Raw genomic sequence first — 72,089 nt, 5'->3', positions numbered from 1 at the left:
CCTTCACATAGACACGTCCTATCAGGACCCTACAATATGCAGACCTTTGCTCAGGCCTTTCCAAGCCTCCTCATAGGAATGATTTCTCTACCTTTGCCACCTGTCTTTGCACCTATCTTTGCAGATGGCCTGGGTGATTCATACTGATTCTTTGACAGGACGTTTTCAATGTCTTACTAACACACTAATTGTCTACTGAAGGTCTACCTCTTTGAAATTGCATTACTTTGTAATATTCTTTTCAAAATTCAATAAACAGAATCTGAGCAACAACAAAAGAAATCTGTAGTGCGGGCCCAAAAAATTGCGAAGGGTGCTCTTTTGAGGAAATCAGTATGCAAGGCCATGGAAAGATTCACGCTTGTGTCTAAGTTTACAATTGCAAGCTCCGAACATTAAGAGAATTATCAACAAACTTTGTGAAATATTGCAGTTTGAAAAATATAAAGGAAATTCTATCCAGCACAAAGAAACAATCAACTTCTGTTGAATATTGTGGAACTGTCAGATGTAATAACTTTATACATTATCATATAAGGGATAAAGGACCCCATCTATACATTATAAGAGTATTGCAAGTCACCGAGGAGTTTCATAACCATATAGAGGAACGAGGCAGAAAGTTATGGAGAGTTATGGAACTCTAAGGGGAGGCATGTTGATTGTTTTTTGTTGTTATTGCTATTTTTCCATCATTGCTATTTTCTGAAACAATTAGAAAGCATGTGCAGGTGTTATCTTAATGTGTACATTCAAGAATACTTTTAAGGTTGGGTGGTATGGAACTTCCCCTATGGTTGGCGTTCTGAGAATTTTTTTGAGATTTATATTACAGTTAGAGCATGTATTGCGTTTCAGATGCTCATATTTTTGAGTTACTTTGGAGCACAGGAGTTGTCTAAAGGAATCTCTGTACAATTGTTTTTATGCAGACATATGGGTTCACTGGAGGTTTGGATTTATTTCAATATGTCTCCCACAGTTAGTTCAGTATTACATGTGACCTCACTGCATTTGTGAAAACCCCACCAGATATACATTAGTGTCTGGGACACGTAAAATGCTTGGAAATACCTAATCGCAATTGTGCATACTGTATAGCACCTTAAAATCATTTTCAATGTGGCTATATAGGTTTGCTGGTGGCCCGGTTCCACTCTGTATCTTAGTTATTTGTGGGGCTTCTATTAATAGGACAAAACAATTAATGGATCAGAGGAGCATTTGTGATTCCTAGATACCTTCACTTGGCCGACATGTTTCTTGCTAAATGTGTCCTACGATGTCTGAAAGTTGCAACAAAAATGACTACCCACTTTCTCGAACAGCAACATAGCCCAGATGATATAAAATGGGTGCTATTAGAAGCATTAGAGGATACGGCAGAGATACAAGGACTATTATTTGAAAGAGAACAGCTATGGGTGTTCATATTAGATACACACATCTCAGGGTTGAATGATGATATTCCATGGTCCACACTAATAAGACACTCGCGGATCAAATGTGTCAGTTGGGGCCCGATCTCAGAATATAGAAGAAAGAGGGCACAAAAAGTATAACATCATCATAGTTGTTTCAATGATTATTATATAACCAACCAATCATTTGAGAACTCTTCATGAGACTAGGGACTATTCTCTGTCTCTATAATTGAAAACTTGAAATTGATGTGACCTAAATGAAAACTAATAGAATGAGGCCCACAATTACATCTAAACTCAACAGAAATATAGATATGTGGAAACAATTTCCATTAGATTGAATATATTGCCACTATTGACACATATAAAAAGCCAGAACAGTCTCAGTTATATTTTTAAAGAGTTAGTTTTAAAAGCAACACGTCACCAAAATAGCAGGGACTGCCACCCAAGATGGCGACCGCTTTCTCATGATCTAAACTTAGTCATGGCGTATGAGCCGTTGTTATAATCCCGGCCTCCTGATATACCTCAGTGAAAAAATTGTTTCCCAGAGATTGTCATTTTTGATTTGTGTTTTTGGATCATTAGAGAAGTGATTTAGCTTGGGTAGACATTGCTGATCTCTGTCAAATTTGTCTGGGCGTCATTTCTAAAAAAGGGCAGATGTGTTGCAGTGATGATGTAATATTCCAGGAACCATGAGAATTGTTTACTTCATTTTGGTGTCAAAACATAGGCTTTGAGGGTCAAGCAGTCTTATATCGACAGAAAATACCTCCTTAGAGGAACCCTTCCGTCATTTTCCAAAATGGCAGCTATAATAGAGGAAGAAGAAACATTTTTAGAAGCGAAAAAATAATGGTTTTGAATCCTTTTATTGATACACCAAATAATGTTTATGATCTGATTATGAAAACAAATTATGTTGAGCACTCTTGTTTTAGACACGTTTTCATAATTCACTTTATTTATTTGTTTCAGCAGACGATTGCAGTACATTTGGAGAATGCTGAACATTTGAGAAGTACTCCAGCAACAAATGATGGACAGAATGAGGAATCAATCAAACATTCAACCCAGTCAAGATATGTGGTTTAAATCCATCTTTCTTTTATTCGCTAAACTACCCCAGTTTGGACCCAGCCATATGCAAATCAGTATTGACCCCACCCAAACTGCCAAGCCAGGTCGTCCCTGGACCAGAAACAAGCATCCTGGGACGCTGTGTCTTTAAAGTCACATTCTTCTTCTGTATCAGCAAATCATTTTAGAAACTTCACAGGTTCAGCAGTTAAAGCTCCTGATGCAGGCAAGGTCAATTGATCCACTTGTAGACATTTGTCTTATTGTCTAACATTCTTTGACGAATAGTTTAAGATAACTATCAAAGACAATGTGCAGTTCTTGCAAGGTTCATACTGACTTTGATGTCTGTAGAACAGTATGAACGACCTCTCCGACGGTTTGCATGGATGAAATCTTGACCATTCAAAATTGTGACATATAGTCCACAACAACAGCTGTTTTCAATGAGGACATCTTTGCTAATTAAAATTCTTCAGGTGAAGGTTTTTTTTTTTACCTCTTGTACGAGTTTGTGCTTCACTGGTTTGGTTGGAGCATCTCCATCAAATACGTTTGATGGCAGAAGATCATGCAACAGAATGTTCTTGATAAATTTTGCCCCTTTTTTGCTACATACATCTCTCTATGTGCTTGCAAAAGTAGTTTTTTTGTAACCTGTTTTTAGTGGCTGATTGGACGAAACTGTCACTATTGCAATTAAAGAGTGGAAGATTAGCTTTAGTGATTATGTCAAACAGCTTTTTCTCTTTCAACACAAATCGCTCCTGTGGCAAGATGGCCGCTGACCGGCCGTAGGGAGTAGTTGCACTCTTCTCCTCTTCCCTAAGTCACAACGATGCTGTAGCATGCTGAGCGCTTCTGTCTGGCTAGGGCGCTTACTGGACTGGTCATCGGGGTTTGAGAGTCAGGACAAGTTCCTGCAGCGACTCATATTTTCCGTGGTAAAACTGCTGAAGGCCCGCTTTCACCGGAACCTAGGGAGCCTAGAGACCAGAATGGTGCCTAGAGGGCCCAAGGCCCCGAAAGAGCAGAAGGAATCCTCGATCCTCAAGGAGCCGCAAAAAGAAGCAGCGGCACCGACTCCTGCTCCGGCCCCTAACCAGCGCCGGCACGAAGGCTGGTCACCAAGAACGTAGAGGCCTCTGAGGACACAGGCAGCGATCGCATTATTGGGGAAAAAGAGATTACAGCCGCCGCCTGGAAAGGCGCTAAGAATCGGCAAAACGGAGGTGCGAGAACCAAAGAGAATATGATCCGACAGCCTACCTTGTACGAGTCTTTCCCCATGGTAACGGTGGATGTTCCAGGGAACCTCGAGGCGGGCGATGATGCATGCACTGTATCCCTAGACGAGACGCAGATCCAACGCTCTCCTGGGCCAGCAGAAAGACAAAGTAAGCCGAGCGGTGTGCATACGGATGACAGGCTGGATGAGTTGGAGGAGCAAGCACGAGTGATGGCTGATAGTTGCGCGGACACTCAGCACGAGATGGCTGCTCTCCCTGAGACTGAGATTGAGGTGGGATCACAGGCATCTGGAGCGGCATCCAAAGCGGTGCCGGAGGCGCAGGTATGAGCAGCAGCTGATGGTGGCTTGGGCACACAGCGCTAGGGGCTGTTCCTCTCGATGCTGATGTTGGATCTGGATTAGTTACTCCGGGCGCAAGTATAGATAAAAATGCTAGCTCAAACACTGTTGATGGGCGCGAGTCTCTTCCTGCGGGGTTACAATTAATCCCACCTTAAGGTACAATTGCTGGACTGACTACTTCTAAACGGCTTCAGAAAATGGGTTTCCCTGGCTCAGTCCCCGGCTCCCCTAACAATGATTGTTTCTTCTCCCTTAATGACGATTCAGGGTCATCATTATCAAGTGGGGGAAGTTACACGGGGGACTCAGACTCGGAGTACTCCGCAGTAGAAGGTATCTCAGTGCAGAGGGCATCAGCCATTCAGAGGGCAAAGCTACAGAGAGATAGATCCCGGTCTAAACCAAAGTCAGCAGGGAGCCCATCACAGGCAGAGGTTGTTAAAAAGCTCGACTGGGACTATTCCGCCACATCTCAGTTGTATCAAGAAGATGGGGGTGCGAATTCACAACAGCACTCTCTTAGCCCACCGCAGATCCCCACCATGGATTTGTTGTACACTACCCTGAAGCAAATGCAGGGGAGGCCAGGTCAGAGAGTCGAAGGGCCAAACAGGCAACTCAAAAAATACAGGGGTCATTAAGGAAAATGAATAAACTGTATGCTGACATTGCAGGCAGAGTTACTCAGGTGGAGGAAAGGACGGGGAAACTCGAGGACGATGTCAGCAAATGGGAGGCATTTAAGGAAGCACAAGAGAAAGTGGCGGAGGACGTACAGTGGAAAATCAAAGATTTGGAGAATCGTCAAAGGCGGAATAATATCACACTGCTGGGAGTGGCGGAAGGGGCAGAGGGGCAGGATGTCCGGGCATTTGCCATTGCCTTGCTGAGGGGGGCTTTCCCGGAAATGTCAACATGGAATTGGGAGAGCGAGGTGCAGCGGGCACATCGGTTCCCCCTGACTCAGAGGAAAGGGTATGTGGCATCCCAGTCTGACAGACCCAGAGCTATCCTTGTCTATGTGGGGAACTACCTTCTCAGACAGAAGATTATGGCCAAGGCAAAACCCGAGGCCAGGCGCTCATTTGAGGGTATGCCATTCTTTGCCCGTCCAGACTTTTGTCACGCTACTGTGGAGAGGAGATGGCAGTTAAGACAGCTGATACCTGCCTTCCAGAACTTGGGCTGTAAGGCTTTCTTATTATTTCCATCTCGTCTTAAAGTGTTGGTGAATGGCCAAGTCAGGATGTTCTTCTCTGAAATCAAGGCCCAAGCATATTTGATAGAGCTAAAAGAAAAGAAGGTCCAAAGGGGCAGCAGGGCCGTATTGTGACAGCATACATATTCATGGTGGCTGCCAAATTGACGTAGTATTAGATTCAGTATGCAAACTTTAGGGAGAGCATAGCAACAGCACAAGTAGATTAGGTTGGGTTATAAAGGGAGGGGGGGCTCGCGACTCCTTATGGGCTCATAGCTGTCACACATAGGTCATGACTCACCTATTTGCCTGTAAGGGGGGTGGGAGGGCTCTGCGGGAGGGGTGCGGGGGGGAGCGGGGATGGGTACGGTCACAGGGCACAGCACAGTTAGGCACTTGAGGGACCACAGGGATTGCACATGTTGGATCACACAAAATAAAATGGTTGAGGAGATGGATACTGGAGAAATAGAAGACAATAATATAAGTCTGACCATTGTTTTGCTGGATAATTGGCTAGGACAGGCACCAGATGTATTTTAATGTGTACACGAATAGTTACATTTAATGTATGTGGTCTGAACGATCACCTTAAAAGGCAACAAGTATCAGCATTGTTGAGAGCAATGCGTGCCGATTTCATATGTCTGCAGGCGACACATATTGAGGGGACCAAGGGTTTCTTACTAGAACAGCTGGGGTTTCATCTACTTGCTCACTCAAAACAGGGGGCTAAAACTAGAGGGGTGGCTATATTGTCTAGATTAAAAGATGTGGTAGTCAGGAAAAGGATTGAGGACCAGGGGGGCAGATGGGCTTTAATAGAATGTATGATAAATGGGGACTGGGTTACTCTGGGGTCAATATATGGATCACCTGAGGATGACCCGGAGGTATTTGCTTTTTTGGATTTAGAATTAGCTACATGGGCTCCACATGTAATTCTCTGTGGGGACTTTAATATCAACGGGGTAGGAGGTTTGGGTTTGGATCCTACCGAGAGATATCAGGGCCGGAAGAAGACAGTGTGTCGTGCAATTCTAAGTCTAACAAGGAATAATGCATTAGTAGACGTTTGGACAAAGTTGAAGCCCAGCGACTCTGGGATTACTCACTACTCTGCCCCTCATAAGGTCTGTGTCAGATTGGATTATTTTTTAGTCTCTAACTGTTTGTTGTCAAACTCCCAGATTGAAAAATTGCCTCGGAATATCTCCGACCACAATCCTCTAGTTTTTTCCCTAGACCCCACAAGGCAAGTTTACTCGAGCGGATGTGGACCTTTGAGCGGGGATTATTAAAGGATGATAATTATGTCCGACATATGAAAGGTTGGATTAAAGGATATTGGGAAATTAATAGAGGTAGTACTTCCCCAGGAATCTCTTGGGACGCCTTCAAGGCAAGTATTCGGGGAGAGACATTAAGCTTCAGTTTGTTTAGACAAAGGCAGGAGCGATTAAGAGTAACAGAACTGACCAAGGCTCTTGTAGATGCCGAGGAGGATCTGGATTTGCTCTCGGCAGTAGGTGCACCCTTAGATCAGGCACTTATTAAAGTTGCCAGGGCAAAAGCTGAGGCAGAGGAGAACATATCCAGTAAGGTGGCTGCCACATACTTAGCAAGAAGAGAACAGTGCTACGAATTTAGCGAACGGGTGGGCCACACTTTAGCAGTTCGTGAGAGGCAAAAAGCAGCTCTAGGTGAAGTTAAATGGATTACTTGTGGCTCTGGGCGATTGCTCACGGACTCGGATGGAATCCGCGAGGTTTTCAGACAGTTTTATGCGACACTATATGACGAAGAACAATCAAAAGACCCCTCTGAAATCCGATCATATCTTAGTGATATTTCTGCCCCATACCTTTCTCAGGAGAATAGAGAAGCCCTAGACGCACCCCTGGAGGCGGAAGTGATTCTTGCCGCTTTGGCGAGCCTACAGTCAGGTAAGGCAGCAGGGCCCGACCAGATCCCGATAGAATTTCATAAAACTTTTCAGGATGTAATCTCCCCCGACTTGATTACTACAGTACAACAGGCTCAGCTAGGGATATCTATTGCAAACACCTGGGCAGGAGCAGATATTGTAGTTATTCTAAAAAAGGGGAAGCCATCCACATAACCAGGGTCTTGTAGGCCAATAACGCTGATGAATTCTGATGCAAAAATCTTATCCAAGGCTTTGGCAGTTAGGCTATCGAAGGTTATAGATACATTGGTTAGCACAACTCAACACGGATTTGTTCCAGGAAGAGGCACGACGCAGCATATCCGTAGAGTCATTACCTTATTTGATGCTACAGAGGTTCCAGGAGATCCGATAGCAGTTATGTTACTGGATGCTGAAAAAGCATTTGATCGGGTCTCCTGGGACTATCTCTGGTCAACTCTAAGATGGTCTGGCTGTGGAGAGGGCTTCATGAAAACTATTCAGGAATTATATTTAGCTCCTACAGCCCGAGTCCGCGTGAATGCTGGATATACGATGCCCCTACAGATTAAATGGGGCACGATGCAGGGCTGCCCATGTTCGCCACTGCTTTTCACGTTGTATATAGACCCTTTACTACGCAAGTTGGAGGCTAATTATATAATTCCCCCTATAAAGACCCATGGTGGTGAATGTAAAATCCTGGCATATGCCGACGGCGTGGCAATTCTCACCCCAGCACCCACAGAGGCCATAAGTGAGGTTGAGCTGGAAGCCTTAGGCTTTAGCCGAGTTTCTGGATACGCCCTGAATGGACCCAAGACGCAGATAATTAAGAACGAGAAGGCAGAATGCTCGGACATTCGAGTAGTGGAATCTGGAGTTTATCTGGGGGTTAATATCTCGGCGGATCTGGATAAAGTGGTGGATAGGAATATAGAACCTATAATAAATAAAGCAAAAAAAGAACTGGATAGACTGCATAATCTTCACCTTTCTGTAGTAGGGCTTAATAATATTATCAAAATGATCCTCTTGCCAAAGTTTCTTTACCTCTTTAGGGCAATCCCACTCACATTCAAGGCAAAATGGTTTGTTACACTAGAACAGGTGATAAACAGATTTATATGGACACACGGCAAGACTAGAAGGGCTCTACGATATATTGCACTCCCTAGGGATAGAGGAGGTTGGGCTGTTCCTGATCTTAAAATGTACTACTGGGCAGCAGCCTTGCAGTACGTGTCTGGACTTTTAGGGCCGGAGGACCCGAATCAGAGGATACTCTAGGCTCTATAGATATATACTCGCTATTGCTTGGCGGGGACGCAGAGAACGCCTTTTTGAAATACAGATCCCAGCTATTTTAAAAGAACCAAGTTTAAGACACTGATCGCTGCACACAAGATATGGACATCATTTAGGGAAATATGTGGATTAGGGAGGTTTAATGCATATACCCGATTGTACAGAAATCGTACCCTTCCAGGGGAAATATTTGCAGATCCTGTCTTTACAGACTGGGGGCGGGTTGGGGTAACGAAGGTGGGGGACCTGATGGGCTTGAATGGAATGTGCCAGTTTGCTGATATCCAGTTGGCCTATGGGGTCGAGACAAGAAACTTTTTAAAGTATTTACAAGGCAGGAGTTTTCTAATAACCAAAAAGGACGGGTCTGCTGGGTTTGGGAAAAATACAATTATGGAAATTATTGAGGGTAGGGCCAGCTGCACGATCAAAAGACTTTACGCCGAACTGATTGCGAGTAAAGAGGATGACATTGGGAAATATGAAAGCAAGTGGGACACGAGTGATTCCATCTCTCATTAGAATTAGGGCGCAATATTCTTTGCTCAGCCGCACTTCAGGCCCAGCACTATAAAACAATTTACTCGTTATATTACACACCTGCAAGGATTGCGCAGTGGGGAGGAACAGCGGGCACCACTTGTCCTCGTTGTGACAGTTTAGACGCTGAGTTAGTGCACGTCTTTGCCACTTGTCCACACTTGCAGTCACTCCATAGAGCCATATAATCTTTCTTAGGGAGATCACTGGGAATTGAGGTCACCCTCACACCATCATGAATCCTGCTTGGCGTGGATGGCGATGGCACAGACGATCCAGCATGTCACTTCATGTTCCTGGCTATGGCAGTTTTGCGAATTTGTATCGTATCTTTGGATTAGTTTTCTGTACACGTATGGTTTTTTCAACTCTAGCTTCTTCACACTTTCCAAATACCAGGACCCATATCTCAGGTAGTTTATACAATCAAATTAACAAAACACGGTAACCATTGACTCCACAGTCTTCACCTGCAGCTCCAAATCTCCTTCCCGTTCAGCATGTACCAAGTTTATCACTGGAGCTATCACATGTAAAATATTTCCCCAGTACTTGCAAAGTTCAGATTTTTCTTCACATTCTTTGACAAACTCTAGGAACTTGGTTTTCTGATATTAAACTTTGTGTATTGAACATTGCCTGGGTTTGCATTATGTCTTTTGAATGAAGTGCACCTTTTCCCTTATTCACTTCTGAGATAAGCTATGCAAAACTTAATTTGTCATTCTTGTTCCAGAAAGCATTCTAACGCAATTTTTCTATAGCCTCCGATATGATTAGCATACCTTGTCACGAACAAACATAATGAGTTCCGCTCAATACTTACTGGACAGTTTTGCTTTCAAAGATTTCAGCCTCAATAAGTGCATTGTCTATGCCACATCCACTGAGATAACATTCTGCACACCGCAACACAACTTTTGTCATGTGGAAAACAGCCATTATTGGATAAAAATCATCAAATTCTACTGGGTTGCTCATAAACATGTCAGCTACAATACAGAAAACACCTTCATTGCAGAAAATTGGCAGGATAGGCTAGTCTTCAAACTGATAATGCACATTTTTTAGTTTATTTAGAGCTGTGCATACTGTTGCGTAGTTTGTGACTGGAGATGGTATTACTGGTTAAAATCCAACTTTCTTCAGTGCGATGATATTCTTCGAGATCAGAGCATGAATTCTAGCCCACGGAGGAACTGGCTTTTCTTTATCCTTCAGTAGGCACCAAATAAGCGATATGATAAATTAATTTAAATCAGCTTTGTGCACCGCAGCATCAGGTAGAAAAAGATCCATGTACTCAGCCACTTTGAAACTTTCTGGTAGACTGGGACGTGTTGATGGCTTGTAGTGAGTTTGCACATGTTGGCAAGGCAATTGGGTTGTATGTTTGCAGCTTTGTTTGTTCATGCCTACAGCTGACACAGCTTGTTTTCCAGCAGCTACTTCACTGATACAGTCTTAAAAAAGCTCCATGGCAGTATCATGTGTGCTGGATGGTCCAGACAAAGACGAACTGTCTACAAAATCAAAATTATCCAGAACAGCAATTGTAAATCCTTTCCTGGTAACGTAACTGGTGTGCTGTCGGATTGACAAGATTTTACAGCATGAGCTGCTAACAATTTCCTGCTCTGTTCTATGTCATTATAATGTGCTGATACACCAATCCGATTCATTGAAGTGATTATCTCTCTACTTTTTTGCACTTGTCGTAGATTGCATGGGTAGACATCATGTTTAGCGAAGTTTCCTTTTTGCCGTGATGTAATTCATAAACATGATTTGGAAAAGACAGTACATTTGCACAGCATAAGCCTGTTGGTTCATTGGATCGTCTTCCATTTCTTCACTTATATCTTCAAGCCACCATCAATGTTGTCGGCTTCTGTTCAAACTCAAGAACTTTAGTTTGTTACAGTTTTGCTCTGCTGATATTAAGCAATGAAAAAAAAATGTTAAGACAACATCAGGCATTCACAAAAGTCAGTAAGTCCAAAACTTAAATCTTTCAGGACGCCTATCAAAATAGTTCTTGCTGATTTTACTGAATCCTATGATCTTTTTTTGGCAGCAAGAACTTCTGGAGTCAAATCAACTGAGAATACTATAAGTGGCTCTTTCTTTTTGTTAGACCGATAAAAAATTAATTCTGTCACTACATTCATACCAGAAAAATCATAATTTCATTATTATGGATCAATACAGCTTCATCAATGTTGACCATAATTTCTCTGATCTCACTAAGTGTAAACCCGTAGCCAGGACTCAAGATTGGTTTTAAATCTTCATTTGCTTTTTCAAATAGTGCAAACTTAACTGTAGGCTGGCGGTTACATTTCTGCCTGGAGCTCATTGTACAGTCATATTTTCAAATGTATGCACACATGCAGTTTGCGTAGGCATACCAATCCGTTGCAAATACATTCATCTAGGTATTTAGATCAGCTACTCAGCTGAAAACTTCATCTTGAAAGAAACTATCCGCAGGGAAAAACATGTATGCCCTTTGAGAATCACAAACGCTGTGCTTTGTTCTTTTGTCAATCTCTGTGGCCCTTGTTCTGGTTAAACCACAGATAACACATTGAAGATCCTCTGCTTTCCGAACAGTTGTTGGGGGTGGACGAGGGGTAGCCATCAAACTTCTAAGTGGATGGGCATTGGGTTTGGTTGTTGTCGCTTTCTCAGAAGACCTGTATTCTTGTTTTGATTCACTGGTTTCTGCTATTTTTTGACAATTTTTTCCTGTCTTTTTTCCATTGTATACGACTTGCAGCACTTGTGTTACAATGATAAAATATTTGATCCCATCAGTTTTAATCTTTTGGGAACTTTGTGCTGCCGCATTACTGCAGCATCTCAAACTCTCTTCTGTCCAGCCGCAGTTGATGTTATCCCTTCTTTTGGATTAGTTTGACATATGACACATATGACACATTTTTATTTGTTGAAGGGGTCCTCAGATTTTTTAGTTAGCAACACTCTGTCGGGAGGTAAAGATCCTCTGCTACCATCTGCTTTGCTCATGTTTACAAATTGGAATCCACAGAAAACCTGAAACAAAAACAATATTAAAATAAATTACCAATATGTTGTCTAAAACACATCATTGTAGAGCCGCCATTTTGGAAAAAGGCAGAAGGGTTGCTCTGAGGTGTTATTTTATCTCTCTATAAGACTACTTGACACCCAAAATCTATGTTTTGACACCAAAATGAAGTATATCGGTATCATCGTTCCTGAAATATTACATCATCACCACAACACATCTGCCATTTTTAAAAATGTCATCCTGAAAAATTAGGATGGATTAGCAATGTCTACCCAGGCTAAATAACTTCTTTAATAATACAAATACACAAATCAAAAATGAAAATCTCTGGACAGCAATTTTTGTATATTAAGGGGCCAGGACTATTCTGTGTGACATCATCCCACATGCACAAACAGGAGGTGGATTAAATCCCAGCCCGCAAGCCATGAAAATCCACATTCAGGATGGCGGTAGACACATAGGGAAATGGCAACGGATACTGCAAGGCCAAGTAGGTGTCCACCTCCTAGCCAGGGTTAGGAAAACAAAAACAATTTGCTTCTTGATCCGCTTCTTTTATTTTCTTGAGGGCTACATTTTCGCAGATGACCAGCGGGTAGTCTAGGATCCCGCAACTCCCAAGGGGCCCTTCTAATTTAAGATTAAGGTAAGATTGCTTGCTTTTTAATGCTTAGGGCTTTATTACATGTACTCGTGGTGGCAGTTGGACTGCCACCACCGTGCGGGTTCACCTGCAATATTCTAAGTGTGGTGGTTGGACTGCTACGAGACTGCCGGAATCACTGGGCCAGCGGTCTGCAACCAGCATGACTACGCTGGCGGTGCCGTTGCTGGCACTGCTGAGCATATTGCGAGTTGACTTTTCACCGCCCTTTTCATGGTAATGAGCCCGCCATAAAAAGGGTGGCAGAGAGGCAACTAAAGGGGCGTACCACAGCCTTGGTTGTCCTTCAGCGGACAGACGGAGCAGTGACAGTGCTGCAGGAGGATCGCCAAAGTCATAATAAGGTACTTGGAAGCATGGATAGAATTACAACTATTTACAGAAATAAGTCACAATCCTTATTTGCTATTGTTACTGATATTATAGAACAATAATGATGCATGGAAGGTCCATATCACATATAACCTTAAAGGAGAGAAATCTTTTTGAACTATCATTATATTTATTATTATTTATTTATTTTGAGAATTTGTAAAGCGCGGCTGTCACCATTGCAGGCATCCTGGCGCTGAAAGATCAGAGGAGACGGAAGTGAAAAAACACAGGGAGTGAGAGCTTACAGGCAGACTAACAGGGGAATAACCAAGTTGTAATCCTTCTTCTGAACGGGAGGAGTTCGTTGAGGTGCCTAATCTCGATAGGAAGAGTGTTCCATAGTCTGGCAGCTGCCACCTCGAAGGATCTACCTCCGGCTCTGACTTTCCTGAATCTGGTACGACTACCAGTTTGGCGTCAGAGGATCAAAGCTGTCTGGTTGGAGTGTACCAGGCAAATTTGGAATGTAAGGGGGCTGGGCCAGTGCCATGGAGAGCCCTAAAGACTATACAAAGGGCCTTAAATTGAATCCTCTGTCTTATAGGAAGCCAGTGCAGTTTTGCCAGGGCGGACGGTCCATGAGATCTTCTCGGAAGCCCCAGAGCCAGCTTAGCAGCTGCTGATTGGACCCTCTGGAGCCTGTCCAGCAGGAACTCAGGGGACCCAAGCAGGAGGGCATTACAATAGTCTAACCTGCTAAGGATGGTACATCTAACCACTTGGGCGCGGGCATGGGTAGGTAAGAGGGGCAGAACTTTCCTTAGGGAACGGAGAATGGCAAAACAACAGGCAGACGTTTTTTGAACATGCGTCTCAATGCTGAGCCTATGATCCAACATGACCCCTAGGTTACGAACTGATTCCACCGGCCGTACATTGGACCCTGATTCCGGAAACGGAAACGGTCGGGGAATCCTAGTTCCGGCACTGAAGAGCACCTTCGTCTTCCCTGCGTTGAACTGAAGGGAGTTGTCCTTTAGCCACCGGGACGTGTCACGCAGACAATTGTGTAGGACCTCCACAGAGGTTGAGTCCTCTCCTTCCAAGGAGAGGATCATCTGCGTGTCGTCGGCGTAGTTGATAATTCTGATGTTGAAGCTTTTGATGAGTAAAATCAAAGGTCTGAGGTATACATTAAAGAGTATTGGGCTGATTGCTGAGCCCTGAGGGACCCCATGCGTTACCAGGGAAAAGGCTGACTGGAAAGGTGGCATGGATATTGCCTGCTGCCTATCCTGCAAAAATGAATGAAACCATTGTAGCGCAGTGTCTCTCACTCCCGCCTCAAACAGCCGCCTCAGTAGGATCTTGTGATTCACCGTGTCAAAGGCGGCAGACATATCGAGCAGGATCAGGAACGCTGCCTGTCTTCTGTCTGCACGCCTTTGAAGCTCATCCATAGAGGTGATGTGGGCTGTTTCGGTACCATGGGCAGGCCGAAAACCAAATTGGTCCCCATCTAGTAAAAGATGATGTTCCAGATGGTCGGAGAGAGTCTTGCTAACTAGACGCTCAACTACTTTGGCAGGGAAAGGCAGCAGGGAGATGGGCCTATAGTTTTTTGAGCAATCAGGGTCTAGGGAGGTTTTTTTTTAACAAAGGAGAGACTAACGCCCGTTTCCAATGAGCTGGGACGGTGCCAGTCACCAGGGATTGGTTACAAATTTGGTGGAGTGTGGGGAATAGTTCATCCTCAAATTCCTTCCAGATTTTGGGAGGCACCGGATCCATGGGAGACCCGGAGGCGATTCCTCTAGCTAACTTAGTGAAGGCCTCATAAGTAAGTGGTGGGAACTTGAGTAAAGTTTCCTTCGTAGCTGTGGCAGGGCCAGCCAATCGGTCCACCGGAGAACCAGGTCTCAGGTCGGAGGGAGGGACGAGATCCAAAGGAGTGTCCAGGTCTTTAAGGATGAGTTCAGTTTTTTCCTTGAAAAATACAGCAAGGTTGTCACAAAGGTCTTGGGACGGGACGATCGCATTCTTGGAACACTCCGGATTGGTGACGCTATTTAGTATATTAAAAATACTCCTGGGAATGTTAGTGGTGTTGCAGATCAGAGAGGAATAGTATTCTGCTTTAGATTATTTAATCAGATTCTTGTAGGCAAGGACCTTAGTTTTCCACACCTCTTTAAAGGTGTCATTATAGTCGCGTCTCCACCTTTTCTCAGCTTGTTTGCATCCCTGTTTTTGGTTTTTAAGGTCGTCATTAAACCAGGGGGCGGAGTCTTTACCCTTACAGCTGCGTGTTTTTAGAGGGGCATGGGCATCGAGGACCGATGTGATTCTAGTACAGAGAGAGGCGTAATTTTTGTCTATATTCTTTTTCTCATTGAAGAGCTGTTCCAAAAGGAACACCTCACCGATAGGGTGCAGACGTGTGAGGGCCCTCCAATCTCTGCACTTAACTTCCCTAGTCAACACAGGAGCCTTGTGAGGGCCACCATTCATGTGAATAAAGAATTTTACGAGTGAGTGGTCTGTCCAATCCATAGGTAAGGTTTCCCCCATCGCCACCAGGTCAGGTGCCGCGAAGACCAAATCTAGGAGATGACCAGCTTTGTGGGTGACTTTAGTGGCCAGTTGAGAAAGACCAAAACTTTCACAGGCTTGAAGTAGGTTCCCGAGACCCGAGTCAAGGGTACCGTTGCGCCAGAGATTAAAGTCGCCAAGGATAAGTAGCTTATGGTGAGAGAAGGCGATATTAGTCAGGGTAGTTAATAATGCTTGTTGCTGCTGAAGGCTGAACGACCCTGGCGGGCGGTAGCATACTGTCCCAGTGACAGTAGTCCCGGAGTGGGTCTGAATAGATAGCCCTAAAAGCTCAGTGCCCAGAGTAGGGTCTAAAGTGAGGACCTTAATGCTGCAGGACGCTCTAAAAATAGCTCCCACCCCCGCCTCTTCCAGTAGGCCTAGGGGAATGAAGAAATTTGAACCCAGGAGGACACGCAAATCCAGGGTCAACCAAACAGTCAGGACGAGTCCAAGTTTCCGTCATGAAAAGAATGTCTAGTTTGTGAGTATCAATCAAGAGTTGGATCTCTTTACTGTGTTTAGGCAGGGACCTAACATTCAGAAGCCCACATTTTAAAAGATCGTCGCTCATGAAGTCGGCACGTGGGTATGCCGTATGTAACAGGGAGAATATTCCTTTATCCGCATGGTGCTTACCTATTTGGATGAGCGCCTCTCTAGAGTAGGGGGGCCCAGAAGGAGGCTGATCAAGATGTGAAGGGCCAAGACAGGCAGCATAACTGGCCCATGGCGCTACCTTGGCGCGGAGTGGCGCAGACGGGCTTGCCTTCGGCGCGCAATCGTCGCGCCCGCTGCGCTCGTCCGCTGCGCGTCCGGAAGATGCACATGTTTTTTATAGGGAAATAGCCGGCAGTAAGGGGGTGTGGCCTCTGAAAGGGCGTGAAAAGGCGGCAAGATTTTGTAGTGGTTTTTCCGCGGCAGTGCTGAGATCGGCTGCGCGGCCTGGCCAGAAGCAAGCTGGTGCCCTGATGTGGTGCCAGGAGGGGGAGAGGGGGAAGTGATTTAAAAACACACAAGTGACTCTCAAATTGTTAAAAATTATTCAGGTCGCGCTCCCGGCTTCCGCCTCAGGAGATCTATCATAAGTGATATATAGCCTCAGTGATTGGCGAATGAGAGATAGAATAGATAGATAACACTGCATGGAACCCGTCACCTTTTCGATCACTGATGACATATCTTGATTTTCTTTATCCTGCATGAGGCAAACGTTCGGGAAGGGGGCCATTAAGCACTTACGTTTTAATGTGTGCATAGTGCATGAGACACAATTTCATAGAGTATGCATCATATGTTGACAAACAATCACTCCCTTGGAACACTTTTAAAAAACGGTACTGCCACTAATTTCAATAGTATTCCTACCTTTTCCTGCTAATCCTGAGTCTGACACAGCTATTGCAAAAAACAGCAAATTGCTAAGAATTGCAACTATTATGCCAGCACCAGCATTTTACCAAGATTGGTAATTAGCACAACACTAACATATTCCTCACACTTGCATACAAATGCACATATGCTCACAGAAAGACACATGATTGCATACTCCAACAACCTTGCATATGTACATTTGCACACACTGACATGAAGAACCAAATACGCACACATAGAGACATGCACAGCATTTGTTTCTCTGTGCTGATGTCCTGACTGCTGCTGCTGCCTGGAATGGCTCTCCTCTATTTAACATTGCAATCTCTTGCTCCCAATTGGTGTTCCAGGGAGGAGGGAGGACCGACAAGAGTACCTCAGATGGCCTGTAGCAGGGGGGGGGGGGGGCAGTGTGCCTCGAATGAGCAGTAGTAGAGCCTGGGGTTCAGGCGGCGACACTGAAGTAAAACGTAAAAGGAGAGATGTGTTTTTTCCCAGTTTATCTGTATGTGTTCAAACTTCTGATTGTGCTTTATGCCTGGGCAGAATTTTAGTTATTTACTAAGGGCCAGATCAGAATGCAGGATCCTGTATCAGAGGATCTTCTTGCTGATTGATGTGGGATTGTAATAAAAAATCTATTAATTCTGCTTGTTCCCGAGTCATCTTTTCATTTATCAGTTAAGGTTAGCAGGGAAATGCTAATTAGATGTACTTGTAAGTATTTATATTGGTTACCCTAGTGTTAATGTCTGTGCTTTGAATGAGAGCAACAAAAGATCTCAGTATGTGACAACTAATGAGAGTGCCTCAAGAATATGTGTGTGTGTATCATTTTTATTACTCATGCCTAAACTCAATTTATTAGGCTACATGTAGCTGATGTAATTTCCTTTTTCCTTGCTCCTCATGAATAGTTGAGCTTCCCAAGTATGGGACGTGTTTGGAAATGTCCCACAGAAACTGTGAAACCAGAAGAAGGTCACATGCACTCTGCTATCAACCTACACCGCATGACCTAGAAAAACTGGATTAATCTACTTATATTTCTTCTTGCAATAAGCATTCTGGTAGCTCACAAGCCTTTGTTATGTGAGTGGATATCTAACTGAGCAGAGGACCCTCAAGAGAGAAAGCTGCATGAGGTCATTATAGTTGAGTACAGAAGGTGAGAATGGAGAGTCGGTGATCAAAATCCCTTGCAAACAACCCAATATTCACAAAGAAGACCTCCTCCAAAGGGCCACTGCTACCACACATTAAACCTTCAGTTGTCAAAAGAAATACAGGTACATTGCAAGAAAAAGGAGTCCTAATGGACAGTTTCTTTGATAGGACTAATTTGTTGAAAGGCAGTTATGGCACGCAGAATATAGCGTTAAATGGCAAACTTGTAATTGAGGCAGAGGACATCAGATTTTAAAAAATGTATTTCCTTAGGGACAGCTTTAAAAATGACACATCAATGGACTTCACCCACATACTAAATCAAATCTATAGGCAGGCCACTCCAATTTATAGGTTAGCTTGTCCATGCTTAACCACAAAGGTGAATCACATCCTGTACTTGCGTAATCAGGCACCCTTTTAGTATTGGTCAACAACACAAGCATTAGACACCTAACCGAGCTGCAATTACATGTTTCAGGCCATGGGGAGTTGTGGCAGATATGTTTGTAGTCTTTTACTTATGACTGAGAAAGATGTAGGTGTGATGTGCCTATTTGAGCTGAAGTGCAAACCTATTTGTTCTGTTCAGTGAATCCTCACTACCATACATACACAATAAAAGCATAACAAAATATAAAAAAATATTAGGATAAAATATATACATTAATGTACCCAATAAATAGAATATTAACCCCTTCGCTGCTAGGCCTTCCCCCCCCCCCCCGTGCTAAGCCGTTTTTTTGGGCTATTTGGTGTAGTTTGCGCTTAGGCCCCTGAAACTTTTTGACCACATAAGATATCCACACCAAAATTGCATCGTTTTCTTCCAACATCTTGGGAATTCTAAAGGTACCCAGGGTTTGTGGATTCCCTTGGAAGTATCCCAGAAATTAGCCAAAATACAGCAAAAACAATTTTTTTTGTGGAAAAATGGGAAAAAAGTGCTGCAAATGAAAGCGTCGGGATTATTCCCTGCAAATGGTATCCAGAAAGGGGTTTGGGGGGCTGAAATCACCATTTCCCAGCTTTTAGGGAATGGCAGACTTTTGTCAGAAAACCAACATTTTTAAAAAAGTTTTGGCATTTTTCTGGGACATAGCCCATTTTTGCTATTTTATGTGCTTTCAACCTCCTTGTAGAAATGGGTATGAAAGCAATAATGGATCCTGGAAAGCTATACATTTTTTAAAGGTAGACACAATTCTGAATTCAGAAAGGAGTCATTTGTGTAGATCCTTCAAGGTCTCTTTATGGAAACTAGCAGTTAAATATAGGAAAAATTGAATTTTTTTTGAGAAAAACAGCTTTTTGTGTCAACGTTTTCACCTGTAACTTCTTCTAATTGTGACAGCTCTTTGAAAGCCATATACCCTTACAACCGCATAATCTTACTGGTTGTGGAGATATATAGGACTTGTAGGTTCACCAAGAACCCGACGAACCCAGAGCCAAAACCTTAGCAGCAACTTGCAATGGTTTTTAGTTCTCGCTGAGCCCAGTGCATGCGCTGACTCGGAGAGACATTTTATAAGGGACTTTTCAATAGGCTACCGCTGGCATAGAGCTACAGTGCATGAGGCGTGCACGTGCGCAAAGCAGCCATATGGCTTTACGTCGCTCTCCCTCATAGCATCCTCTCCGATCCCTTCCCTGCTGCTATTTCACACCAGTTGCACAGAACTCCAGCTTCTCCCCCCTCCCCCCCCAGATCGCGTCTCGCGGCCGCTCGCGCTGCCAATGCTTGTTTATTATGTAGCGGGTATACAGCAATTACTCTGGGAAAATGTATACATGGAAAAATTGGTATGAAAGACACCTATGTATTTCTGAAATGGGAACAAAATATAGAGTTTAGAAACAGTAGATATTTGCACATTTCCGAAATTGGGAAGACTCATACTAGCATGAGAATTATCGGTCATTTTTCAAAATGACTTCTTTTTTACACATTGTCTTTCATTTGGAAGGCAGAAATGCATTGAAAGTCAATAGGTAATAACATTTGCTTTACGAGTCTGAATTACCCTAAGTCTCTGATAAAAATGGTACCTCACTTGTGTGGGTAGGCATAGTGCCCATGACAGGAAATGGCTCAAAACGCAACATGGACACACTACAATTTCACAGTGAAAAATTACCCTTTTTTGGCAAAGTGCCTAGCTGTAGTTTTTGAACCCTAGCTCTCCTGGCACATAGGGAAACCTAGTCAACCTATAAATTTTTTGAAACTAGACAGCCAGAGGAATCCAGGATGGGGGGATTCGACTGTCTCCCACCAGGTTCTGTTACCCAGAATCCCTTGCAAACCTAAAATATTGCCAAAAACAAACACATTTTCCTCACATTTCAGTGGTGGAAAGTTCTGGAATCTGCGTGGATTCACAAATTTCCACCCACCCCACGTTCCCCAAAGTCTTCCGAGAAAAATGGTACCTTACTTGCATGGCTAGCCCTAGTGCCAGCAACATGAAACGGCGCAAAATGCAACGTGGACACACGACTATTTCACAGTGAAACATTACCCTTTTTTGTCAAACTGCCTAGCTGTAGTTTATGAACCCTAGTGTTGCAGGGATTCTGCTCATGCACAGAACTATGCGCAGGAAACCAGGACCTCAGTGAATTGTGGTGTACCAAAAACTCACCTCAGAACCCAGAACCCCTTATCCGACCAGCATCAGTGTCCCATTCGTTTTCCGATTATATCTCGGCGGTCCCAATGTATAGACAACCCAGAACAAGCGACTTAGTGTATTCTCAGGAATGGTGGGAATCAGAAATACCTGTTCGTTATTAATCTCATATCAGTCCACAACAAGAGTAAACAGAGACACGGTAAAGTTTAAAGAGTTTATTTTATAAACCTCGTGTCCTAAGATGCAGTACATTGGCTAACATAAGCAGGCAAATGATTAAAATCAAAACCATCAGCATAGTCACAATACCATAGAAAATGAAAGGAGAAATCATAATAAAATGACAGTGGATTACAGCCACCTTCCTTTCGCTAGTAAACTAATATTATTATTATTAGACTAATAGAAGGTCTCTAGGCTTGAATGGGGAACCCCATACCGTAAAGATCAGCTTAGTTGAATCACATCACAGGATCAGGTATACTCTGCTCCTGAGAAAGCTCTTCTTCCGAATGTGTGTAAAGCATGCAGCCTGCAATATTAAAAGCACCCGACTTTCAGGTATTTGCAGCAGTGTGCATGTTATGGCTAAATAGTGGGCCGATCAACCTGAACCCAAAAACATGCACCGTCTAGCGACCCAGACTGTTTCTTTACACAATGTTCAGACCAATGTCGCAGCTCACTGTTAGGGGTGTGAACAACAGACAGTTCTCATGTGAAGCAAAGGCGAGCAAGCATTTCTCAAATAATAACATGTAACTGCAGTGTCGTGTGCAAAAGCAGCAAAAGTGGCAAGGTGGCTTTCCAACATCTAACGCGGTTGTGCTAACTTAGCAATGTACGTATATAAATAGCAGTCCTCACTACACCCCCCCCTTGATCGGACCACTAACCAGTAGGGGCACAATTAAGGAACGCAGAGTTCAAGTTCGATAGAACGGAACCAAGGGCACAAATTGTGAATCCATATAAGGGCAGTGAAAGTTTGAAGAGAAAAAAAAAGAGAAGAGAAAAGAAAAACATTTAAACGGGAGAAAAAAAATATTATTGATGGATGTCCAACGAAAAAACAAAAGTTATTCCAAAGGAATGTTGGATGACCTCCAAGCTAATCCATTAATGTATAAGCACAATAAGTAGCTTCCAAGAGGAAATCATTTGCATGATCTGCAAAATTATCTGACATCCAGTTCAGCAAGGGGAATGAACCCACATGTTCTTCGACAACTGGAGCCTCTAGTACCATCAGAGGCAACTTGCGTGTTCTTCAAGATAACTTCTTGCCAAGAACTCAGCTGCAGCCGTTCCGATGTCCCAATTCCCTAGGACTCCATGTGCTGCTCCACAGGCCATAATCCTGACACCAGAACAGTCCAACTCATGAGCCAATAAGGGGCTCATTAGCCGATCATAATCCGGGGCGGGAGACACCAAGTTTGACAAGCACAAATCCAGAGCCCATTGGAACGGACACTCTAGGCAATGAAAGACAGGCTGCACGCAAGTAAAGTAGGGAAACCGGAAGGACAAACCATAGGCTATGCTCAATGTTGCCAGTGGTAGTGTTCCATAGTATTCAAGCATCCGGTTACGAAGATGGAGCAGCCGGAACATGCTGTTGTATGGCGCAAATTGTGCAACACTGTGTAGTAAGCAGACCAACAACAGTACCCCAGCCACGAGGGCGAGAATCAACGGGAGACCTCCGAAGACGCTGGAAAAAATAGAATGAAAAAATGCCGGGATCACACCAAAAATAATTTGGAAGGAGGTCACGAGGCCGGAGCCCACAATTTTGAAAAAATGTGCCAGGCCTCTTGTCGACGAGGCATTAAAGATAGTCTGAATCAGGGCACCAAAATGAAGTGGGAGATCAGTATTCAAAAGTGCTTGCACCTCTGTGCGCGTGTTTGCTACGTGAAGGACAAATGTTTCCCGGGATGAAGTCAATGCGACATCTTTTTGAGACAATAGAGTCCTTATTCTGCTCATCTTGTTGAACTCTGCTTTCAAGGTTGGAATGGAACGCCAGATGGATACATCGAGCTGTCCATGCGGGGGTGGGAAAAGGACGTTGTTGCAGCAGACTACTCTCTGTGATACAGTCACTATGTAGGGAATTCCCACTAACATCCCACAGCAAGCTTCATTATTTAATAGCAAATAACTACCGTTAGCCAGCAGCGTAAACGACGGTATTATGACTGGCACTGGGATCCCTTTCAGGACGCAAGCTAAATTAGGAGCGTGCACATTACATGTACCATGCAATTGAATGTGCCGACACACCACAGAGTGATCCGGAGTGGAAGTGCACTCTTCACCTTTTAAGTAAACCTCCTTACCGTCCCTCACGCACCTGTACGTGAATGGGAGTGACCAAACTTCATGCAGGAAGGCAGTACCTAGTTGTTCATATCTGCCTAGCGCATAATGTTTCATGCAGGAACTGAACTTAAACAGAGAAAATGGTAATGTGATTAACCCGTGGATAAGCCACACAGCGGAATTTAATTCGGCAACAGAGAAAGGCAAAGGTTCTAACTTTTCAATGTGCAGCAATGAGTATGTTGCATCTTTCATGGACATGAACTGTTGTTTTGCAGTTAAATTAAAAGGAAGGAACAAAGATGAAGTATTCATGTAATCCCAAGGGACTTTCCCAGCCTTTAACATTTGCAATGTCCATGCAAACTGCATAAAAGAATGCAATTGATTTTGACCATGATATAAAACAGACACATCATCCTGCACAATGTCAACAACAGATGAAACGATATTATCTAACGTATAAATTCTGGAAGACAGAGTGTTAATGCTATTATCTATAACAGCCAATACTTTCTCCATATTGGCTTGACCAATAGCTCGTAATCTGGATGCAGCTTCAATTTGTGATAGCTTCCAAACTTTGTTATAAACAGCATATACCCATCTTTTGGACCTGCCAACCACAGGACCCTTAACAAAATCATTCAAATCTATTTTGTCGTGTAATTGTGATAAATGAAGTTTAACAGATGCTAAGGTGGAATGTTGCAGCCAAGATTGGCATAACTTCCCTACTGAGTAGGTAGTTACAGTATGAGAGGATTCAAAATGGGGGTCCACACGAACTTGCGTATACACCGGATTCAAATCCAGAAACCGATGTTGACAGGAATCTGAGCTCGTTTGCCATATTAACCATCCTTTCGGATTTAATTTGGAAATATTGAAGGATGTGTTAGAAATGTATGACTGCAACGTAGCAAGGGACAGATCCGTATGATTATCCCAATTAGGATAAGCACCCAGATCCGGAGTAGAGGGAGAATTTAATTTTTTAGAAGTAGCCAATCCAAAACAGGTGGTCTGAAAAATTGACGAATTCAAAAATAACATGTGGTTCGGGATGAGGCAGGTACGATGCAAAGCTTCTGTTCCCTGTACCTGCCACGGTTTAGAACCCCAAACCGATTTAAGATCAATAGTAGCTTTCCACAGATCATAACCTCTGATTGCCAAATCATCCATAAAGGATTTGGAATATAACAATTTAGTGTGTGTCAGCCTAACTTTCGAGGCAGTCTCAGCTGCCACTTTAAAGTAAAAGGAGGCAGGATTCGACACACTGAAATCAGAAAAATATGTGAATTTGTTCACTAACGTGGTGGAGCTGCCGAGCCTAGGCGCTGGACAGTGTTCCCATTGCGTATAATTCACAACATTTCTAAACGTATTGGCTTTGTGAAGGAAATGATTGTCATAATGTTGATAGCAAAACTGCTCATCATAATCAGCAATATCTAAATACAAATCCTCAGCATCAAACGCAGCATAATATTTCAAATCAGAAAACAGTGCTTCTATGGCTTGAACATCCCAATCATCTGAGCGGATGCTTTGCTTAACTACATCACCCATAGAAACACGAAATACATTTGGCACATTGATTACTTCAGTGGGACCATGAATTTGAAATTTAACAGCATCCCACGCAATCCCATCCAACACAGGCCAGGCAGTAATGTTCACAAAAGTCTGATCCCTTTTCATGATATGTGATGAGAAGTGGGGGGCCAAAGTTCCATCAATTAGTCTAATTGTAGATCTTTCTTTCAGGTAGTGTCCATTTATAAGTTGGAAAAACACTACCACAAATCCAATGGACATAAACAAAAAAATACATATGAGCACCAGCCAAATGTAAGTCCAAGGGGAAATTAAAGAATGTCTTTTAAACCAGACAGCAAAAATTGAAACTTTTGATGGGGCAATGGAAGTCATTGAATTAGTGTCAAAGGAGAAGCGCGACTGGTTAACTGTGGTGGATTGTAAAACAGGCAACGGAACATCCGCATGATAAGCATACTCAGTATCTTCAGGCAACAAAGGTCCAGTAACTGTATGCATCTCGATGGCAACATCAGGCAAGGTGGTAGAAGCTGGATCCAAAACAGAATTTCTCAGCATCGCAGGGCAAGAAACCGCTGGAGCCATACTAAGAAGAATCGGCCACTCGCTGTAGCTTGACATTGTCAATAGAGATGTACCTGTTATCCTTGCGACCAGGAAGTGGAGGTAAAATGACTGTTCGTGTACCCTGCACGCCAAGCACTGGAACCGGTGCACGATAAGAGGGGCCAAACTCCTTCTTGTTCTCCACCTTCTCACGGACCAGATCACCAACTCGAGGTAGACTACCGGAATCTGAAGCGCAGCATCAGATGTGGAGGGCACATGTTCCTTCGCTAGACTGTCTCTGGCGTCTTGTAGATTCTGCAATATAGCACAGTGATCATCTACGTCAAAGGGTGCGGCTGACGCCGCCATGTCTAGACCATCAAGGTCCGGGACAAACATTTGTATGCCAAAGAGCATCATGTATGGGGTCCGCTCACCCAGAGACCTTCTAGGGAGATTATTAAGTGCATGTTGGACGTTATACAAATGGGCTAGCCAGTTCCGGCCAGTGCCTAAAACCCTAGCTGTCAAAGATTGCTTTAAGTCACGGTTCATTCGCTCCACCACACTATTACCCTCAGGTCGGTAGGGAGACGAAAATTTGACTTGGACCCCCAAATTTCTCATGGCTTCTTTGTACGCCTTCGAGGTGAACGCAGGGCCCTGATCAGAATGAAAGGTACCACATGCAAAACTTCCCACAAAGACACGTAAATCCCTGATGACAGTACGGGCATCAGCACTCCTTTGTGGCCATACCCACAGAAAACGTGTGCACAAATCCACTGCAACCAAGATGTACTTGTACGCAGTATCAGAGGTGAATGGTCCGCAGTGATCTAAATAAACACACCCTAGTGGTTTATTAGATATGTACAACTGAGTTTGTGGTGGGCACGCCGCAGTTGAAGGTTTAATCTGCTGGCAAATGTCACAGTCAAGAACATAAGCGCGAGCTTGTTTATATAAACCGCACCACCAGTAATGTTGTTGTAACAGAGATACAGTAGCTGCAACGCCGGCATGGGCAGACGCCATGCCCTCGTGAGCCGCTAATATCAAAGATGGTCTGCAGTCCGCGTTGAGAATCAATCTGTCACCAACGTCATTAATCCTCACTAACGGGACGTTATCAGGACTTAAGTGATAATGTTAACGAGAAGGGAAACCCCTCGGGTATTTTGTCCCCTTCTCTGTAGCAGCAATAGCTGCCAAGATGTCATCATCGATCTTACTTTTGGATCTTGTAACTGCTGCCACTAAGTATGTCGCCACTGCTGTTTTTGCTGCCTCGTCTAGGCTGTTGCCGACAGCATGGACACCAACTCGTTGGTGACCAAGAGTGTGAATAACATTCACGAGAGGCAGATGTTCTTTGAGTTCTGCCACTCGAACCCAAAGCATTTTATGCTTTGGAATCACAGTATTAATTTTGAGACCAAAAATGTAGATTGTCGTTGTAAGATCGAACACAATAAAACGAGTCACTCACTATAAGAGTGGTGACCTGAGAATCAGCAAACTCCAGTGCGAGAACCAGAGCACGGAGCTCTGCCAACTGTGCGGTACAATCACCCAATGACTGCGTATGCACAACATCAGATTGGAATTCACCATGCACGAAAGTACCCACCACAATTGCGCAGGCCGCTGAATAGGCATGCTTCGATCCAGTCGCCGGTTGCGCAGAACCGTCAGTGTAAATGACACAATGGTAATCCTCGAGCAGGCGCAAGGACAGAGGAGCTGGATGAACAAATTCATACTGTAAGTACTCCTGAGTCTGTAATGCTGCGTCAAAGATATAGGTGACGTCGGGCGATATCAAGGAAGTGGCCCATTGTATGCACCGGGGATGCAAAGCTTTAGAATTTGGTACACTCGCATTGGTCACTGCCTCAAGGGCAGGATATGGTGTGACCTCCAACATGCGTTTCCCTTGCGATAGCGCTCGTTCTTTAAGAATCGTCATCTGAACTGCTGTCAAAACTTTCTTGACAGAGGAAAAGCGCAGTTCAGCCGAAGTGTACAGGTGTGATTTGTAGGCAATGGGGACGGTGTCGCCCTCATTGAAGGTTAAGTACATGAAACCCACCGCGCCTGGCACAATTCTTATTACCAGGTTAGTGTGGTTTTCATGCCTCAGTAAGTATTTTGAAGCAAGAAGGTCAGCTTGCAAAGATTGCAATATAGCTGAATGCTCCGGCAGCCAGCATGATTTGGAAAAATTAGGTTGTACCAATGCATAAAGCGGCTTGATACGCTGGGCATAATCAGGAATATATGTGCGACCGAAATTCAGAAAGCCCAGCAAAGATTGTAATTTCTTCAGTGTCGTAGGAGCACGCAGGCACGCGCATTTCTCTAGGAAGTGCGGAGCCAATCCTCGACTCTCATTGTTGAGTTGGTATCTCAAAAACAACACTGGGTACTCTGCAATGTGAGACTTCGCAAAGTTGAACTTGTAACCGAAGTCTGCAAACAAAACAATAATGCGATCAACGCGACACAGATGTGGCCACAACTCGTCATCTGTGAGATAAATATCATCCACATACGAGTACGCATCAGGGTCAATGCTCTCTAACAGAGACACTACACGAGCGGCAAAGACTCCAGGGTTGTTTTTATAGCCCATGGGTAATCTTTTAAAATGTTTTTGTTTGCCGCCCGATGTAAACGCCGTCCACTGACTACTAAGAGAGGACAGGTTATGGCTGTGTGGTCTTAAACCGTTTTCTCACGAGACTATCAACGAGAGCAGAACTGTGGGTATTCTGTTCCGCGTATGTCCGGCAATGAGAGTTGAAATGCCGGTAATCTAAAACCAGGCGGTACGACCCATCAGGCTTCGTCACAGTGAATAAAGGATTATTTATTGGTGACACACATGTTTCAATAACACCTTGATATTCCAATTGTTCAAGGATTGCCGCGACGTGAGGTCTTGCTTCGCGACGCATGGGATATTGGGGCTATGGCTGGGGCATGGACAGCAACGGAATCTCATGGCGGGGGGACAATTTATCCCAGCCTACCTGATTACGATACAAAGCCGGTGCTAGCACCAGAGCCCACTCCTCGGCGAAGTTCTTAGCTTGGTCCTTTGGCACTGTGTGCGCAAAGGATGGGAGTATCACCTCCTCCCCTCTAGGAGCATCTAAAATGAAAGCCGGGGGCCAGTCTGCCAATAGAATATCATACGAAGAGGTCAGATTATCCCAAAAAATCCCCTGAATTGTACGTTGTATGTCACCTTCAATTAAGAGGACTATATTAATTAGTCTGTCAGGGGGAGCCACTCTAGTGTCAGCAGTTTCTACAGTAATGAACGTGTCAGTTGCTGTCGCCACCAGATATGGACGCAGTGCTTGTTGCACTACTGTAACTTCCGCCGCACTGTCGAGCAGCGTTAGTGCCCATGTCAGGTTCTGAAGCTGCGTCCGCACTATCTGTGGCATACTTCGCTGTTAGCGCAGCAACCTTCTTCTTTTGAAACGAGGGTCGTTGACGTGCAGACTCGTCCTGCTTGCCTTTACCGTCAGTCAACCACCATAAGGACACACAAAAGATCAACAACGAGCTTAATCAGTAGCACTAGGGTTCAGAAGAAACTTTTTTAATGATCAAGCTTGAAAGAACCTATTAGTCGAGAAACAGGTAGGTTTTAAATCAGTCACTCGTTATCCGGAAACAAAAGTGAGGGAGTCGTGGACTAATCTAAGCACTACTAAGGCGTTTCAAATCAATCGACCAAACGTTAGGTGCGCCATGTTGCAGGGATTCTGCTCATGCACAGAACTATGTGCAGGAAACCAGGACCTCAGTGAATTGTGGTGTACCAAAAACTCACCTCAGAACCCAGAACCCCTCATCCGACCAGCAACAGTGTCCGATTTGTTATCCGATTATATCTCGGCGGTCCCAATGTATAGACAACCCAGAACAAGCGACTTAGTGTATTCTCAGGAATGGTGGGAATCAGAAATACCTGTTCATTATTATTCTCATATCAGTCCACAACAAGAGTAAACAGAGACACAGTAAAGTTTAAAGAGTTTATTTTATAAACCTCGTGTCCTAAGATGCAGTACTTTGGCTAACATAAGCAGACAAATGATTAAAATCAAAACCATCAGCATAGTTACAATACTATAGAAAATGAAAGGAGAAATCATAATAAAATGACAGTGGATTACAGCCACCTTCCTTTCGCTAGTAAACTAATATCATTATTATTAGACTAATAGAAGGTCTCTAGGCTTGAATGGGGAACCCCATACTGTAAAGATCAGCTTAGTGGAATCACATCACAGGATCAGGTATACTCTGCTCCTGGGAAAGCTCTTCTTCCGAATGTGTGTAAAGCATGCAGCCTGCAATATTAAAAGCACCCGACTTTCAGGTATTTGCAGCTGTGTGCGTGTTATGGCTAAATAGTGGGCCGATTAACCTGAACCCAAAAACATGCACCGTCTAGCGACCCAGACTGTTTCTTTACACAATGTTCAGATCAAGGTCGCAGCTCCCTGTTAGGGATGTGAACAACAGACAGTTCTCATGTGAAGCAAAGGCGAGCAAGCATTTCTCAAATAATAACATGTAACTGCAGTGTCGTGTGCAAAAGCAGCAAAAGTGGCAAGATGGCTTTCTAACGCGGTTGTGCTAACTTAGCAATGTACGTAAATAAATAGCAGTCCTCACTACACTAGCTCTGCTGGCACCAGGGGAAACCTTGTAAACCTATACATTTTTTAAAAATAGACACCCAGGGGAATCCAGGATGGGGTGACTTGACTGCCTCCCACAAGGTTCTGTTACCCAGAATCCCTTGCAAACCTAAAGAATTGTCAAAGAAACCACATTTTCCTCACATTTCTGTGGTGGAAAGTTCTGGAATCTGCGTGGATCCACAAATATCCACTCACCCCGTGTTCCCCAAAGTGTTCAGAGAAAAATGGTACCTCACTTGCGTGGGTAGGTCTAATGCCCGCCACATGAAACAGCGCAAAACGAAACGTGGACACACCACAATTTCACAGTGAAAAATTACCCTTTTTTGGCAAAGTGTCTAGCTGTAGTTTTTTAACCCTAGCTCTGCCGTTACCTAGGGAAACCTAGCAAACCTATACATTTTTTCAAACTAGACACCCAGTGAAATACAAGATGGGGTGACTCGACTGCCTCTAGCCAGGTTCTATTACCCAGAATGCCTTGCAAAACAAAAAAAATATCCAAAAAAACACATTTTCCTCACATTTCTGTGGTGGAAAGTTCCGGAATCTGCGTGGATCCACAAATTTCCACCCACCCCGCGAACCCCAAAGTCTTCCGAGAAAAATGGTACCTCACTTGTGTGTGTAGGCTAGTGCCCGCGACAGGAAACGGCGCAAAACGCAACGTGGACACAGCGCAATTTCACAGTGAAAAATGACCCTTTTTTGGCAAACTTTCTAGCTCTAGTTTTTGAACCCTAGCTCTGCAAGCACCTAGGGAAACCTAGCTAACCTGTACATTTTTTAAAACTAGACACCCAGGGGAATCCAGGATGGGGTGACTCGACTGCCTCTCACCAGGTTCTGTTATCCAGAATCCATTGCAAACCTAAAAAATTGTCAAAAAAACACATTTTCCTCACATTTCTGTGGTGGAAAGTTCTGGAATCTGTGTGGATCCACAAATCTCCACCCACCCCGCGTTCCCCAAAGTCTTACAAGAAAAATGGTACCTCACTTGCGTGGGTTGGCCTAATGCCCATGACAGGAAATGGCACAAAACGCAACGTGGACACAATACAATTTCACAGTGAAAAATGACCCTTTTGTTGGCAAAGTGCCTAGCTGTCGTTTTTGAACCCTAGCTCTGCCGGCACCAAGGGAAACCCAGCAGACCTATACATTTTTGAAAACTAGACACCCAGGGGAATCCAGGATGGGGTGACTTGAATGCCTCTCACCAGGTTCTGTTACCCAGAATCCCTTGCAGACCTACAAATTGCCAAAAAAAACACATTTTCCTCACATTTCTGTGGTCAAAAGTTCTGGAATTTGTGTGGATCCACTTATTGCCATCCACCCCGCATTCCCCAAAGTCTTCCGAGAAAAATGGTACCTCACTTGTGTGGGTAGGCCTAGTGCCCACGACAGGAAACGGCGCAGAACGCAACGTGGACACCACAATTTCGCAGTGAAAAATGACCCTTTTTTTGCAAAGTGCCTAGCTGTAGATTTTGAACCCTAGCTCTGCTGGCACCTAGGGAAACCTAGCAAACCTATACATTTTTTAAACTAGACACCCAGGGGAATCCAGGATGGGGTGACTTGACTGGCTCTCACCAGGTTCTGTTACCCAGAATCCCTTGCAAACCTAAATAGTTGTCATAAAAAACACATTTTCCTCACATTTCTGTGGTCGAAAGTTCTGGAATTTGCGTCGTTCCACAAATTTCCACCCACCCCGCTTTCCCCAAAGTCTTCCAAGAAAAATGGTACCTCACTTGTGGGGGTAGACCTAGTGCCCGCGACAGGAAATGGCGCTAAACGCAACGTGGACACAACACAATTTCACAGTGACTAATGACCCTTTTTTGGCAAAGTGCCTAGCTGTAGTTTTCGAACCCTAGCTCTGCCGGCACAAAGGGAAACCTAGCAAACCTATACATTTTTTAAACTAGACACCCGGGGGAATACAGGATGGGGTGACTCGACTGCCTCTCGCCAGGTTCTGTTACCGAGACCCCTGCAAACCAAAAAAACTGCCCAAAAAAACACATTTTTCTCCCATTTCTGTGGTGGAACGTTCTGGAATTTGTGTGGATCCACAAATTTCCACCCACCCCGCTTTCCCCAAAGTCTTCCAAGAAAAATGGTACCTCACTTGTGTGGGTAGTTCTAGTGCCCACGACAGGAACCGGCGCAGAACGCAACGTGGACACAACACAATTTCACAGTGAAAAATGACCCTTTGTTGGCAAAGTGCCTAGCTGTAGTTTTTGAACCTTAGCTCTGCTGGCACCTAGGGAAAGCTACCAAACCCACACATTTCTGAAAACTAGACACGCGGGGGATTCTAGGGAAGTATGGCTTGTGTGGATCCCCCATAGTTTCCTTACCCAGAATCCCCTGCAAACCTCAATTTTACCTGAAAAAATTCACTTTTTTCACACATTTTTGTGTGGGAAAGTTGTGGCATCACCGGGCTGACACAAATTTCCTACCACCCAGTGTTCCCCAGGGTCTCCCAATAAAAACGGTGCATCACTCGTGTGGGAGGCCCAAGTACCCGCGACAGGCAAGGGCCCAAAACTTATTGAGGCAACATAGAAATTGCCTATCACAAAATGTTTTGGGCCCTTGCCTGTCGCGGGCACTTGGGCCTCCCACACGAGTGAGGCTCCATTTTTATTGGGAGACCCTGGGGAACAGGAAATTAGTGTCAGCCCGGTGATGCCACAACTTTCCCACACAAAAATGTGTGAAAAAGTGAATTTTTTCAGGTAAAATTGAGGTTTGCAGGGGATTCTGGGTAAGGAAACTTTGGGGGATCCACACAAGCCATACCTCCCTGGAATCCTCCGGGTATCTAGTTTTTAGAAATGTCTGGGTTTTGTAAGTTTCCCTAGATGGCCGCCGAGCACAGGGCCAAAAACCCAGGTGACCCCCCCCCCTGCCAAAAGCAGGTTGTTTGGTGCTTGGCAATTTTGATGTCGCCTCAATACGTTTTGGGCCCCTGCCTGTTGCGGGTACTTGGGCCTCCCACACGAGTGAAGCACCATTTTTATTGGGAGACCCGGGGAAACGTTGGGTGGTAGGAAAGTTGTGTCAGCCCGGTGATGCCACAACTTTCCCACACAAAAATGTGTGAAAAAAGTTATTTTCTTTTAGCCAAAATTGAGGTTTACAGGAGATTCTGGGTAAGGAAACGCTGGGGGATCCATGCAAGCCATACCTCCCTGGAATGCCCAGGGTGTCTAGTTTTCATAAATGTGTGGGTTTGGTAGGTTTCCCTAGATGGCCGCCGAGCACAGGGCCAAAAATCCAGGTGACACACCTTGCAAAACCAGGTTGTTTGGTGATAGGCAATTTTGATGATGCCTCAATATGTTTTGGGCTCCTGCCTGTCGCGGGTACTTGGGCCTCCCACACAAGTGAGGCACCATTTTTATCTGGAGACCCGGGGGAACGCTGGGTGATAGAAAATTTGTATCAGCCCATGATGCCCATCTTTCCCACACAAAAATGTGTGCAAAAAGTGATTTTTTTCAGCTAAAATTGAGGTTTGCAGGGGATTCTGGGTAAGGAAACTTTGGGGGATCTACGCAAGCCATACCTCCCTGGAATCCCCCGGGTGTCTAGTTTTCAGAAATGTGTGGGTTTAGTAGGTTTCCCTAGATGGCCGCCAAGCCCGGGGCCAAAAACCAATGGGACCCCCCCTTGCAAAACCAGGTTGTTTTGTGATAGGTAATTTTGATGTTGCCTCAATAGGTTTTGGGCCCTTGCCTGTCGCGGGCACTAGGCCTACCCACACAAGTGAGGTACCATTTTTCTCAGAAGGCTTTGGGGAACGTGAGGTGGGTGGAATTTTGTGGATCCACGCAGATTCCAGAACTTTCCACCACAGAAATGTGAGGAAAATGTGTTTTTTTGACAACTATTTAGGTTTGCAAGGGATTCTGGGTAACAGAACCTGGTGAGAGCCAGTCAAGTCACCCCATCCTTAATTCCCCTGGGTGTCTAGTTTTAAAAAATGTATAAGTTTCCTAGGTTTCCCTAGGTGCCGGCAGAGCTAGGGTTCAAAATCTACAGCTAGGCACTTTGCAAAAAAAGGGTCAGTTTTCACTGCGAAAATGTGGTGTGTCCACGTTGCGTTTTGGGCCGTTTCCTTTCGTGGGCACTAGGCCTACCCACGCAAGTGAGGTACCATTTTTATTGGAAGACTTTGGAGAACGCGGGGTGGGTGGAATGTTGTGGATCCATGCAGATTCCAGAACTTTCCACCACAGAAATGTGAGGAAAATTTGTTGACAAATTTTTAGGTTTGCAAGGGATTCTGGGTAACAGAACCTGGTGAGTGCCAATGAAGTTACCCCATCATGGATTTCCCTGGGTGTCTAGTTTGTAAAAATGTAGAGGTTTGCTAGGTTTCCCTATGTGCCGGCTGCGCTAGGGCCCAAGATCGACATGTAGGCATATTGCTAAAAAGAAATCCGTGCCTAGTCGGCTTTCTGAAGCCCTGTTGGGGGATATCGGGGGTGGGGTTGTCCTGATATGCTCCCAAGGGGGGCAGAAACACTGTGGCTATTTTATTGCAGGTGGGGCATTGGTATGCCCATTCTTGGCAGCTCCCATCCCCACACACAAAAAAGCCAGTGTAATTGTTGGCGTCTAGTGGGCTTTTTGCCCCTGGGGGGCAAATTGGGGGCTACGGCCCCATCTTCCCCCAGGGGGGCAGAAAGGCTGTAATTGTTGCGGGTGGGGGCATTGGCATGCCCGTTTTGGGCAGCTCCCACCCTAATTAAAATTTGCCAAAAAAAACCCTGGCATCTAGTGGGCTTTTAGCCCCCCCGGGTGGGGCAGATTGGGGGCTCCTGCCCCATCTGCACCCCAGGGGGAAAAGGAAGGCTGTAATTGTTGCGGGTGGGGGCATTGGCATGCCTGTTTTCGGCAGCCCCCACCCTAATTCAAATTTGCCCAAAAAATAATCCCTGGCGACTAGTGAGCTTTTTGCCCCCCCCCCCCCGGGTTGCAGATTTGGGACGAATGCCCCCATATGCCCCCCAGGGGGGCAGAAAGCCTACTAGATGCCAGGGATTTTTTGGAGCAAATTTTAATTAGGGCGGGGGTTGACAAAAATGGGCACATGCCAATGCCCCTACCCTAATAAAAATGTGCCCAAAAAATCCCTGGCATCTAGTGGGTTTTTGTCCACCCGGGGGGGGCAGATTAGGACTACTGCCCCATCTGCCCCCCAGGGGGGCAGAAAGGCTGTCATTTTTGCTGACGACGGGGTGGGGGCATGGGCATGCCTGTTTTGGGCAGCCCCACTTTAATTCAAATTTGCCCCAAACAAAACCCTGGCGTCTAGTGGGCTTTTTGCCCCCCCCCCGGTTGCAGATTAGAGACGAATGCCCCCATATGCCCCCCAGGGGTGCAGAAAGCCTACTAGACACCAGGGATTTTTTTTTAGCAAATCTTTGTTAAGGTGGTGATTGCCAAAAATGGGCATGCCAATGACCCCACCCTAATACAAATTTCCCCAAATAAATCCCTGGTGTTTAGTGGGCTTTTTGCCCCCCTGGGGGGGGGGGGCAGATTGGGGGCTACTGCCCCATCTGCCCCCCAGGGGGGGCAGGAAGACTGGATTTAGCCCATTTCTTTATGGGGGAGCGAAGGCCCTTGACCTGGTGTCTAGTGGGTGGATCCCTGCTTGGGGATCCCCAAGCAGAGATTCTCCCTTTTCCAATGATTTTTGCAGGGGAGTGGGTGGGGGCATGGGCATGCCCGTTTTGGGCAGCCCCACTCTAATTCAAATTTGCCCCCCAAAAGAACCTGGTGTCTAGTGGGCTTTTTACCCCCTCGGCGGGGCAGATTGGGGGATAATGCCCACATCTGCCCCCCAGGGGGGGCCGAACGTCCACTAGATGCCAGGGAGTTTTTTGGGCAAATTTAATTAGGGTGGGGGCTGCCCAAAATGGGCATGACAATGCCCCCACCCTAATTAAAATTGGCCCAAAAAATCCCTGGCATCTACTGGGCTTTTTGCCCCCCCGGGGGGCAGATTGGGTGCTAATGCCCCCATCTGCCCCCCGGGGGGGCAGGAAGGCTATAATTTTTGTGGGGGAGGGGTGGGGGTATGGGCATGCCTGTTTTGGGCAACCCCCAACCTAATTCAAATGTGCCTAAAAAAATCCCTGGCGACTAGTTGGATTTTTGCCCCCCCGCGGTGCAGATTGGGGGCTGATGCCCCCATCTGCCCCCCAAGGGGGGCAGATAGCCTACTAGATGCCAGGCATTTTTTTTTGTACATTTTAATTAGGGTGGGGTTTGCCATAAACTGGCATACAAATGCCCCCACCCTAATTAAAATTGGCCCAAAAGATCCCTGGTGCCTACTGTGCTTTTTTCACCCCAGGGGGCAGATTGGGGATACTGCTCCATCTTCCCCCCAGGAGGGGCAGGAAGGCTGTAATTTTTGCGGGGGAGGGGGTGGGGGCATGGGCATGCCCATTTTGGGCAGCCCCACCTTAATTCAAATTTGCCCCAAAACAAACCCTGGCATCTAGTGGGCTTTTTGCCCCCCCTGGTGGGGCAGATAGGGGCTAATACCCCCATCTGCCCCCCAGGGGGGGCTGGAAGTCCACAAGACGCCAGGGAGTTTTTTGGGCAAATTTTTATTAGGGTGGGGGCTGCCCAAATCAGGCATGCCAATGCCCCCACCCTAATTAAAATTTGCCCAAAAAATCCCTGGCGTCTACTGGGCTTTTTGCGGCCCCGGGGGGGCAGAAAGGCTGTAATGGTGGCAGGGGGTGGGGGCATTGGCATGCCCATTTCGGGCAGTCCCCACCCTAAAATAAAATGCACCCAAAAAAATCCCTGACGTTTAGTGGGCTTTCTGCACCCCTGGGGGGCAGATTGGGGGCTACTGCCCCATCTGCCCCCCAGGGGGGGCAGAAAGACTGAATTTAGCCCATTTCTTTATGGGGGAGCGAAGACCCTTGCCCAAGGGGCCACTCCCCCCTCCCTGGAGTCTGGTGGGTGGATCCCTGCTTAGGGATCCCCAAGCAGAGATTCTCCCTTTTCCAATGATACCTCTCCCGTCTTTCTATGTGCCCAGGGGGCTGAGATAGCCCCCTGAGCACATAGAAAGTGAAAATGATATGAACCTAAAGGCTCATTTCAGTTTCGGTTTCTGTGCAATGAGGACAGCGCGACGTGCGCGCTGATCTTCATGGCAGAGAAAACAGGGAGGGGGCCTCGGGAGCTGGGTCAATGGCACAGGGGTGAAATTGAAATCCCTCTGCTGTCTGCAGCAGAGGGATTTCGTGCCCCTGGCCTCATGACGGAATGGTTCCGTCATGAGCACAGGGGCACCGATGCTCATGATGGAACCATTTCGTTATGAGCATCGAAGGGGTTAAACATTGAAAAACCCATAAATCCAAAAAACACAATTACAAAAAATACTAAACTTATTAAAATAAACTTTATAAGAAATAATGTTAGCTATGAAAAAAAATAAAACAGTTAAATGCTATAACCTCTATTTACTCAACATTATGAAAACAATTCGAGTGTAAGAATATTAAATAAACTATTCCCACGATAGTTTATGCAATGGTAGGGAAAGTGGTGGACTTGGGTGGGGTGAAATTTAGTATTCCAACTCCAAACAACACAACAGTGGGGAAAGTGTTGGACTTTGGAGGGTAAAACTTACTATTCCCACACCAGTTCATGCAACAGTAGGGAAAGAGTTGGATTTTGGAGGGGTGAAATTTCAAATCATGTCAAGAATAACTTTAACTTTATTTCTCAGAGAACCATAAAAAGATTTACAGATTTTGTAAGCAGAAACTATATCATATTAAGCTTTTACAGAAGAACAATGTAAACAACTGACTGTAACCCTAGTAGTTTCTATACAGATTTTACTCATAGCGCTTTCTGATTGCAATGGAACCTCTGATATATTTAGCTACTGCAGTACAGATTTCAGCCATAGCAAGTGACAGTAAAAAGTTAAGACTATAAATATACGAATAAGGGTGTGAAATTTACTATTCCCACTCCTGTCAGAGCAACAGTAGGGAAAGTGTTGGACAAAGATAACCAACACACTAAACCCTCACCAACCACCCCGGACACCCTGAAGCCAGCGATCGACAACTGGACAGCCCTCACCACCGAAGACACACTGAAGACGATGAAGTCAATCCACTCTGGGGCCCCCTCGGACCCCTGCCCCCACCACATTTTCAACAGAGCCGCCGACACCTTCTCACTCATGCTCTGCTACACCATCAACCGCTCCCTGGCAACTGCCTCGTTCCCTGATGACTGGGAACACGCTGAGATCAACCCCCTCCTGAAGAAACCCTCAGCGGACCCCACCGACCTCAAAACCTACAGACCCATCTCCCTGCTCCCGTTCCCATCTAGGGTCATCGAGAAAGCCATCAACAGCCATCTCGCCACATTCATCGAAGAGCACAACATCCTCGACCCCTCCCAATCCGGCTTCAGAATAAAACACAGTACGGAAACCGTCCTCCTCGCCGCAACAGACGACATCCGTACCATACTGGACAAAGGAGAAACAGCAGTCCTCATCCTCCTCGACCTCTCAGCGGCGTTCAACACAGTCTCTCACCGCACCCTAATATGCAGACTCCATGACACAGGGATCCAAGACAAGGCCCTCGACTGGATCTGCTCCATCCTCTCCGGCAGAATGCAGCGGGTCAGACTCCCCCCTTTCCTCTCGGACCCTACACCTACCAACTGCAGAGTCCCTCAGGGGTCCTCCCTCAGCCCTACGCTCTTCAACGCCCCCATCGTCAGACCTACAGACTCAACATTGTGCCATACGCTGACGACACCCAACTCATCCTCTCCCTAACCAACGAACCCAACACCGCCAGACACAACTTTCGAGAAGGCATAAAAGCCGTCCCCAAATGGATGAAAAACAGCTGCCTACAACTAAACACCAACAAAATGGAAGCACTCATCATGGGTCCAAACCCAGATGCCTGGAACGACACCTGGTGTCCCCCCATCCTCGGAAGCCCACCTACCCCCACGGACCACACACGCAACCTGGGAATCATCCTGGACTCAGAGCTCAAAATGGACCGCCAGATCAATTCCGTCTCGTCCTCCTGCTTTCACACCCTCCGCCTTCTACGTAAGACCTTAAAATGGATCCCCCTTGAACACAGAAAGACAGTCACTCACGCCCTGGTCACCAGCAGGCTCGACTACAGCAACACACTCTATGATGGAATAAACAAAAACCTCACCCGCAAGCTACAGAACATCCAAAACGCCGCCGCAAGACTGGTCCTCAACCTGACAAGACACTGCCACATCTCCCAGCACCTGCGTACACTCCACTGGCTCCCCATCGAAGCTAGAGTCACCTTCAAGATGCTAACCCGCGCTCACAAGGCCCTCCACGAAACTGGACCAGCATACCTGAATAGCCGACTCAAATTCCACGCACCCCAAAGCTCTCCTACGTGTGGTCCCCCGCACCAGAAAGACCAGATCGGGAGGCCGCTCCTTCTCCTTCCGCGGACCGGAGCCTGGAACTACCTTCCGCTCCACCTCAGACAGATAACATTGCTCTCCATCTTTGCAAGAAACCTCAAAACCTGGCTCTTCGAAAGACCCCCTCCTTGATGGACTGGAACCTGCAAACCCCCCCCCCCCCCGCACACCCCCCAGTGCCTTAAGACCCTTACGGGTGAGTAGTCGCGCTTAACAAACACCTAATTTGATTTGATTTGATTTGATTTGAGGGGTACAATTGACTATACCCACTCCATTCTCTGTAACAGCAGAGAAAATGTTAGATTTTGGAGGGTTAAAATGTACAACTCTTAATATAAACATTATTAATTAACAATTATACAAACATGTGTGATAAAAAATGTAAAGCATTAATCATTTTACATAATTACTATTCATTCAAATATTTAATTATCAATTAATAGATAATAATCATTCAATTATTAATTAATTAGCTCCTATCCAATAGCCCTACAAACCTTGAAGCCTGCAACTAAAATATTACTTGAAAAATGAGTATTCCATAATTTTTATTTTTAAAATCAATGTAATAATTATTTAAAAAATAATATTTAATTGTCCATTAATTATTACTTAATTAACTTCCCAGCCTTGCCCCCTACAAACTACTAGCCCCCAACTAAAATATAAATCAAATAAATACATTTTCCATAATTTAAATATTTAAAATTCAATTAAATAACTAAATTTGAAATTCTATTATTAATAAATGAATTAATATTATATTTCAATAACTTCCCAACCTATACCCCTCCAAAACTAGCATCCCACAACTAAAATAGTAGTCCAATAATTCAGTATTCCATATTTTACATAGTTAAAGATTAAATAAATAATTAATTATAAATAATTATTAAATATTTATACTTAACTTTCCACCCTAGATCCATACAGACCTAGCAACAAACTACTAAAATATAACTAAAATAAATAAGTATTGTATATATTACATAATTGAAATCAATTAATTAACAATGAATAATTAAATAATTAATTAATTGTTACTTAATTCACTTCCCACTCTATCCCCCTACAGACCCAACAACCCAGTACAACACTATACATTGCTATAGAAAATTAAACTCAAAATTCTAAATCGCTTAAAACTACAAGCTATATTTAGAAAAAAAAAATAACCTTTATGGAAATAATAGTAACACAAAACATTAATATGTCAACTAAAACACATTCAAATGATTAAAAAACTATATTCATTTCCACTATATTATTGAAAACTATATTAAAAGGATCAATATTATTAAAAACGAAATTACTTACCTAAAAAAACAATGGGCATCATTATGATGCTGGTCGGACTCTCATCCGACCAGCATCGTAGCAGAAGCAGGACCTCCCGACTAGAAGTGGACGGTCCCACTGCCATGATTACAATACGACTGTCTTCATGGTGGTCACAACGTGTATATTTTCTATTGCAGCGTGTGCTGCAGGCTTCAGCACACACCCCAATAGAAAATAAGCACTTTCAAAATATGCCTGCAGTATGTGGCAGGCACCATGCAGTGCCTGAAACATGGTGCAGAGTTGGTTAGGAAGGCACAATAGTGATGTTCACATGCTCAACGCTTGCACTCCTTTCTGAAATGTGTAATTTATGTGTACAGATATGAAGAAACATGCATTGCCAAAGCAAATTAGTTTGACTTGGCATGCCTGCATTTTTAAAAGATTTTTTTTTTGCAAAGGAAGAAACTGTTTGAAAGTGATATAAAATAAAATTGCCGCTGTCTAAAAGTGGCATACATGTTTGCACATGAAAGAAAAGAGTAAATGGCGACCTATTGCAAAAATAAATTGCAAAAACGTGAAACGAATAGAGAGATTGACCAACCAGCCTTGTCACTAAAGAGGGCTGCACAATAGGTGGATCTGCAGATGTACACAAGTGAAAAGCAGTCTCTCACAGGGAAGAGACCCAATGGCTGAAGTGGGCTGATGCATGCATGCTCTGGTGGGCAGAAGTAAAATATGTATGGCAGCTAAAGAGACATGAAGAGGGATTGCCAAAAGGCCCTGAATGTACAGAAACGGTTGTGCCCCTGCCATCAGAAGACAAATGACTGATATACATGAGGGAATATATTCAGCTAGGTCAAAAGGGTCGCATGCCACTTCCAGCTTTTTAGTCGCCTCGTCATAATTTTAGCTTTACAAACAGAATACAGCAAACTGAGAAGGAGCCAAGTGTTTGAAGCTCTGTTTCTGGTGGGGGCCACTGGAAACACCAAACAGATCAGCTACCCACGGCATGCCACTCAGGTGTGCTGCAGTCGACTCTACTGAGTAAGAATATTCAATTGCCCTGCTTTCGAGGACACAGGGGGGATTCCTTATACAGGTGAGCTTGCAGCCTTCATCTGTAAAACGACAACACCTCATACCTCCTCTCTCGTGCTTGTTTCTAGCACAACAGGTATTCCAGACCAGTCGGTCTGTAAGGCAGGTCGATGGGTTGAGTGTACACTCAGAATTCTGTCAATTAACTGCAGGTCACAGGTTCAAACATGAGGTCTGACTCGGCCTTTCATGCTTCCAGTGTTGATAACGCAATTACATTGATGTGGGTGATATAAAATCTAATATTTAAACTCATGTAAACAACGATGCTCCTTCTATTGAGCTGTACACAACCTAAGATATGCCGACTATCATAGCAGAGCTTCTATAAATGAGAATAGCCTCAATATTCAGGCTATCTAAGCTCATGCTATTGGGGTCAGTAGCATATAATTGGGCAGCAATTCCAGTTACTGCCCAGAAGTGTTCTGTCGCCCATTAGAAGATGCCTGGCCGAATACAGAGTGGTCTACCGGTTGACATTCACCAAGGGGAGAGGATGTGGTCTCACGGCTAGAGCTGTCGGTCTTGGAGCTGGCAAACCAAGGTTTGAGCCTCGGGGTCGACTCCACCTCCAGTGATTCTGGGCAAATCACTCAGGGCCATATGTATCAAAAAAGAATGTTGCGATTCTCAAATTGCGATTTTTAGCTAATCACAATTAGAGAATCGTAAAATGCAATGTATGTAGGATTTGTTACAAATTTTGCGAATCCTACATATTCCTTATTCGCGAATCGCAAATTGAGATTTGCAATTAAGAAATACCTTCCCATTCATTCCTATGGGCTAGGAGGCTCATAGGAATGAATGGGAAGACATTCTCAATTTGCGATTACCAATTAGAGAATTGCAAATTGATATTGCAATTTGAAGGGTGCAAGGGTGCCAAAAGACACCCTGTTGCACCCCTGAAATATGCATGTGTGCACTTTTAAAAAATCAAAAAAGTGTTGTTTTTTTTAAAGAAAATTGCAAATTACCACCAACTTCAAGTTGGTGGTAATTTGCAATTTTCTTTAAAAAATTTGCAATTCCTTAAGGCCAAATAGCACATTGATGGTGCTTCCAGAATTGCATTTAAGGATTCGCAATTTGCAATTCCTTAACTGTATTTGCAAAATAGAGAATCACAAATTTTGCAATTCTCTATTTTGCGATGACCTTTTGGGATGATACATTCCAAAATAGTTTTTCCAATTCGCAAACGGGAAAAAGGCTTGATACATATGGCCCTTAATCTCACCGTGCCTACCAAAAAAATGCATGCGTCCTTGTGTAACGTAGGTGGTGCTCATGTAAAGCTCTCTAATACCTTCAGGTCAACTTTGCCCTATATAAACCTGCAAAAAATAAAATGCATTCCTCATTTGTGTGGGGCATGCCCGTACGCACAAAGGGCCTTATTTATGAGGCCTTGCGTCACTTTTACGCTGCCGGTGCGTCACTTTTTGTGATGCACCAGAGGTGTGAAAATGGGCCATGTTGCGTCATATTTACAAAGTGACGTATCTAGGTAGATGCGTCACTTTGTAAACCCCTGCGCCACATTATACCTGCGCCAGGTATAATATATGCAGGGGGGGCGTTTCGACGCCAGAAAGAGTCGTAGAAGTGACTCAGTGAAACCTATGAGATTTCACTGCCCTACTTCTATTACGCAAATGCGTCAATATCTTACCCCTGCCTCATGGCAGGCGTAATACTGATGCAGGCACATTTAACATGGGACTTGCCCATGTGTAATGACGCTTTGCTGGGGTTGTGTCACTTTTGTGACACAGTCCATCAATGCGTCATTTTTGTGCCTACAGATACGCCAGAAATACTGACGTATCTGTAACTCCTTGCGACATGATGCATCATACTGTAAATATGCCGCATCATTGGTGTCACAAGGAGGGCGCAATGAAAAGTGACGCATCGCTGTTTTCTCGCCGCGATGCATCACTTTTCAAAAATGAGGCCCAAAGTCTGCACACCTTTCAATAATTGTGATACCTCGTCCAACAGTGAGGCTAAAATTGTTTTCACATTTTTTCTTTGTATTTTCTTATGGCTGTGCACTGGGGTGTTTCCTAGTGAGCTCCCAGTGCATGCATCCTGACTTCGAGGCCCCCATCACTGAGGACACCATATTGACGCTCTTCTTGCCATAATGACTTTTCCGCGGGACAGTGTATTCAATTGCAGGGCAGGATGGACTGGCGGCCGGTGGAATGGTCTGCTTGGCCCTTTCCACTGACCACTGGGTTCATCTGCAGTTATAAATGTAATATCTCCCTGCCTGGGAAATACGGCCTGGGAGGACCATCTATCGTCCGTCTTCGCAGATGGCCCAGTGTTCCATAATGGTGGCTAGTTAATTTAATCTCCACACATTCCCTTACCTAAATAAAATGGGCAGTATTAATCCACCAATCATGAACCGTTCAATCACCCAGTAGCATCGCCAATCGTTCCTATATCACAATCTCTCTTTGCTACAATAGGGAAAACATGCATTGGGAAATCAGTTATGTGCATATTTTTTGTGCAAATATTTAATTTGTCCTTCCACATAGCCATCAGACCTCGCAGCCCTCAAAGACTCCCCTTTCACTCACACGGCAGCAGTCTTTAATAAGCACACGTGGAAACCGCAGTTGAGAAGGGAGTGAGTCTGAGCTTGGATCGTTGGTGTAGTTAAAACAGTTTTCTATGAACCATAATCTAATTTCCTTTCATTTCTCTCGCTCCCCTCAGAGCATCAGAGACCGCAGCGTGCCGGGCACGTGCTTCCAATAATGCCTTCCAGCCTGGGAGGTGTGCTAGGAACGGGAGCCGCGATGACATTGGAAAGCTCCTTAACTTCGGAGTCATGAAAGATCACTGCTTAATGACTCTACCCGAGGACATCATATCATCAATATCCCGATAAACTGCAGGCGGCACACTCCGAAACAAAACCAGATGAGCGCAGTGACATCAAATGAGACGGCCGGCCGCGCGGGGGGCTCGAACTCTCGCGCTTGAAATTCAAAAAACGTGCAAAGTTGACTTTATACCTGAGTCTCGGGCTAATGCTTGGAAAAGATCAAAAGACACCAAAAGATGGTGACGTTGGCAATAAAACCTTCACAGTAAACAGTGAAAGGAAAATCCATAGTATTTACATTTATTGTAACAATAACATTACTATTAGGTTAAACACAAGGCGGAACTTGAGTTTTGGATGAATTACCACGAGCCTAAAATGATCCAGACATATTTGTTGTAAATTCTGATTCTGCGTCGTGTTAACATTTTTCTGTCGAATTTCCAAACCCTTATTGTGTTTGAGTATTGATTAAGCCTAGGTTTGGCATGCAGTGCGCCCTTATTACAGATGCGTTCTACTCCTCCTAGACATCCTTTTCAAAATCATGATTACATCTTTGTAGCCCGTTTAAAGATGGCGTCTTTCAGGAGGCATTTATTAATTTTGCTACCTCATTCAACGATCATTTAAAACTGCCTGGAGAAATGGTGGGTGTGTCTTCCTTTTTTTCTAAAAAAAAATTAAATGTGCTCTCTCTGGTTTTGTTTCTGTTCAGCTGTTTTTACCCCCTAAGAATACATATTTAGAGAATAAAATGAACTCTACGGACTATTGTAGTAGTAATGCTTTCCGCAACAGACTCTACATCATCTGTTAAAATTCTGGTCTCTCACACTTGGATGGTGGGCTGCCTTCTGGTATCCTGGACTCCATGACAATGACACCGAAGAGTGTCTCGCATATACCCTGGCTCAGAAAGGGACTGGAAAACTACTTCCAAGCCGTATCCACCTGGGAGGGAATCCATTGGCATCCCATTCCGGCACCTATCAGCTGGTTTGTGGACAGTCTGTATTCTCTCTGGATGATGGCATTCAGCTACCACTCTGACAAGGCCTTCTGTCTTTGAATGTGTGAAGTATTCTTAATCCTTCTCTGCAGTTACATGTCTCTAATGCTTGGCTCCTAAGGAGCTCGAGAGCATTTACCTATGTCTCTACTCGAACATCCTTGCCCGGCCCCCAATACTCCAACCTCCAGTAGCGGCTCCTGGAGGGAGAGCTGCAGGGCGGTGGGTGGGGCGGAGGAGGGGCAGGGTGCATTTGTAGTAAACTACGGCATACAGCCGAACGGAGGTAAGTACATAAATAAATAAATAAAACGAATTACATTGTGCATGCTGCATTGCCATTTGACGTTGCAGTGTGCGCAATGTAATTAGTTTTATTTATTTATTTATGTACTTACCTCCGTTAGGCTGTATGCCGTAGTTTACTACCCCCCACCCTACCCCTCCAAGTAGAGACTTCCTTAGGAGCAAACTTACACGTGTTTTAAAGGGACAAGTACGGTATTAAAATACTTCACTGAAACCCAGTGGAGGAATCGCCTGACTCAAACCACCCATTCATCACCCCTTCACCAACCCACTAAAGCCATGCTACTCGATCTACGCTCTACCCAAATACAACATCACACCAGTGGCGGCTCCTCTGCTATGGCGGAGGAGCTTCGCCCCTCTGCTGGCCAGCTAAGGGAAAGGAAAAATAAAATGATAGTAAAATAGTATTATTAACATTTTTTTTCCCCTCTGGACAGAGCCGAGTCTTTGGGGGTGTTGCCAAGCCATGACAGGCATCGAAGGGGAGTGGTGGTCAGCACTGCTGTCAGTGGCCATGGCTATTTGGTGGGCCGTCTGAGGACTGCCAAACCGTCATGAGCATTGACATCTCCCCAACCCGAGCGGCATTGCTGGATGTAGAGAACAGTGGGCGTAGGCTCCCAGTCCCCTTTGGAGTGGAAAACAAGCCTGCTCAGGCCAATCCCAGTGCTTCCCTCATATTGGCCAGCATGAGAGAAGCGCTGGGATTGTGTGTGGGGATCTGGGAGCCTCAGCACGTACACAGCTGAAGGAGAAGAGTGGCAATCAGCGAGGAGCAGGTAACTTATTTTCTTTTTTTTGTTTATTTTGTCATCCGTCCACCCCATTGCCCCTCCCCTGCCTGCCACTCTGCCACAAGACCGGCCACTACTACATCACACGCACATGCAGCCATGTTCTGAAAAACTTTTTTTTTAATTTATATTTTATTGAGAGTTCAAATATAACAATACAATATAGAAAACAGGATACAATTGAAATCCAATTAATACAGTACGAGAAAGAGAGTACTAAGAACATTCATGCAAATTGTCATTTTAACATTTAAATTGTAAAGTGCAGGGTTGTGTAAAAACAAAAGATCAATCGACTGTCATTGATATTCAAAAGATTTTGTTAGAATGAAAACAGTACGTAGCATTTAAATACAATGAGCGTCTTCTCAGTTAATATTCCAGAGTTAAGATATAAAGTGCAGCGTGCGAAGTCGAGACAATTGTAATAGGCTAGTAGACAAATAGATGTTCTCGGAAAAGTATAAATCTAGTTAAGTAATAGCAGGACAAATTTAAAGATCAAACACACTCCAATATTTATCATATTTTTTGAGAGCCCCTGAACTAAGAGCATATTTTCTTTCCCTACCCTGGATTCGGAGTAGTTTTGTCTTCCATGCCTGGAAGGATGGAACAAGATCTGTTTTCCAGAACTGTAATATGAGGGATTTAGCTATTAAAGAAGCTATAAAAAGGGACTCATCATGTTGGGTGTGGATAGGAGAGCAACCTAGGAGGGGAATTAGATCATCAAATACAATATTAGTTTTGAGAACAATTGAAAGATATTTTTCCATTTCCTTCCATAAAACGTGGATTTTTGGGCACTCCCAGACAATGTGTTTCCAAGTGCCTTTTCCATCACATCGGAAGCATTTGTCGGCTACTTGAGGGAAGATATTGTGTAGAAAGGACGGGGTTATATATAATAACCATTTGTTGTAAAATTGCATACGTTTAAAATTTGCTCCACGAAAGATGGTTTTATTGAATTTATTTATTTTGTCCCATACCTGTTGATTAATTGTGATATCTTCCCTCTTTTCCCATCTTTCAGTAATCTTGCTGTAGAGGTCCTGGTCCTTACTTTCTTTTAATATTTTAATGCAGATACTCATTTTCTTTTGTATTTGATTATCAAGGATAGTGGAAATATTTTCTTTATTGAATAAATTTCCTATATTGAGTTCTCTGAGTTTTGGATTTATCCTAATAAAGGACCAGTTCAGTGTTAAGTGCGAGTGGATTAACTGGCTATGAATTTCATCCCAATATTTCCACCTATTTCCCAGCAGGAAGTCTTCAATTTTCTCAAAACCATTCTCCTTCCAAAGAGTTAATATATTTTTGTCCATAAAGCAAGCATCTCCCAAGCTAAAATTTATTAAATTCGTCTTATTACTTAAAATGGGTAAGTCATAAAATTTAAAAAACTGAGTTTTCACCTTGAAAATCCACTGGAGGGATTTATATCGTACTTTTTTTGGATCTTTCGTGGTTCTGACCGGATCATAGATTTTCAATTCCAACAACATCCTTTTCATAAAAAAATTATCTGTCTCATGAGAGTCTAAGAAAAAAAACCTGTGGCTATAATGTGCAAAAGACGCGAAATAATATTCTTTGATATTTGGGAGGGATAGCCCTCCTTGTGTAGATGATAAATATAAAGTGCTCAGTGCTAGTCTGGGAGATTTTTTTGCCCATAAGAAAGAGGAGATCAGAACTTCTATTTTATTAAAGTAAGAGGCCTGGATTGCGCAGGGAATTGCGCTAAAAAGGAAATTGAAAAGGGGTAAGACTGACATTCGAATTAGCGATGCCCGCCCCATAAGAGACAGGGGTAGTAAATTCCACCGATCTAAAAGTGAGCCCACCTTTTTTAATAAAGGTAAAAAATTAAGTGAAAAGAGATCATCTGGGCTATCCGATATAAGTATTCCAAGATATCTCTTTGGATCCATGTTGTATATCCGCCTGAATTCTGGAGCTAAAGTGTCTATAGTGCAGTTAAGTAGAATAATTTCCGTTTTGCTTACATTAATTTTATAAACCCCAAGCTTTTGAAAGTCAGAGAAGATTTTTAAAATCTTCAATTGACTTGAGGGTTTAGAGTCTATGAAAAGGGCAATATCGTCCGCATATAATTTTATGTTTGTCATTCCTAATATTGGGGCAGTGTCAGCTTTGATATTCCTGATGGCGATCGCTAGAGGTTCAATAAATAATGCAAATAAAATTGGCGACAAGGGGCATCCTTGTCGCGTGCCTCTAGTAACCTCACAGGACCCAACATTAGTATTATTGACGATAATTTGTGCCCTAGAATTCATATACAGTTGACGTCAAAGAGAAATAAAAACATTCGGGAAATTAAAGCTACGTAAAATTGCAAACAGGCAATCCCAAGACACTAGATCGAAGGCTTTCTCCGCATCTAAAAACCATATTTGAGCCTTCACCTTATTAGTTTTAAAATAATCTAGTGCCTCCAGTAAAAATGTAGTGTTGGAATGGAGATGCCTGCCTGCAATAAAACCACACTGATCATGTGCTACCAGAGATCCTACTATTTTATTTAATCGATTTGCTAAAAGTTTTGTAAAGATTTTGTAATCTGTATTCAAAAGGCTAATCGGTCTGTATGAATTAATATTTTCCTTGTCCTTTCCATTTTTTAAAATACTGACCACCACCGCTGTATGAAAGGAGTCCGGTGGGGGACTTCCTTGAAGTAAGTTATTCATTAATTTCAGAAGTTCCTTACGTAATGTTCCCCCAAATTTAAAAAAAAATTAAATAGGAAGGCCATCCTCGCCGTTGGCCTTGCCATTGGGGAAGGACTCTATCACTTCATCTAATTCTAATAATGTAAAATCCTGTGTAAGGTAATTCTTACCCTCAGCATCTATTTTAGGTATTTCAAGTGGCTGTAGAAATTCCGTGATATAGTCAGGTGAAGCCCCCTCAGTCGCTTGATATATCCCCTCATAGTGTTTTAAAAACAACTCACCGATGGAAATGGTGGTCTTAACTCGTATTTTAGAGATGGGATCTATTAGCTGATCTATTCTATTACACACCGGCTTTTCTTTAGATTGCCAGGCCAGCAGCTTTCCTGTGTATTCACTCTCCTCATAAATCTTTTGTGCTTGTGAATTACTATTTATCTCACCTAAATCATAATAAAAGTCCTTCATCCTGCACTTCGCCTCGTGAAGTTTGTGTCCAGAGATCATAGATCTGACCCTGTAGTGCTCTTGGGTTGCCTGCGAGAGTTCAGTTTGGAGTTTGGTTTTCTCCTCCCTTCTTGCCTTGAGCTTGGGAATTTCTTTAGATGTAATTATTCCACGTAAAGTGGCTTTAAATGCATCCCAGATTATATTTAATGGGGCTGTACCTCTATTCTGTATAAAAAATTGCTCTATCTTTTCATTAATATCCGTGCACCATTGTTGGTCAAGAAGGTTAAGTTTATTAAAAAACCATCTACTTGTAGATCTTGCTTCATAATTCCCCAGATTGACCTCCATGCAAAGAGCTGCATGGTCTGAAAAAGCGTTAGATAGATAGGCGTAATTATAGAATTCTAGGTCATGGGATGACAGAAAAAAATCTAGCCTTGACGCAGAATTATATTTTGCTGAGTGGCATGTATACTCGCGCTTGGTAGGATTTTAATTACGCCAATGGTCAGTAACATCTAGGTCAATTTTACAACTTTGGACAGCTAAGGCAACTTGGGGTTTATTCTGTCGGCGGTCTTTCTTGGAAGAATCCAATCGGGGGTTTTGTAATAGATTAAAATCACCCCCCAAAATTATTGGTCCAGAAAGACCGGTTAATGCCTGCTTAACCTGTAGAATAGCTTGAGGGTCGTCCAAAATTGGTGCATAGATTGTGGCAAGGATAACATTAACATTGTTTAATTTACCGTATGCAACTGCCCATCTACCTCTGGGGTCTATGCACGACCCTTCGAGATTAAAACCTACATGTCTCCCTATTAATATGGAAACTCCTCTCTGGGCCATCCCGGCAGCAGCAGATATGTTATAGCCCACCCAGCTTTTGAAGAGTTTAGTTGACTCTGCCTGGTCTTTGTGATGGGTTTCTTGGAAATAAATAACGTCTGGTACAAGGTTTTTCAACCAGCACTCAATAGCGTTCCTTTTACGAACGTTATTCAGGCCATTAACATTTAAAGAAATACATTTCACCATGTTATTTAATGTTCGAGATAATGGACGTAACCCTCAGCTAATATGCAAGTGTGTAAATGGGCAAATGTGCAAATGTACAAACAGCAGCAGCAGCAGCATATATAACTAATAAATAATATATATATATATAACAGTAAAGAGCAATACATGCACAGTCTAAATTTCAATGTGCAAATATGCAAGTGAGCAGCAAGAATGTAAGGTAATGTTATTTGAGGAAACATACCATTCATTATGCAAGACATGGACAACGCATTGTAGAATCTTATCTTATATAAAAAAAAAGACCGTATGAATATATAATATCGTCAAAAAAAAAAAGAATACCGTTGTCTGTGCAAATATGCAGATAAGCAGCAAAATAGTACAAGTAGCAGTACAGGCTTGAAGGTTTTAAGCCCCCCTAGTGCAAAATAGGCAAAAATACTTATAGGGTCTTGTCATCTTAACATGATCCATATGGACAAAAATGACGAGTGCGAGATATTATTTGTGCAAGATGAGAAGGAGAAAAAAAAAAAAAAGGAAGAAGAATAACCTTACTCATACCGTAATCATTAAAGTGTGAAAAAACATATGTCCTTTGAACTCTCTTTTTTCCCCCCTTGCAACACCCCCCTTCACCCCCTTCCCTCCTCCCTTGAGTGGACGGAAACCCCAGTGACCCACTTCCGTCCTTTTCTGTTGTGTCTTCTTTTTGGATGCCATCATATTGCATCCTTGTGTGCTTCCTGTTTCCATCAAGTGTCCGCCCTATGGAAATAATAACTACCGCAAGATACAGCAATTTATTTAATTACCCCCCGAGGCCGTCGAGGAATGTCTGGGCTTCGTGTATGACCGAGAATATAAAAATTGTTCCTTTAGCCAAGACTTTGAGTTTCGATTGCTGCACTATCATGGCTTGGGCTCCCTTACTCTTAAAGGAGTCGATTAACTTCACAAAGTCCCTGCGTCTGTGAGCAGATGCTGCCGACATATCACCAAAAATTCAAAAATTATTCACCCCCTCCACGTTAAAAGTTCTTTTAGAAAATGCGGTATTTAGAATTTTTTCTTTTACCCTAAAGTCTGAAAAATTAAGCAGAATTGTACGGGGGTATTTCAAGTTATTAGGTTTATGTGCAGGGACTTTGTGCGCCCTTGTGATAGTCAGGTCACCTTGCAGTTCAGGGATATCTTTCTTCAATAAAGAGTCTGTCCACATGACTACATCCTTATCTTCAAGGCCCTCTGGTATGCCTACAAGTCGTAGATTAGATCTCCTATTATAATTCTCAAGGTCCTGGAGTTTTTCCTCTAAGTGGGATTTCTCTCTATTAGCCTCCACGAGATTTTTCTGAATTGTAGTTAAGGAGTCCTCTAGAGAAGATATCCGAACTTCGGCTTCAGAGACCCTCAAAGGAATGTTGCCAAGGCACTCCTCCATCTTCGTAAGCCTGCTGTGTAGGAGTGAAATTTCCTGAGCCTGAGAGGATTTAAAGTCTCTTAGTTCCTGGAGGATAGTGACCAGGATATCTTCCATCGTGTTTGCTTTTGTAGCACTCGGAAGAGCAAGCAAGCCGTCATCTTGGGAGATCGGGGAGGCTTCTAGGCTTAGGGCTTGACTTGGAACTATCATGGTTTGCTTGCTGCTTGAGCCTGGGCTTGGGCTTATAGCAGGTGGCAGCAGAGGGTGAAGGGAAAGGGAAGTGTTGGAGGAGATGACAGTTGGAACCGTTGGTATGGGTAATGCAACATCTTCTAGCCTTGTCGGTATCTTCTGCGTTGTGGGGCTGCTTACTTGACCTCCAGTGTTGAAAACATCGTGCTCTAAAGTGACACTTGCACTCCCCTGCTTTAACCCCCCGTGTGTAGGAGTGCTTGAAGACTCTCCCTGCTGAAGAAGGGGTTTTGAAAAGAGAGGGTATTGTTTCGGGGTAGAGCGACTCTCGTGGCAGGTAGTAGGGGACATAATAGCAGCCATGACCGTTTTGTCCGTTTTTTCCATACTTTTACCCCCCTGGTCCATTCTTGTTCCCTTGTCTTTCGCACCTTCGTCTTCTTTGTCGCCAACAGCAAGCAAGCTCAGTTCTGCAGATAGCTCGGACAAGGTCAGGCTCTCTACCTCTTCTTCTTCTTCGCCCTCCTCTTGATCATTTTCCTCGTTGTCGTCCTCTTCAGCCTGTTTCCTTAACACATTATACTTATTTTTTCTGTTTAAGTCAGTGGATTCCAGCGCCTTCTGTTTTAGGGCTTCTTTTTGTTGATTTTTCCTTTTGCTTTTTCTCTCTCCTTTTGTGGTTGATGGAGATCTGATCGGAGTTGGGAGCTTAACCTCCTTCTCCAGCTCTAGCTTGGACTGTTTGCCCCTCACTCTTGCCGCCATCTGAAACGTATCTTTTAAATACGCTTATAAATGCATTGTACTATTCTCTTGAAAATTTTCACAGCTTTTCAGATCGCTACTAAGTGAGAGAGGGAGGAGCAGAGTTCATGGGGTATGAGGGAGAGTCAGCTTTGCCCCTTCACAGTTTTTCAACGCTTTGCAATCACCATCAGGATTACAGTCAATGCACCGATGAGGAGTCGCAAGGAGGGCGCGGTACAGCAGAGTGAGCGCGAACTGGGTAAAACCCAGCGCGCCTTACCTCACAAGCAGATCAGCAGACCAGCGTCAATGCCCCCAGTTTCCAGTTATTCGCCGTCGAAGGTGCAGTGGCTTTAATCACTCCGTATAACAGCTGACAAGGCAGACGCAGACGCCGAGCAGGGACAGCAGCGTTGCTTTACCCCTTCACCCCCTTGCAATGTTCACAGCTTTGCAACCGGCTTTACAGAGAGCGCACCAGCATGGAGTCTCAGAGGAGGGCGCAATACGAGCACAGCGAGCGCAAACTGGATAAAAAACCCAGTGCGCCTTACCTCGCAGAGCGGACCAGCGTCCAGCGGCCAGCACCCAGCAATCAGTGCCCTCGGCTCCCCGGTAGTTCGTCCCCGTAGGCGCCAGCAGCACTCCAAGTATTTTCAGTCGCTCCGTATGGTGGGACACCGAGCAAAAGCAGCAAACACCCTCCGGCACGTCAGAGACACCGCCAACTCCGCCCGTCAGTAGAACAGATCCCGCAGCTTAGTCTCCCGAACTCAGCTGGGTCTAAAATATGCCAGCCACCGGGACAGAAAGGCCATTCTCTTAAAATTGGCGGCTCTCAAGGCCTTACTCCCTAACTGGCATATGACCTGCCACTCCTGACTAGAGAAGGAACATTGAGTTTCCTGAGTTATCCGTTGTAAATACTTCTCGACCAATAAAGATTCGCTTCGAGTGCTCAGTAGACGGTGCCAATTCCCCACCCCTCATAGCTTAGCTCCAAAAAGAGCAGTCACCAGCTTAGAGGGGGCACCATTAAACGAGAAGTTATGTCTATTAAAAGAAATGTAAAATCTGTAAGTATTCAAAAAAGGATGGCTTACTGGTCCCTACTTTTGTTCTGTATCTCTTGCCCAGTGATTACTCTATTCAGGATTGAAAAGCACCCTAGCTCTTCAAGCCCCCAGTCCTTCCAGTTCCCCAGGTGACTAGATTGAATTTGGAGACCCAGATTTTTACATTCACCTAGTTTTAGAAACTGAAATCCAGAAGAGCCAACTTGCCTGAAAAGGGATTGTAATCTAAGGGAATAGTCTTTTAGAGTCTTGTATCTAGTCCTCTTGGGGAGTTTGGAAGTTTTAAAAAATATCTGGATCTGTGAACCAGCTTCCTGCACCATTTTATCCAACAAAAAGTTGTCTGTTAAACCATTAGAAACCAACAAACAGGCTGTTAAATCTAAAAAGGCTGATTCGTAGTATGTATGAACATTTGGTAATGCTAAGCCACCCTGGTCAATGGCTAATTGTGCCGCAGGGAGTTTAACCCTCTGTTTCTTCTTACCCCAGACAAACTGTCTAAACATTGTTTCCAGCTCTTTAAAATAACTGATATTGATTTTAAAAGGTATATTTAGAAAGAGAAAGACTAGTAGAGGTGGTATGCACATTTTAATGAGGACTACCCGGCCTATCAATGTTAAGGGTAATAGAAACCAGTTGTCCAACAGTCTCTTAATTTTACCCCGCATAGCTACATAATTCAGCTTATAAAGCTGTTGATATTGATCGGAGACATAAATCCCCGAATAGCGTATTGGATCTGATTTAGCGGCTTGATGCTTAAGATTTATGGGGAGGAAGTTCCTATCAGAGTTTAAAACTAGAATTTCAGTTTTATTTTGGTTTATTTTATAGCCCCCTATCAACTCAAATTGGCTAAATTCTGTTAAAACCAATTCCAGATTCTGACTCTCAGGACTAAGATATAGAATAATATTGCCCACGAACAGCTTTAATTTGGACATACCCACAACTGGAGCATTGATTGCTACATTGTCACGAATTTGAATGGCTAGGTTTTAAATAATAAACATAAATAAAAAAGGGGAGAGCAGACAGCCTTGTCTCGTTCCCCTGTTAATATTTATTATACCTATACGATTTGCATTTATCACCACCTGTGCCTGGGCCCCCTGATAGATTTTACAGAGCATTTTAATAACCTCGGGAGGAATTCCGTACCTACCGAGGGCATAGAAAAGGGTATTCCAATTCACCGGCGTCAACCATCATAATGCAAGCCGGGTGCTGTTAGTGTTGCAATAATCGAGAGCCTGTATTAAAAATTCTGTGTTTGAGGACATGGACCTCCCAGCAATAAATCCAGACAGGTCTCTGTGGATCACTTCCTGTGCTAAGGGTATAAAACGCTGCGCTCAAATCTTCATTAAAATTTTATAATCGGCATTGCGAAGGCTAATAGGTCTGTAGGAATGAACATCCTTAGGGTTCTTGCCCTTTTTCCCAAAGCTGACAACTATAGCCTCTTCAAAGACCGAAGGAACAGCACCACCATTCTTAACATAGTTAAATAATTTTGTTAGGAACGGGGTCAACTCCTTTGCAAATATTTTATAAAATTCTATTGGGAGCTCATCATTTCCACAGGCTTTCGCTCCAGCGGTTGAATTCAGGGCTGCCAAGATTTCAATGCTTGTTATATCTATTTGGATCTGTTCCGCGAGGGAGTTAGACAGTCTGGGGAGATTTACCCCCTCAAAATAATTGTGTATCGAATTTTGCCAAACTACATATTCAGTTGTATAGAGCTGTTGGTAATGCTCCATGAAAGCTTGCGCAATCTCATCCCTACTTGTCACTACAAATCCATTCTTTGGATCTACCACCTCTGTGATTAAGGCAGCTTCCTGCTATTTTAATATGTCGTATTTTCAACTGGGCAGCCGAGAAGGTGATCATTTGCCCACGCACAGCTGCCTTGAACCCCCCATTTTGAGAACGGTTCTGCCGTCCCCTCATTGATCCTAAAATACTCTAAAATCCATTCTCTTAAACCTCCTACCCATTGTTGCTCTTGAAGAAGAAGACGATCCATATGCCACCTGGATCTCTCCTTCCTCCCCTCTTTGATTTCTAGATCAAGCTTGATAAAGGAGTGGTCTGAAAATGAATTGGCACCAATTTCGGCCTCTACCGAGATGTTAAAAAAAAATTAATTTGCGATGCCGTCTGAAATTGGCGAGAATGGCATGTGTAATTACTTATGGCCGGGTTAGCTTTACATCAAAACTTTTTTAGTCTTGGGCTTCAGTTGTTTTTTGTTTTTATTAGAAGTATCCTTTTTTAAATCTAGGATATGATTAAAATCCCCACCAAAAATGATCTGACCAGGGACTCCCCTAAGCAGCTCATTGAACTTTGCCAACACAGAGACGTCATCCATAATCAGACCATAGTAGTTGACAAGTTCAAGATGTTTTCGTTTAATTTTGCCATAACCCATAGCCATCTTCCCTCAGGATCTCTCCGCATTTGGACATTTTCCCAAGCTATACTTCTAGAGAAGTAAATGGCTACTCCTCTCATCACCAACCCTGCTGAGGCAAAAAAGGTGTCTGAGAATGCTCTAGGCAAAAAGAGGTTAGGGGAATTTGTTTTAAGGTGTGTTTCTTGAATAAAAGAACTTGGGGCATAAAGGAGGTCAGCCATCCTATAAGCCCTCCATATTTTTGTTTGTTTAGCATACCATTCACATTCACTGTAATAATACGACATTTACTAGCCATATCTATGATTTAAACAGCCAAAATACTCAATCAAATTCAGAACCCTGCTATTTCCTCTCTTTGTTCCCTTTGCCACTGCTCTTTTTACTGCTATTAGCACCCCCTTCCCCCAACACTCCCCCCCAGAAATGTGGAAAACCCCACCAACCACATCTCACCCTCCCCTTAGTGCTATGGGGTGCCTTGGAACCGCACCCTAGGCAACTATCTCTGCTCCCATTATCATAAATCTTGTTATAAAAACTATACAAGGGTTAAAGCAAAGGAGGAAGATCATGCACCTAGCATTCAAACCTGCTAAGAAGTTTCATGACCCAATGAAAATGAACAAACTAAAAAACTTCACTAACATGTCCAAGAAGAAGCCAGTGGTCAGCAATGGCAGGACAATCATCATGTAAGCAAACAAAGCACTAATTGGTTGAATAATTGTGACAGCACAGAATTGGAACCTTCATATGATAGATGTACTCTCTCATCCCTTAAGACCTTTACCATGAACTTTAGCAACTTCAGAAGGTCTGCTGCGAAAGACAAAGCTGTTTTAGTAACATACTTTCAGAAAAACGTTACCCCTGCTGAGGAAATACCTGGACATTCAGCCACGTTAATTGATTGCATGGTTCTTTTGCAGAGAGTAAAAGGAGAGGAATCAAACTTTGGTGAGGTGGCTATGTCTGTCTTGTTCATGGCTTTGCATGAAGGAAATAGTAGTCAAAGAATTGATGTTGTGTTTTATAGATACATGAGACATCTATTAAGAACAGTGAAAGGACAATTAGAGGGTAAGAACTCGGGCACCATTTAAAGAGCATCTCACCTTCGCAGATTGTTAGTGGAGGAAATTCCTAAGTCCCGTAAGGAATAAAACAACTCTCATCGCATTTCTTGATAACGAATGGAGGTAACCAAAGTATTTTGTAAAACTTGAGACTAAAACACTGTTCACAAACTGTGAAGATAAATGGTATTGTCACCTCGCTAACTTGGAGCATACTCAAAACTCTGCTAAGTCCATCCACTGTGGCTGAAATCTGAAATGTGGTATCAATGCTTTAACAGTGAAACAGACTTTTACCCACAAAAATAACAGAGAGAAGTAGATTGCAAAAGTTTAAAGGTTTATTAACAGATTTTCAAAGTTACAATCGCCAGTCAAATCAATTAGGCAAAATTGATATTCACCTGGATACAGCATACATGAATATAATCCAAGCAGTTCAATTATCAATGCGAGTATTGCATTATGAAAGGTAGCATATGCAACTCTAACCAAAGACTTGTTTCCATACAGGGCAGGTCAAAAGAACGAAATAAAAGTTCTAAATAGAATGAAGAAAAATGTACTTGCTCTCAAGATTATCTCTAAGTGCAGAAAAATAAGGAGAATTGCTCTCAAGAGAATATAAAGAATGTCTCCCTTCAAAGGTGGACAGGAGCAAGTGATCTATTAATCTAACAAGCTCTACACAGTTAAAACATAACATTTCTTTCAAAATATATAATCTTTAGTTTTGTCACCAAGTGAGGACCAATCAAAGCCCAGTGTCCTATCAGCACTTGGTGTCAGCCTCCATCTCATGAATAATACAGTTCCAACTTCTTCTCTCTCTGCGACCTTTATGATATCTCACAAAGGAGTATTCACCTTTTCAGTGTACTCATCCACTGCAGGTGTTGAAGTTTGGGTCCAAACCAACCAATTGCTACACTACAACCATCAAAATGTAAGTTAGCAAAGAATAACATTTTCAATGAGAACAAAGTGTTATGCACAGCAAACAGATATGAATGAAATGAAAGGAGTTTTTATAAAGCGCAATGGCTACCCTGAGGCGTCCCAGCGCTAAAAAGTAGGCATATGCGTAGGGAATAAAAGAACCTATTCTGTGGTGGTAAACAGCAACGTTTTTAACCCCTTTCGAAAGGAAAGATGATTGGAGTCAGAGCTTAGATTAAGAGGCAGGGAGTTCCAGAGTTTTGATGACTTATAAGAGAACAGTCGCCCGCCAGCTCTGGTTCTCTTAATTTTCGGCACCGTGGTCAGATACAAAGACGCTGACCTAAGGTGTCTGGTGGGAAGGTGGGGGGAAATCAGGGAATGATTTAAAATGGCACCAGTTTTCCAAAAACCGCGGTGAGCAATGCATAGGCTTTTGAAGGAAATTCTTTCTCTGACTGGAAGCCAGTGTAGTTTCTTTAGACCAGGTTTTATAGAGACATGACGGAGAACTTGCAGAAGTATTCGTGCTGCACAGTTTTGACTGACCTGAAGCTTGTTGATCGTGGAGTGAGGGGCCCCCAAATAGAGGGCGTTTCCATAGTCCAAACGAGAGAGTATAAGACCTTGGGTCATAATTTGTCTGGCTTTAAAGGGAAGTAGGAGGAGAATTTTTCGACTGAGCCTGAGCATACCAACACAGGTAGCTGAGAGTTTAGCTGCCTGGCAGGAGTAGTTGAGAGATTTGTCCAACCAAATACCCAGACTCTTAATTGATTCCTTAGGAATAGGAGTGGGACCAAGGCTGGATGGCCAAAGGAAGTTGTTGATGGTGTTTGGAGAGTTGCCCAGAAGCATCAGCTCTGTCTTGTCTCCGTTTAGTTTAAGACAGGATGAGGTCATCCAGGAGGCCACTGCTTCTAGACAGTCCCTCAAGTTAATGTTGGTCTGTGACTGAGTTTGGTTTAAGGCGACTACTAACTGGGTATCGTCCGCATAGATAACAATTTTTATCCCAAAAAGACTGACGATCACAGCCAGAGGAGTCATATAAATGTTGAAGAGCGTTGGGCTCAATGATGAGCCCTGCGGCACTCCACAATCTAGAGGTTTACAGGGGGCGGTGGCATTGCTCTCAAAAACCTGGAAGGAGCGATCAGACAAGAAGGAATTAAACCATCTGAGGACCTGATTAGAAACTCCCAAATTAGAGAGTCTCTGGAGAAGGATGCTGTGGTTCACAGTGTCAAAAGCAGCGCTAAGATCAAGGAGGAGAATGGCGACCGTGCCTCCTTGATCGATAATCTTCCTAGCCTCTTCCGTCACTGCAACCAAAGCAGTCTCAGTCCCATGCAAGGGCCGAAACCCAGTCTGGGAAGGATCCAACAGATGGTGGGTCTCGAGAAACTCCGTCAAGGACCCATTGACGTGCTTCTCCAGAATCTTGCTGAGCCAGGGTAAGAGAGAGATTGGGCGATAATTTGCTGGATTGTTGCTGTCTAGGTTGTTTTTTTTTAGCAGGGCTTTTACCATAGCCTGTTTCCAAGGGAGCGGGACTATGCCGGTGGCAAGGGAGGCATTGAGCAGTTCCATGATGGTGGGGAGGATGACGGGATTGACTAACATCAGAGATCGCGGAGGTGCAGGGTCTTTAGGGGAACCAGATTTAATCTGGGACATCAAGGACTGTAGAGTGAGCTGATTAAGAGGGGGGAGTGTTTCAAATGTTACAGTGGGCGGCACCTCCGTCTCAGCATCCTCGACGGTCATTGGGATGGTCTTGGTAGTAGGAAAGGTGGTGTAAATAGCCTGGATTTTTCCATGGAAAAACTCAGCCAGGTTATTGCAGCGAAGTTGAGCCTCACCAGGGTTGGGAAGCTTTTCTGGAAGTTTAAGGAGAGTTTTTGCGATGTTGTAGATTTCTTTAGGCTTAGAGGCGGCTGCAGTGATCTTAGTATCGAAGAAAACAGCTTGTGCGTTTGTAATTTTGTTTTTGTAAGATTTTATCGCAGCTCTGTAAGCAATTTTTCTGGAGGGTGAGAAATCCAGGCGCCATTTCCTCTCTAATTTCTTACAATGGCGCTTGCATTCTCGCAGGTCTTGGGAGTACCAAGGGGCAGTTTTGGTGCCGCGCTTGGGTTTGATGCATTCAAGAGGGAGAGTAGTGTCTAGCGAATTCAGAATCCAATTATTAAAATTTTGATTAGCTAGGGTAGGGTCAGGATCGAGGGATGGTCTAGATGACTCGAGGGCCAAAGCCCAGTCCACTGGTGAGAGTTTAGACCAGTTCCGTTCTTTCCGAATGGCTTTAAATGGAGGGGGGGGGGGGGCTGTGTATAATTGACAGACAAAAAGGGATCAGAAGATGATCTGTCCAGGGTTGCGGGATGGGGTGTTCCACCAGAAGGTCAGTACAGTTGCTGAAGATAGGATCCAGCAAGTGTCCCTTACAGTGGGTGGGTTTCGTTACTAACTGCTGGAGTTGTAATGCCGTGAGATTCTCGCCCAGATCTATGGCATTATGATCGGTAGTGTTGTCAAGGTGGATGTTAAAATCTCCTAAGAGAGTGTAATTTGCAGAACTACATACCGAGTCAGCCAATGAGGGGGAAAGGGCATGAAGAAATTGCCCCATCGGCCCCGGTGGGCGGTATATAAGTGTCCCTGAAAAGGTATAGGTAGCAGAAAGATCAAGAGAGAAGGTTAAACTTTCACAATTGAGAAAAGAGTTGGGCAGACACCGACAGTTATAGCAATCCTTGAAAATAATAGCAAGTCCACCTCCTCTGGTGGGGCGATCGGCACGTAGAATTAGATAGCCCTTAGGTAGTGCTTTGATGACGTCGGGGTCTGAATCGTGGTGGAGCCAGGTTTCTGTTAAAAATAGGACATCTGGTTTAGTATCCTCTAAAAACAGCGAAACCTCTGTCCTATGCTTAGCGAGTGATCTACAGTTCAATAAATACATACGAACTAGGGTATTTTTATCCGTAGAATCACGGAGGATTTGAAAACCACAATGGGAGCAGGCTAATCCGCGATCTATTGGATTGCAGGAAGGGGCGCAAAGAGGGGAGGCCTTCATTCTAAGTTGAAGGATAGCATGGGAACTGTATCTCCGTATAGTGGGGGACAGCGGAGCAGGGGTCGTGGCCCCTAGCCCCGGTCAGCCGCGGACGGGCGCAGACGGGCTTGCCTTTGGCACGCCGCCGGCGCGCCCCCTGCGCGCGCCCGCTGCGCGCGCCTACTGTGCGCTAGTACCATGAGCCTCTTTGTAGCGTGTGGGAAGCAGCCACTAGACTGCTCCCCGCGCTACTTCCAAGATGGCGGCCGGGCGGACTAGATTGAATACTATTGTAAGGTTGGCAAACAAAGTTTTAAAATGCCACAAAGGGTACAAACAGTATTAAAATGCCGCAAAGGGTAAAAACAGTTAAGATAATAGAATTTTAAAATAATAGGTACAACAACATCCTAGTAAAAACGCTACCTTAAAACAGTGCAAGGATCGCTTTAGTCACCAGATGCACAACGCTACAGCGACTGTCTCCCGGCTCAAGCCTCAGGAGAATCCGCTGCTGCGCGCTAGTACCATGAGCCTCTTTGTAGCGTGTGGGAAGCAGCCACTAGACTGCTCCCCGCGCTACTTCCAAGATGGCGGCCGGGCGGACTAGATTGAATACTATTGTAAGGTTGGCAAACAAAGTTTTTAAATGCCACTTAGGGTACAAACAGTATTAAAATGCCGCAAAGGGTAAAAACAGTTAAGATAATAGAATTTTAAAATAATGGATACAACAACATCCAAGTAAAAACGCTACCTTAAAACAGTGCAAGGATCGCTTTAGTCACCAGATGCACAACGCTACAGCGACTATCTCCCAGCTCAAGCCTCAGGAGAATACAATGTTTATTTTGAGATGGAGTGAGGTACCTAGGCCAATTCATGACAATTTTAAATGCACATTAGCTAAATAAAGGTAATCAAATATATGGATTATTCTGCTAAATCTAAATATAAAATGATATGGAAAACAATTTGTTAAAGCCATACACAGTAATAATAAATAAAATATATGTAAATCATGTATGCTAGAGTTAATACAGGCTGCAGATTAACATATTATTTTAAAGCAAATAAACGAAAATGACACTGCGGCATCAGCTACACAGAGACAACAAGCTGCCAGAGGCCTTTTACTGGAAGTATCAGGTTGACCAGTGCCAACTGTACCTGGACTAGAACCCGCGGTTGGTCTCTGCCTCACAGCCTGTGAATCTCTAAGCACCTGGCCTCGGGTCCTGGGGGCTTAAGTACATTCTTGTGGTTGATAGGGACTTAGAGTAAGGGCCTTATTATGAGTTTGGCAGTGCGGGAGTGGGACCTCCCAGCTCCCGCACTGCCAAACCCATGTTTGGACAGCCCACCAGATTAGGAATTATCTCCTGTCTGGTGGGCTGTTCTTTGACGTTTCCAAGGCTGTGCCTATGAATTAGGGACCGCAATAGGAACTTCAAAATCAGTATCTGCACGGCATGGATTGCTACAGTCCATGCCATACAGGCACTGCGGTGCATGCACACAGGGGCACAACAGGTGCAGAGGCACAAGGCCCCCTTTATTTCCTCACTGCCACACTTTCCATGGCGGTCACACCGCCATGAAAAATGTGGCGGTGGGGAAACCTGTAATATGCTTGGCCGGGCAGCAGCGGCCGCACCAAGCATATTTCAGCCTCATGACTGCTGCGCCACCACCAGGGATCTCTGATCCCTGGCGTTTTGCTGATGGTGCCAGGGCAGCCCAACTGCCCTGGTCGTAATAGGGCGATCGGAAAACCACCACTGCTGCACCCTTGCGAGTCGCACTGTCCGTAGTCCACCAAATTCGTAGTAGGGTACGAAGTAAGAAAGAAAAATCTTTGAACAGGGCAAGCCTGATTGGTGTATCTGGACTGTGCTCCATCGTGGTCAGCCCGAAATTGCAACTAAGGCTCAGACTACCGCAACAATAGACTATCATTGGCATTTTGTTTCTATTTTATCTTAAATCTTTAAAAACACACATCTCTGGTTCCCCTTATTGGATTCTGGTCATTTTAATGTCACATTTCAGCTCGGGATTTTTAGTGTTTAGCAATTAGATGTTATTACTATTTTGGTACTACATAAATCCTTGACACATTGTCCTTTGTTAAGGTAGGCTGCTCTGGGCAATAGTTACCAGGTGGTTGAGCTCAGGTTAGTTTAGTGACTTGGAGGGTTCACAACGACAAGGGTTGTGATTATTCTGTGAAGTGGGAAGTTACCCACCCCAAATAACAAATTATTTTCTTACACATGGTCATTGTTGTTACGTGATGTATGTCATGTGAAATATTTATCTGATATACTTTTCCTCATATTGAAAATATTATTTTCAGGGCAGATATTCATGTGTTAATATATTCCTTACATTTAGCTTCAATGTAATTCCTAATCTGTATTTCATTGTATTTGGAATTTATCTGGGAATTCCGGCATTGGTTCTTCAGAACTAGCTAACTTTTCACAACGGAATGCCACAGTGTTGGTTTAGGAACAAGCTTTTTTGCAAGGGAACTTCAACCAACTGAGGCATTTCATGTGAATAAGGCAAGATATTGTCTACAATAATTAGTGATCTACCTATTGATTCATTTTCATTCCCCACCAAAAATATCTAAACCTAAAATATGTAAGTGTATTTTTCAGTGGACCATATGATTGTGGGGAGAAATTTCTTGGAGGTCCACTGGAATAGTTGTAAGATGACCTTGGCAAGAGTTTAGAACGTACAAAGAACTACATTCTGTTACATCAACTGGAACCTATATATTTGTAGCTCAGTAATTCTAATTTCCGTGCACTGAATCATGCAAGGCTCATTCCGTCAAAATGTTTCTCTGAATCCAAATCCTGTGTACTAGCAGTTAGCTGAATTACATATGGGATAAAGTACCTGCTCTCATACATTACAAGGACATTGCAAATCATAGTTCCGTGACTATACAGAGGAACGAGGCTGAAAGTCAAGTTTCTTTATAATGTAATGGAACTGTAAAGCAGGAGAAAATAAATACAGAATCTACAGCACAAAATCATACACACCTAAAACACAGACGTATTTCTTTCAAAAATAATATGAGACTCAGATTAATATAAGTCAGATCACAAAATAAATGCTCTAGCAGAGAATGTGGGAAAGCCTGCGGAGATGTCTTTCCACTAATGGCCGATACCGTGCAAAATATAAACATGTTGCAATAAATATTTTCTTTCTGCTGATCACTATTCAATTTGGGGGGAAACAATCAGAAGAAAGATAAGCCAGTCCTTGCATTTCGTATTTAAACTGCGGATGTAATGATGCTCTGTAACTTACCTTTCACCTTGGTGGATGTCCCTGTAAGCAGGCATTATGATGTCACAATTCGAATATAATAATTTATTACATTTCAGCAACTCTATCATTGCGTTATCACAGGTGGCTACAGACTGTAATAGGGAATTAGAGAGTGTTTTTATCCAGGGTTTGCAGTCAGCTATGCATTATAACAATATCAATTGGGACTTCTGCATTTTGTGGTGTGGGCATACAAATTGTTCCTAAGCTTTCTTCTTCCACCATTATTACCTAATACTTTCCTTACTTATGCTGTTATGAGGCACCATTCCTAAAGTATTGCTTATCCTCACTTTGCTTATCTGTATGGCAGAGCCCACATGTATTTGAGGGCTATTTTAGCCCCATCAACTTCATGTACTAAGTTTGGTAACATTATGGAGTGTTCTTCACACTCTGGCTCTAATTAAGGCGATGACAGCCAGCAGCCATATCACAATCAAACACATGAGTCCTCTTGAATAAGTAAATTCCACATTATAATCCTCATCCCTGTCATTATCTTCAGTAACAACTTGAGAAACATTACGTTTAGCCTCATGTTCACGATTCATTGTAGTTTTCTCTCATACTCTATAAGTATTCTGTTGAATTGGTAATTTTTATAAACACAATACAGACCAGATTTCTTGCTCTTTCTTTAATTACAGCTGTTGTAATTTGACTCTGCACAATTACACTAAATGAATCAGCAGAATGTACTCTTATCGCTGCTTTAGAGGCTTTAAATAATCGGTTCGTGGACTATTTGCTTGGAGTTTTCTACAGACATGTTTATTTAGCAAAGAAATTAACCAATCCTTATTTAAAAACAAACGCATTTCTCATCGACTGGTCACATAATAGTAGGGATTCACCATTAACGTATTACATTTTGAGTATTTAGGCAATATGTTTATGGGGAGAGACCTGAAAGTATTTGGAATTTCCACACTGTTCCTCAATAACATTGAATCATTCAATCATCTACTACAATGGCATTGGCCAGAAGGGGAGATTGAGCACTCAAGTGAACGGACAGCCTGCTTAAATTTACTTTATTCTGACCATGGCTCTTTTATGTAACTGTGCTCTAAAGCAGAGCTTTTGTTTATGAAAGTGCAATTCAGATGCTTTGAAGGCCGGCCCTTATCCTTGGTGCAGTGGCACTGGGCGCAGGGGTGTAATGGGGCCACTTCACCCCAGTTTGTGGCCTTGTTGGTCCTATTAATCCAAGGGGGAGGCTGGTCAATTTCCAATGCTTCCGTTAGGTCGCATGGAACCCTTGCTGCACCACTCTTGATGGGCAATTTTATTCAGACTTTCATTTTCTTGCCATTTGGGGTCCTAAGGAGCTATAGTTGATGTGTGTGAGTCAAGGTCAGATGAAGTCAAGAGGTTCACTTCAGGGTCAAAGTGTATTTCAGTTACAGATTTAGCAGGATGAACTTGCACAATAACATTTATGACAGGTTTCATCGCTATGTTTAATTGCCCACAGAAACAAGTTTGCACCCCTTGAGTCAAAACATTTCTGGGTAAAGGACATGCACCAGTTTTGGAATTAACCGACTTTCACTTTATATCAAACACCAGATAAAAACAACAGGCTTTGATAGACTTCTGCATCCCAGAAGCCTCGTGTCCTGATGGTTATGTTGCCATCTGCGAACTGTGAATGTGCCACAGTCATCCCGTTCATGCATGCACACACTTTATCAAAGAAGCCGCAGGCAATCAGGTTGGAGAGGCGGTAAAGCACTCCAACACTACACCGCACATGCCATTGACAAGGCCCGAGTGTATCTCAGCACAAAGTCATTAATAAAAGTTGAACTTAGAGAATAGTCAGAGGGGAAACTGCTCCATGCATTCTCCTTATCGTATAATTAGCAGTCAAAATGCAAAGCAGATAAGGTACTTGTCAACCACTTGACTGATGGCCACGTGAGGTCCTCAAGGGAACTTCATCAGAAACCAGAGTAAAAGAGCATCTCTCAACACTCCATCAATATGGAAAGATCCAGGCCAGTGGGAGTTGGCCCTTCCTTGCAAGGCTTTCATATAAATACCTGCCTTGTCCTTCGGAAGCCTGCCCTGTCCTCCTTCAGCACCATTGAAAATGTAAAACCAGGGTATCTCTGTGGTCTTCAAGTGCGCTTAAAAACCACTGCATTCCCATGCAGGGGTAGTGTGAACCCTGCATTGTTTTCTAATCAGAATGTTGCACAGCAACACAGCACATTTTGACCAACGTTTGAAAAGTTTGACTGGCCTCCCTATCTCCCAGAGTCAACTGAAACTTGAGTTATGCTTTGTCCTTAACAACATTGTTGACAAATGTACTGTAAACAGAGCTCTATCTGATGGAAAATCACATTCAAGAAATGTACTTTGAAGGAAAGAGTAGTCCAGACACAGGAGCAAGGTCACCCAAAATGACAGACTGAATAGAACTTTTTAACAGCTGCCATATCAATGGGATTCGGACCTGGTTGCCACTGGTTCCTACTGAATTCTATCAGATTTAGAGCATTAATAATGCATAGATGAGGCCTGGTCAAATCAGAATACTTATACAACAGGCCCAATTTAATTTTAATAAAATCCAGTCTGTTTCAGTAAAAAAATCGTCAGCAGACCATGGTTAAAACTCCACAAAGACACACAATGCACACCTCGCAGGCTATGATGAAAATGAAGTCTTAATTAGTAAGGCATATCATTTATTTTCTAGATATGTGTTTGCAGTGTTTAAACCATGGGGCCAAATTAAATACACCACGAAACAGCATTATCTTACCTTGCTGCCATCATGCTGCCACACAACGAAGATGTCCCCACAGAGTATTGCACTTTTTATATTTAGCATTTCTAAGTACAGTTATATCAGCACGCCTTGAAAGATATTTCCCCCTGTCATGACCACTGGAATACAAGCAATATGCGGTTTGGATCAGTGAGAAGCAGCGATACATACATGTACTACAACAAATGCATAGGTGAGGGCAAAGACACATTGATTGTGTCTCATCAGCAAGAACATCATTGACGCTTAGTCAATAAACATTACGAAGGGCCTATTCGTGCGAAAGGAATATTCCGGGGCTCTAGTAATCAGTCAAAACTATTAAGAAAAATATGCACAATTGCCATCAATTAGTATTCTTTTAATTCTCAGCCTGGGTGTGTATTCAAATGTCAAATAAGGCATCATAAAAAGTAAAACGTTACTGGAATCATAAGACAATTCATCACACAATTATATGCTGTGGCATTAAGTGGCCGCAGCATATAAACAAACAACTATATTACTAATAACAAGTGCTAATACAAAAGGACCAGGCAGCATCGAGCTCTCTGAGTGAATGAAAATGAATTATCTTACTCCAGCTCAAATGGCACATCTTTTATAATGTTCCAGACAAACAAAGCACCAATTATCGTAGACTGACATTACATAAAAAGGCATCACTAAAATGTCACTTGCATGGTAAACTAAATAAACAGCTAATTTCCAAAACACTTACTTGCAAATCACTTTCATTGGACAGAAACATGAGAAATGCAACTTAATAAAATTGTTCCAAGTGAATGACTGGACAGGCTTTGGGTATTTTCTTCTTCTGGAATGAATTCCAAGACAAAGTGTGCAGGTTAAAGATGTTTAATTGCTGATTTTTGCCTTTTTGTGACCCATTTGCTTAGTTTTGAGTCACAGAGGCAAAAGAAGAGTGACAGCCAACACGTGTTTCGGCACTTTTACATGGCCATCCGGTCTGGGACTTCCTCAGGGCGTGGTAAATAGGCTTCTCAGTTAGGAGGGTTTCTGGATAAGGTAAGTATTAAACCCTTAAAATGGGTCTTGGCAAGTCGCCTTCGTATCGCAATTAGTCCATCGCCATCCAGCTTGGTTTAATACTTACCTTATCCAGGAACCGTCCTAACTGAGAAGCATATTTACCATGCCCTGAAGAAGCCCCAGGCCGGATTGCCATGTAAAAGGGGCAAAACACGTGTTGGCTGTCACTCTTCTTTAATGCCTAATTTTTTGATTTAATAAAATCCCATCTAATGGTAAAGTAAGAAATGATTGTTAAATATATAGGAAATTTAACTTTTTAGAAAGGTACCTATATTCATCCTGAAGCTGCTGGAGGCTAGCTCTCAAGCAACTACCCACAGTAATACTTGGTCTGAATGAGGTTTGAAATTCCTCCCAGGAGCTCATAATACAGTTACCAAAATAGGCAGAGATGACTCCTCTGACTTCAGCATAATAGGTCAGTTTGAGCCACATTTAACACGTTGGAACACTTGAAAAGAGAATGAACAAGATGACAGGACAATTCGTTTGTATCCCCTGCCTGGGTGCTGTAAGACCCTGCCTTTGTTCTACCAGACTTCTGTCTCCAAGATTGTTGCGGGTACATAACATGGCCTCCCACAAACAGGATTTTAGTGTAAGAACACTGCGGATTACCATAGTAATCACGGCCGGACTGGGAATAGAAACCAGCCCAGGCAACTTTGCCTGACCGGCCCTCGGAGGGTGGAGGGGGCGGGTGCTACCGAGAAGTTCCAGCCGGGTGATGTGCTAGTTTCAAGCACCACTGCCACGTTTTTTAGAGGGGGCCGATATTGCAGCACTGCTGCAAAAATGGTCCCTATTAACAAAACCGGCTCCCACTAGTCAATAACTGGCTCCCACCCTTCCGGCCCACTGGGTCCGGTGCCAGCTACAGCCAGTCCGGCGCTGAGTGCACTCCCCTACACACCCACAGACCTCAGGGCTCAAATATAGTGTGGAAGAATACTTTTACTGTCTTGAAAGTGCCCTGACCCATGGCATTTCGGGTCTGTTTGCAGTAATGTTAACAGAAAATACTGAAAAAGTGGGTAGGAATGCACCCAGGAACTTTTACCCTATTGTTTAGGGAGTGCCCAGAAGTCACCACAGAAGGGAGTGCCCAGAAGGCAGCCAGGCATGGATGTGGCATCCCTAGAAACCCTCTTCGGAACACTTTTTAGACTTGCAATCCAAACCTGTAGTCTGTGAACTGTGAGGAGCTCTGAGGGACTGAACCTGTTTCCCTTGTATCCAGGACAAAGAAATTAACTTTATATATCAGTTGGCTGACCTCCTGCTTGGCTACAGGGACACTCAAAAATTCCACGAGGCCTTTTTCCTTCAATTCTCACTGACCAGTGGCACAATGAGAGTCTCCAGGTGCCCCTTGAGTCCTGGGGGGCTTTGATGTGTACTACTGTGATTGCTTGGGCACCAGGAAAAAAACGTGGAAACGTTTGAAAACTTTTGCTCCAGAACTACTCTGTAAATTACCCAGTCAACAATCCCACGGCATCCTACTGAATTTCAGATCCATCCTCCTATAAGGGTCCAGCATCTCTGGAAAACAACACATTCTTCTTCTGTCTTGGGACTTAGAAACTTTTTCAAGTAAAAATGTCCAAATCTCCACAGATTTAATGGGACCATCCTGCGGCAGACATCCAAAACTGAAGTTCCATGGCGGTGGCTAAAATTTCAGGCTTGCACTGCATGGAGGCAACTTTTCTGCAAAAAGATGACAAAGTCTCTTTTTGGAACACATTTTGAAACTGTTTTGAACTTCTTGATTTCCAGATTTTTCCCAGGACCAATCCACTTGTTGTGTCTGTCCAGGTCTCTGTAGTGTCCTCCCCTCCCCGGTAGCATCTAAATGAATTCCACAACACACAGAGCTCGGTATTTCACATCTTTATTTCTCAGATTGTGACTTTTATTAACCACCCCCAATCACTTATGTCACTAGACTACAGAGTCCATTAGGGACCATAGGGGTCCCATGCTCTAAACTACACAAAATATCACGGGCAGATTTACAAACATTTTGCCCTGGGTTGGCGTCACAAAATTGATGAAAAACAGCACAAAATGTTTTTTTGCTAATTTACATTCCAGCGCAAAACTGGTTTTGCCCTGGAAAGTATCCTGAAAGTAATGCAAAGTAGCACAAAACACTGCTTTGCGTTATTTAGCGCAGAGGGGAGCATTACATGGGTGGAAGCTGGCAGTTCCCAAGCTACCACCCATGCCTTTTGATGCAAAATCCTATCTACAGGCCATTTCAAAGCAGGCATTAAGAGAAGAAATGTTTTTATTTCTCCTTTCTTTTCCAACTTTGCATGCCTAGCCATAGTATTTTGTACTGGAAAGGTACCCTTCCTGTACAAAGCCTATGGCAGACTCAGGCAGGCACACCAGCATTATGGTGCTAAGGGGTGTGCCTGGCACATTGCAGCTGAAATCAGTGCCGGCGCTTGGAAGAGGGGAGGAGAATGCCAAACCTCTGTAGATATGACCCTCTCCTGCTCCCTCCCTGTCATGCAATGCGGTGCAGTACCTGTGCCCTTTCCGAAAATCTAGGCCTACATCTCCCCCTTTATTAACTCAAAAAAATACAAACAAAACCTATATACATCAAGTCTTTGAATTCCTGACCATTGAATGGTAGGCCATTATCAGATTTTAGAACAAACAGAACACCCCAGGTTGCAAATACACCTTCCAGTCTTTCAATTTCTCGATCATGAGTGATTGACGAAAAGTA

The sequence above is a fragment of the Triturus cristatus genome, chromosome 2_1 (genome assembly GCF_964204655.1).
Source record: "Triturus cristatus chromosome 2_1, aTriCri1.1, whole genome shotgun sequence".
Taxonomy (NCBI): domain Eukaryota; kingdom Metazoa; phylum Chordata; class Amphibia; order Caudata; family Salamandridae; genus Triturus; species Triturus cristatus.
Note: the sequence above shows the minus strand (reverse complement) of the source record.